This window comes from Coregonus lavaretus, assembly GCF_964263955.1.
Source record: "Coregonus lavaretus genome assembly, chromosome: 38".
Classification (NCBI taxonomy): Eukaryota; Metazoa; Chordata; class Actinopteri; order Salmoniformes; family Salmonidae; genus Coregonus; species Coregonus lavaretus.
The window spans coordinates 23,199,720-23,271,808 of record NC_140025.1 but is presented as its reverse complement, the minus strand read 5'-3'; the positions used below and the strand labels follow the sequence as shown (position 1 = coordinate 23,271,808).

General features: G+C 43.4%; 1 protein-coding gene across 1 annotated transcript; it reads right to left on the bottom strand.

The window, feature by feature from the left end:
- Positions 1-35,534: 35,534 nt before the first annotated feature.
- Positions 35,535-67,848, bottom strand: fhdc1 (FH2 domain containing 1; the record flags this gene model as incomplete). Its single annotated transcript, XM_084155647.1, has 11 exons — positions 35,535-37,826; positions 39,479-39,643; positions 41,314-41,431; positions 43,518-43,588; positions 47,930-48,037; positions 48,400-48,470; positions 54,409-54,509; positions 55,182-55,267; positions 56,687-56,789; positions 60,719-60,780; positions 67,342-67,848. 11 exons carry the CDS (start codon positions 67,846-67,848, stop codon positions 35,535-35,537), a joined length of 3,684 nt encoding a protein of 1,227 aa, XP_084011773.1.
- Positions 67,849-72,089: the final 4,241 nt, after the last annotated feature.

The window sequence follows — 72,089 nt, the reverse complement described above, 5'->3', positions numbered from 1 at the left end:
GGTGCATCCTGTTTCCATTGAAAATCCTTGAGATGTTTCTTCAACTTGATTGGAGTCCACCTGTGGTAAATTAAATTGATTGGACATGATTTGGAAAGGCACACACATGTCTATATAAGGTCCCACCGTTGACAGTGCATGTCAGAGCAAAAACCAAGCCATGAGGTCGAAGAATTGTCCGTAGAGCTCCGAGACAGGATTGTGTCGAGGCACAGATCTGGGGAAGGCTACCAAAACATTTCTGCAGCATTGGAGGTCCCCAAGAACACAGTGGCCTCCATCATTCTTAAATAGAAGAAGTTTGGAACCACCAAGACTCTTCCTAGAGCTGGCCGCCCAGCCAAACTGAGCAATCGGGGGAGAAGAGCCTTGGTCAGGGAAGTGACCAAGAACCCGATGGTCACTCTGACAGAGCTCCAGAGTTCCTCTGTGGAGATGGGAGAACCTTCCAGAAGGACAACCATCTCTGCAGCACTCCACCCATCAGGCCTTTATGGTAGAGTGGCCAGACGGAAGCCACTCCTCAGTAATAGGCACATGACAGCCTGCTTGGAGTTTGCCAAAAGGCACCTAAAGGACTCTCAGACCATGAAAAACAAGATTCTCTGGTCTGATGAAACCAAGATTGAACTCTTTGGCCTGAATGCCAAGCGTCACGTCTGGAGGAAACCTGGCACCATCCCCACTGTGAAGCATGGGGGTGGCAGCGTCATGCCTTGGGGATGTTTTTCAGCGGCAGGGACTGGGACACTAGTCAGGATCGAGGGAAAGATGAATGGAGCAAAGTACAGAGAGATCCTTGATGAAAACCTGCTCCAGATCGCTCAGTACCTCAGACTGGGGCGAAGGTTCACCTTCCAACAGGACTACAACCCTAAGCACACAGCCAACGCAGGAGTGGCTTTGGGACAACCACAGATCACAGTCTAGTAAGTACATTTCTCCTCAATAAAGTAGCTATCAGCAAAGTTAGAGCTAGTAAGGAGGGAAAAAGTCAAGTGCGAGTGTTAGTTCACCATAACTATTAGTGGGGAAAATGCTAAACTGACCCAACATCAGCATCCAGGGTAACTTCACAATACACCAGTGCATGACGGGATTACTATTGTTCCAGAATGGCCTCATTGTTTTATTCACAGTGTTTTGATTGAGCTTTGGTCAGAGGTTGACAAAGCACAATTAAAGTGCAGAAGCCTGCTCCGCAGAGGGTAGGAAGTGCTGGGGGTTGGTTTGTGGTGGCTGAATTTTTCACTCTCTTGTTCTCACTCACTCATCCACTTACTCATATACACAAAAATGACGGTCTAAATGGAAATAATTTTGTGACAAATGTTGTTGTAAAAATATTTTACAGAGTCCTTGGTCTAGCGGTAACACTCCCGGCTTCAGTCACATACACTGCTCCCTTGCAAATGCATTTTATAAAGCCCTTTTAACATCAGCAGTTGTCACAAAGTGCTTTACAGTTACCCAGCCTAAAACCCAGAAGAGGAAGCATTTCAAACTGTTTAGAAAAACTGTAAAAAGTACAATATATATTTAATAAAGGAACATCTTCAACTCCATCCTAAGCCTTTGGTCCCAAAGTGGAACCGTTTCTCTATCTTTTTTTTGTCATTTTTGGGGGGGAGGAATAAACATTATCAGGGGCTTTTTCCTGCATTGCAGACAAAACAGGGGGAAAAAATTATAGTTGTAATTTTAAAAGCCCCAGACCCCTTACTGTGTCTCTGTTGGGGGTGAATCAGAAACGATAGTGCTGCATTTGAACAGATCAAAGGAGACCTACATTCACTGAGCATTTACATATTGGGTAAGTCATTTTAAAGGAGGGCAATTAGATACAGAGTGTCTTGGTTGATGTAGAATAATGAACCCAGTAAATTTGCTCAAATGTGCAAGCTAAGCTTGATGTCATGAAATTAGTGAATTGTGTAAACATTTGTAAGGATATGTATTTCTTTCATGATTTTTTTCAAGGAAACCAGCCACTTTGATAGAAAAGCTGCCCCAATTCGAATTAGTCAACGCCACTGTTTTTGCCAAAAAATGTAATTAAAAAAATAACACTAATCTAAATTAGTCTGACATTATCGTGCCTCAAAAGTTGTCTAATGTTGAACTGAGTCCATATTCCACCTTCGTTTTTGTGTATATTCCTCTCCACAAGCATAAGGAGAAATATGCAGGCTTCAATGAAAAACATAATGGAAAAGATTGGCACCATGTAAATTATTCTAATACCTGTGAACTATCCATTTAACATATATTTATATTTTACAGTATGATAATGATACTATGTTTGTTGAGGTTTCGCTCCTTACCCCATGGCTGCTTTCTTCGTCTCTTCTCTCTCTGACACAGTCTCTTTCTCGCTAAGGTAGTGTGGTGTGTAGGGGAATGATACGACAGTCACCCTCAGATCACATCATGAAAGGACCTGCAGCAGGAAGAGGCAACCATTAGTGTCATACACCCGCATTGACACAATACCTGAATATGGTCACAAGCTTAAATCAGGGTACCCATTTCAAAGGCATTCTCTTTGAGAGGGTGAGACAAGATGGCAGCTTGTCATCTATCTGAATTCAGACGGTTTACCTTTCAAGGGGGTATTCAGTTTACTATGCATACTATCTACCTGCACATTTTTACTACCATTTGTGTGTTTCCCCACCAATATTCACATTGTTGTTCTTATAGGTGTCCATGATATTTTGTGTCACTGAATCCAAGGAGGCCAGGTACAGGCATCAAAACATCAATTAAGTGTAATTAATATATAAATTGTGGTTTAAAAAGTGTTTCAGCACACCAAACCTTATTTTTTCACACTTGCTAAGTCCACCAATGTTCATCTAGTCATTAGTTTGTCAAAGCCTTTAATAAGAGTGCAACTGAATGATGATGTGACACAATATGCTAATGTTTGACATTGTGGTGAGATATAAACACCAACTGAAACACTAACTAATTTCAAGGCTCTGCTGTATACAATATGTGTTGTGTCACTAATTGTAGCTAATATTGATGCATTAGCCCTTTAGACTAGGGTGTTAGAATCTAAGACAAATGCTTGTCGACAGACTGAACATTTACATTTAAGTCATTTAGCAGATGCTCTTATCCAGAGGGACTTACAAATTGTCTCATTATTGTCTCATTATTTGCAGGGTTGGGGAGTAACAATCCATTACATGTAATTACAAAAAAACTAACTGTAATCTGTTACATTACCAGCAAAAATATTGTAAACAGATTACAGATACTTTGAAAAACTAGATGATTACTTCTAGGATTACTACTGTTTTCTCAATGATATTTCAATCAGCATAGAAAAAAGGTGCAAGTTTAATGTTTGTTCAGCCGAGCGAGTCTGACCACAAGTCAGAGACCACTATGATGACACACCAAATGTGTTTGATGGATCACGGGAAAAGAGCAGGAATAGGCTTTTGTATGCTACAGCCAAGCTGTCTTCCAATGGTGCGACTGTTGTCAGCATCCAAAGATGATCCAACTTGAATAAATGCTTGGAGGTAAGGATGACAGCAATGGTGCAGGTGTGCAGCCTATGGGCGATATGGATAGCTTATCACTTATTATTGATATTTAGGCTACATAGTGCATTGATGTGAATCACACTGCTTTCTCATTTAGCTATTTGCGCCTTACAGATTGGGGTTGTTGTGGATGGCTGTTCACAAATGTAGGCCTATATGTGTATTTTAACCCAATAATGGTTGAATTTATTAAGTTTAAGCTGCCTATCAATCATTGTTTTTGCGACCAGTGGTGTATTCATTGCGGAAACTGTTTACTGTTTAACCAAACGGAAGCAAAGAGAGCAAAACAAGAGTTTCTATTGGACAAATTGAGGTAGGCTAGGTCTCTCCCAGTTTCATTCCGTTTGCATCCGTTTTAGAACGTTTTGCAACAGAATCTGCGTAATGAATAGGCCTACGCCCCAGTGGACAGCCATCCAAAAAGTTTCTGGACAGGTAACTAGTAACTGTAACGGATTACATTTAAAAAGTAACCTACCCAACCCTAATTGTTTGTGTATGTTCAAGCACACAGCAGGGAGTAGGGCACGCACAATTACTCGTAGTCTTTAGAAAATGTACTGGGCTGATCACTAAGCATGTCACACATGGGCAGAGATGGCACGACATGAAATAACAGTACACACAAACACACACCCCACTAAACACGGACCAACGTCTTTTGGACGTCTTTTTTTGGTCCTGTCTGGAGCGTTCCATTTTTACATTTTAGTCATTTAGCAGACTCTTATCCAGAGCGACTTACAATAGTGAGTGCATACATTTTCGTACTGGTCCCCCATGGGAATCAAACCCACAACCCTGGCATTGCAAGTGCCATGCTCTACCAACTGACTGGCACAGGACGGGACTTGATTTCAACGTCCACAGATGTTGAGTTTTGGTTCAGATTTGGTCCGGACCGGCCTTGATTTGGGCCAAACATAGATTTCTAAGTTTGGTTCAGAATCTGAACCAGTCATAGACATCTATGTTTCACAAGTTTGGACAGCACAGCACACACAGTACAGCACATTAAAGTACATTACAGTACAGTCAGTAAAGACAAGTACATTATAGTACAGTACAACACAGTAGAGCATAGTAGAGTACAGTAAAGTAAAGTGAATAAAAGTAAAGTATAGTTCAGTACAGTACAGCACAGCACAGTAGAGTAGAGTATAATGTATTGTATGTACCCTACTTTACTCTAATGTACTCTACTCTAGTGAACTCAACTGTACTGTACTCTACTCTACTGAATTAAACTCTACTGTACTGTGCTGTTGAAACTTGTGAAAAACAGCCTAGACGTCTATGATTGGTTCAGATTGGGTCTAGTCCGGACCGAACAAATTTGGATCACACTTTATTTGGATATTCTGGATAGTCCATCTGTAGATGCTCAACAGATGTTCATACTATCAACAAACTATCTGTTGATAAGCAACTGCTTGCTAAGGTTATGGTTAGGTTTAGAATAAGGGTTACGTTTAGTGTTAGGGCTAGGGTTAGGGTTAGTAGATAGTTAGTTGAAATGTTACTGATATTCTAGATAATCTGTAGAGCATCTACAGATGGACTATCCAAATAAAGTATTACCCAAATGTGTACTTGTTTGGGGGCAGAGCTCATTAGAATAATACCCAGCACACTTTGCAAGTGTTTGTTTTTACATTTACATTTTGGTCATTCAGCAGACGCTCTTATCCAGGGCGACTTACAGTAGGTGCAATCAACTAAGGTAGATAAACAACAGCATATCACAGACATTGCAAGAAAAATATATATAAATCTGTTGCTATCTTCAATAATATAAATTAGTATTGTGATAAAATGCTTACTTCATTGAGAATGTATGTGCAGTTGAAATTTGGCCATAGTCAATGACCAAGATATATGTATTTTCAACATCTGTAAATGATATAATTTCAACTTTCATTCGGACCCAAAAAAGAACCTGATTTCAACGTCTGGAATCTATGTATTTTCAACATCCGGAAAATATGTATTTTCAACGTCCGGAAAATAAGTATTTACCAACGTCCGAAAATTTTTGTATTTTCAATTTCTGGAAAATATGTATTTTAAATGTCCGGAAAATACGTCTTTTCACCTTTCATTCAGAACCTAAAATGAACTTAGCTTCAACGTCTAGAAAATACATATTTTCAACATATGTTTAGTTACTGAGACACATGAAATCACACACACACAAAATCTGTCACACAAATCTGTCACACACACTTTACGAACGTTCAGCCATGCATATGTGTCACTTTTTGTGTTTACGTTTCGCCGAGCAGCCCAAATCCCAAGTGACATGACAGCTACCTGGAGATTTACTCACAGGAAACTCTCTCCAGCCTCTGCCGTTAGCCTCTTAGTCCTAAACACTACCGCAACTCTCTAATCCATCGGCCGCTAGAATGGGTCACTATGGGCGTCACGCCCATGTGGAAAATGATTATTATATGGGTACGTCTGCAACATGTAAGTAACATATACAATAAGTGGTATACATGTATGTCTTATAAGAAGTAGCCTATAATCATTCACAGGCATAATTCAAAAACCAAATGTTTTACTTTGTCACATATACTGTATGTGAGAAACACAGGAATTTTGAATCATACATGTTTTGCTGTGTTTTCTTATAGGAAGCAGGCCATAATCATATATGATTGACTTTAAAACATGTGTATAAATATTTTACATATGGGTGGTGCCCACTGTTCGTGCTCAACTGCAGGGGCTCACCCAGGAAGTGAAGGTCACTGTGATGTGCAGAAGAAAAATCGGCCATGACAGGTGTACCCTTTAATTTGACAGGTGAGAAAGGTTACCAGTTTTGTACCAGAGAGGATTCAAATCTTTAGATCACAATCTTTGAATTTTTGTTTGAAAGGGTACCTGTGTTTTTGTGGCAAAGGAGCTGAACAGTGAACACTGGTTTGAATTAACTTTCATGCAGTGGCATTTTTAAGCTACAATAACAAATATTAGGATAGACTTTGGGGGCCATCAATGTTCATATATGGTTTAGCATTGCACCATGACAATGACATTTAATAACAACTTAAAGGGGTAGTTGACACTAAAATAAAAGTTTCACAAAAGTGGTCTACTGTTGAGATCAGTCCACGTCCCAAGTCATTTGCTAAATAGATACAGCTTTATGATAAGGAAAGATAGGGAGCACCTAATTTTGGAACATAATGATGACAGAGGCTGATTGATACATACTGTATGTCTAAATGTAACCGGTGAATTTAGTTTTTGTACTTGATGCTGTATTTATGTTTTGTTATTGTCTATTATTTTCAGTCTTTATGTCTACCTTTAAAAAACAATAAAAACAATTGCAACAAGGCAACAGTAAACATGCCATCCCCCACGAATGATGCAGGGCCCCCCTTGGGCCAGTCAATGTAATTTTGTAAATGATGGATCTCTATTGCAAGACTTATCATTCACCCACGTTTCGTCAAAATCGGCCCAGTGGTGTCCGAGATATCGCGTGGGTTAGCTACACTCAAATCCCTGAGCATGTGTTCCAAATTTCAGTCAAACAGATCAAGAGATATAAACATGTTTCCGTTATAGCGCCACCGTGAGGTCGATATGTTCTTGCATATGTTGAGTCTTGACACTGTTTGCAACATGTGTACCAAATATTGTTACAAGACGAATATCCTTGACTGATTTCTATGCATTTATGTGCCAGACCACGCCCACCTGAATGTTTATTGGTCAATAGCGGCCATGTTGTTTTAGGTACTAGTCTGGAAAATATTGCGTTGAGAGAACTTTGTCCATAGATGCCGCATATCAAGTTTCATGCAGATTGGTCATTCGGTGCCAGAAGAGTAGCGTTTTAAGTGTTTTTCCTCAAATTCCAAATGGCGGAAAATCCATCATGACGCAACTTATGGGTCCCTGAGGCAAATTTGTTCCTTTTGAGGAGAGGGACCTATATACTTAATGTCATGACTTTAGGTTAAATGGGTTAAAGGAAGTGACCTTTCAAAGTTTGTATTTTCTATCGCTTGTTATAGCGCCACCATCTGGCCAATCAGTGTATTTTTGTAAATGCCGGATCTCTATTGCAAGATGCATCATTCACCCAAGTTATTGCGTGTGACTAACGTACGAACAAATCCACAGTCCCAACGACAGATCCACAGTCCCCTCCCCGTTTTTAATCGTGGGGGACAATAATAATAACAAAGGCAATACATACGTTTTTGTCTGTTGCATTACAGGATATCTTGGAATTACTCAATCTCACTTTGAGCACTATCACTAATTCATATCACACTGCATCCTCACAGAGTGTCTTAAATGTCATTGCCTATCACCCTTTAAAACAATGACCTCCTCACTCCAACCATGGTAATAAAGACAAGAACCTACCTAATCTGACCGGACATCAGAGAGTGGTGCCTGTCTCTCTGCAGTAGCAGGCACTAGAGCACCCAACCAAGTAGGCTACACAGATGCTGAGAGGCCATTCTGAGAGACCTTGATAGGATACCCAATGGCACTCACCTGCAGTTCGGCATTGGAGTTGGGTAAGTGCTCCGTCTGATAGGCATCCAGCTGTGCCGCCCCCGTCATGTAATGGCGGCATCTCTCTTTCTGACTTGGGTAAGAAACAATGTGCTATTTTTAACCCATTCACCATTGAAATAGTCTGACTCCTAGTCCAACTGTTCCTTCATCGTCTCATTTCAAAAGAACTGAGAGAGAAAACAGATAGAATAAATCATTTCATTAACTTATCTGAATTCTTGGTGATTACAACCGCTCCCCACTTCATTTGTGAGAAGATAGTCCCTCGGAGACACAGAGTGAAAGTGAAGACGTCACTCCGCAGGTGTGGTGGGGCTGAGCCGGGGGATAAAGAGGGATTGGGACGGACTGGGAGGGAGGGATGTAATCCTAAGCACATAGGTTGACCTACAGATAAACGTGCCAAGTCAACGGCCACAGGAGTCTGTCAAACTGGGGGCCCGTCACTAAGACAGTTTGTCTGTAATTGACAGGGATCGAATCTGGGCCCCTGAGCGCCCCCTGATTATTCTCTATCATGGGCACAGCGGGAATTTCTATCTGCAAGCTTTACAAATGTTCTCAACAGCACAGCTTCATGTCACTCCTCTACTATCAATTAGCCACGTGCGGAATGTCAGTCACTTGTTATCCTCTAGCCAATGAGCACAGCAGAATAATGTAACGTCACCATGCTTGCTAAATAACCTATGGGCTTACCTGTGCAATAATCACCTTGCTCTCTTCTCACCAATGGGGGCATACATCTTGTGATGTATTTAAATGATTGCTTACCCCTTGTTCCTTCACTTGCTGGCATGCAGGGGTTGAAGTGTGTTAGGTCCAAAATACTGGTCTAGGTAATCTGGACCTAATGGCACAGGAGGCTGAGCACTTGCCCTGAAACCCCAGAGTTGCTTGTTCAAGCACCGCTTCAGCTATTCCTCCTCAATTGTTACAACAACATTTAACCCAGGCAGAATTCATACACTCTTTATTTGAAACAATAAGTGTGTAGATGTAGGCCTACCATTATAGCAGTTAGTACAAGTGATGTACAAGCAAATTCCTCTTTTGATTCCTAACATTGAGGTATTGAAAAAAAACATATCCATGAAGATATACATATGGTGTATCTTTTTACTGTATATCAATCTATTCTTTTTACTTTATATCAATCTATTCTGTTGTGATACCCTTAAATACTGCTTACAGATTAGCTCATATACCTTATGAATGAAATGGAGTCAAAGTCACAAGAAGGAAAAACAGCTTACATTCAGCATTATAACTGCATTACCATCTGTTCTCAATACTGCACTCACGTCACAGTAGGGTAAGAGACAGTAGTAAAGACCCCTAACTGGATTTTCCAGGTTGAAGGACTTAAGGTCCACCTTACAGACAATGAGGTAACCTTGTCTTAGTTATCCCGCTGTATGCATTAGTAGAAATCTGCAGGCATTAATCTCCAATGAGAACCTCAACGGATATATAGAAGACGACAGTGGAAAGAAGCAATGGACATCCTCAATAATTGTACCAGTATACTGCTATTGTTTGTTACTAGAACCCAGAGTTTTAACAACGAGCTCAGAGGCTGATTGAAATGGTGTGCGTTATACACCTATTTTAGAAGGAACAAAAACACATACATAACCCTGCCCACACTGTCTGTATCTCAATTATCCACACATACTCCATCTTCTATCCACACACATCACATTGAAAACATAATTTGAATCTCTCACACATCAAAAGTCAGTGTGAACTCTAAAAACCTGTTTTCACCATGGTGTTCATATGGCATTTACATGCCATAAAATAGTATGTTCTCCCTCTCACTAATGTGTTGTTGGATATGGGGCCACATGGTCTATTATTCCAGGTGACACAATGACATGGAGCCATGTTGGTTCCAAAACCTAAACGCAGGTTAGAGGGGATCAGTGAATGTGGTGTGGACTGTGTGAAGGTGTATCAGTGTATCAGAGGACACACTATAGCAGGGATCATCATCTAAAGATGCAGTGATAACACTTCCTATGAATACCTCTTCATAAAGCATTTATAATGCCTTATGATTTATGAAATATACACTATAAAGCACAACATTGGTGCTAATAGCTGCTCATAAACATCTAGAACTACATTCAGAAACACTATGAGTAGGCAGCATAACGTTTTATGAGGCAAAATATATATAATAATAAATGCCACTTAGCAGAAGCTTTTATCCAAAGCGACTTACAGTCAAGAGGGATTCCTTAACCATGCTTGGTGTACAGTGTGTGTGTGTGTCACGATCGTCGTAGGAGTGAGTAGACCAAGGCGCAGCGTGTGAAACAAACATGACTTTATTTAATTAAAGTACTAACAAAACACGACTTGTGAAGTCCACGGTTAAACATACCGACACGGAACAAAAACCCACAACACCCAAGGGAAAACATACAGTTTAAATATGGCTCCCAATCAGAGACAACCCACAACAGCTGACACTTGTTGCCTCTGATTGGGAGCCACTCTGGCCAACATAGAATACACAACCTAGAATACCCAACATAGAAAATGAACACATAGAATGAACACACCCTGGCTCAACATATAGAGTCCCAGAGCCAGGGTGTGACAGTACCCCCCCCTAAAGGCGCGGACTGCGACCGCGCCTTAACAAAACCCCAAACAGGGGAGGGCTGGGTGGGCATTCCTCCTCGGAGGCGGCTCCGGCTCCGGGCTTGACCACCACCCTTCCATAATTCCCCCGTAGCGCCCCTGGTCCGGTCTGACCCCGCTGGCTGGATCTGGACTGGACATAGACGGAGCGGATTGCTTACGCTCCGTTGTGGAGCAGCTGACCGGTCTTACCAGGCTGACGACTCGCACCCCGGGCTTGGTGCGAGTAGCAGGAACGGGCTGAACCAGGCTGACGACTCGCACCCCTGGCTTGGTGCGAGTGGCCGGAACGGGCTGGACCAGGCTGACGACTCGCACCCCTGGCTTGGTGCGAGTGGCAGGAACGGGCTGGACCAGTCTGACGACGCACACCGTAGGCTTGGTGCGTGGAGCAGGGACAGGCCGGGCTGGGCTGACGACGCACCCCGTAGGCTTGGTGCGTGGAGCAGGGACAGGCCGGGCTGGGCTGACGACGCACACCGTAGGCTTGGTGCGTGGAGCAGAGACAGGCCGGACAGGGCTGGCGACGCACACCGTAGGCTTGGTGCGTGGAGCAGGGACAGGCCGGACAGGGCAGGCGACGCACACCGTAGGCTTGGTGCGTGGAGCAGGAACAGGCCGGGCAGGGCTGACGACGCACACCGTAGGTTTGGTGCGTGGAGCAGGGACAGGCCGGGCTGGGCTGGCGACGCACACCGTAGGCTTGGTGCGTGGAGCAGGGACAGGCCGGGCTGGGCTGGCGACGCACACCGTAGGCTTGGTGCGTGGAGCAGGGACAGGCCGGACAGGGCTGACGACGCACACCGTAGGCTTGGTGTGTGGAGCAGGGACAGGCCGGGCTGGGCTGTCGACGCACACCGTAGGCTTGGTGCGTGGAGCAGGGACAGGCCGGACTGGGCTGGCGACGCACACCGTAGGCTTGGTGCGTGGAGCAGGAACAGGCCGGACCGTACTGGGAACACACACCACTGGCCTTAAACGGGGATCAGGAACGGGCCGGACCGGACTGGCAATACACCTCAGTACCTCTCGCCGTGCCTCTACAACTTCCTTCCCTCCTCTCGCCAATGGCTCCCGTAACCCGGTGGCCTTCTCTCCTCGTCTCCCATTACGCCCTGTGGCAGCCTCCTGCTGCCCAGTCGCCCATGCCGTGTGCCCCCCCCTAAAAAATTATTGGGGGTGCCTCTCGTCCGTCCGACGATGGCACTGCTGACGCCGCTGCTCCTCTCCTGCCTGGGTCTCCCCCTTCATAACCGAGGAGGACATCCACCAGCGTCACCTCCTGCGTGTGTTCCTGGACACGCTGCTTGGTCCTTGTATGGTGGGTTTTTCTGTCACGATCGTAGTAGGAGTGAGTAGACCAAGGCGCAGCATGTGAAACAAACATGACTTTATTTAATTAAAGTACTAACAAAACACGACTCGTGAAGTCCACGGTTAAACATACCGACACGGAACAAAAACCCACAACACCCGAGGGAAAACATACAGTTTAAATATGGCTCCCAATCAGAGACAACCCACAACAGCTGACACTCGTTGCCTCTGATTGGGAGCCACTCTGGCCAACATAGAATACACAACCTAGAATACCCAACATAGAAAATGAACACATAGAATGAACACACCCTGGCTCAACATATAGAGTCCCAGAGCCAGGGTGTGACAGTGTGTGCAGTGTGTATGTGTGTGTGTTTGTAAGTGAGAGACAGAGAGAGACAAGTGTGTCTGTGTGTGTGTGTGTGTGTGTGTGTGTGCGTGTGTATGAGAGGGTCAACAGGGGGATGGGAATATAACACTTAAGGAGGACATATAATGTTCTATTTCCTAATGAGCTAATAGGGAATTATAAACTGGGTGGTTCGAGACCTGAATGCTGATTGGCTGACATCCATGGTATTTAAGCAATAAGGCCCGAGGGGGTGTGGTATATGGCTAAGGGCTGTTCATAGGCGCGACGCAACGCGGAGTGCTAGGGCACAGCCCTTAGCCGTGGTATATTGGCCATATATCACAAACCCCCGAGGTGCCTTTTGCTATTATAAACTGGTTACCAACGTAATTAAATGTTTTGTCATACAGATGGTATATGGTCTGATATACCATGGCTGTCAACCAATCAGCATTCAGGGCTCGAACCACCCAGGTTATAACAGACAGTTTACCACGGGTATGACAAAACATGTATTTTTACTGCTCTAATTACATTGGTAACCAGTTTATAATAGCAATAAAAACACCTCAGGGGTTTGTGATATATGGCCAATATACCATGGCTACCATGGTATATTGGCTACACAGGAGGTTGGTGGCACCTTAATTGGGGAGAACGGAATCAGTGAAATGGTATCAAATACATCAAATACATGGTTTCCAGGTGTTTGATGACATTCCATTTGTTCCGTTCCGGACATTATTATGTGCTGTTCTCCCCTCAGCAGCCTCCACTGATTGACCATATACCACACCTCCTCGGGCATTATTGTTTAATTATAACCCTTTGCTTAATAATACATTATGCTGCCTGCTCAGAATGTTTTACGAATGTAGATTTCTTTCTGAGCAGTTATGAGCACATATCATTATTGTTAAGTCCCTCCAGCATTTTGCGACTGTGATCGCAACATATTTAGCAAAATCAACAATTCCCTGCATATGTGAGGGCTTAAAACTTTGACCAATATGTGAGGGCTTAAAACTTTGACCAATCACCACACTATTACCCCAATAAAATAGTCAAATCACAGCAATATTACCGAAACTGACCGACCATCGCACTACAAAAAGAGGGCTCGCAATTTTAACCAATTACCATACTTTTATTGCATAAAATTGATAAATCAAGCCATGCACCATCAGTGCGTTTCGTGACAAATTGAAGTAAAATCTTTGCAAATTGGCATGAATAATGTTAGAATTGCAGCAACAAAATCAAGCATTATTGCATGCAACTATCACAGAAAAATACTGCGAAATCCAGGAAGGACTGATAATTGCATTATATAATGCAATATGCATAGCTCATAAGGCACAATAATTTGAAACAACTTACATTTTCTTAGCCCTGATTTTAGCCTGCACTCTCCACCATGATCCACTCTGTAAGAGAAACAACACAGTTATTGAACACATATGAAGCAAAGTGTAAACACACTGTGCCAAAAGTATTCCACATACTACCAGGTCTAATATAATCTTTAACTTACTTCAGCAACTTAAGATAATATCTGGGATCCATTAGACCGGCTGAGAGCAGTCCCCCTGCAGAGTCTCCTGGGTGATTCTACCTCAAGTCCAGCTCTCTCAGGTAGGAGGGATTTGACCTCAAAACTTAAACCAGAGCAGCACAGCCATCCTTTGTGACTCCACAGCCTGACAGCCTACAGAGAGACACACAAAACAGCTGTCTATGTTGTATAACTCACACACAGCACAAAGCTGTTCCTGCCACAATTAGTGTTGGGGTTAATTTTAGAGTTAGGTTCAGGGTAAGCAGGGCCAGCTCTAGGCATAAGCGAAATTAGTCTAGCCAGTTATCTAAACTTGTAGTAATCATGGCCGAATACCGACCGGGCACGCAGGGCACATACCCAAGGGCCCTGACCTCCAGGGGCCCCCCATTGATTTTGTTAGTCACTCTCACTCAGATATCATTAACATGGTATAAGTCATGGCAAAATGTGTAGAATTGCAGGGAATTAGCTTTAAAACTGCAAAATAATCTCTCCACCCCATGGCAAAATAGGTAGAATTGCAGGAAATTAGCTTTAAACTACAATAAATATCTCTGCCCCATGGCAAAATGAGTAGAATTGCATGAAATGTGTTATAAAATTGCTAAATGTTCTCTCCACCCCATGGCAAAATGTGTAGAATTGCAGGAAATGTACTTTAAAACATAAATGTTTCTCTCCACTGGGCATTTTTATGTCTCTGCGTGCAGTTTGAAGTTAGTGGAAGGTCATTTCTGGAGCCATTGCTAATAGGGTTCCTATAGACTTCCAGTCATTGCGCTAACACTATTAACAATGGCTCTGATAAATACCTTCAACTACCTACAAACTGCAACAGAGACATATAAATGGTATTCATGAGTTCATCTGACTCTGGGTAATTGCCAAAATGTCACACTGTCCCTTTAAGATAACCATCTTGCAATAGTGTGCAACAGCAGCCTGCAATTCTGAGCGTTCCTGCATGTGGGCATTCCTGCATCTAACATTTAATTGAGAAGGTTTTGGGGAAAGTATTTCTGTCAACCCAAAAGAGGTATTATCATATCAACTGGCACACGGAGTGTGATAGACAAACGCAAGCATCACACAGGCAGACGGGCAATATTGCTGGAAATTAAGTGGCTGATAGTTTGTTAGGTTTGACTTTTTAAGCCAATAGTGGCTAACCAGGGGTAGGATAATGTCAATGTTGTGTTGATTAGATAGTAGCTGGGAGTTTGCGGTGGCTAATACTTGTGAGATTTGTTTATGACTGACTGTTTGACTGCGGTGGAACACTTAAAATTGCATGTACTTTCAGAATTTTTTGGCGAGCTACTCATAGATGGGCTACGAGCTACTGGTAGCTTGCGATTGACCTGTTGGAGACCCCTGTACTGTACAACAATGTAGGCCTACGTGTAAAACAAATTGATACAAATCGATACCAATCATCATGACATCATTCTGCCAGGTAGGCCTACTCTGCAGTCAACATTTAATTGGGAAGGTTTTTGGGGAAGGCCTTTAGAAAAATCTATTCAAACAATGCCTAATGACTGAATTGCACATTGCAAAGATTCAAGACTTCAGACCAAACTTTTTCAAAACCTGGTTTACTGGTAGATACAGTATCATAAGTTGAAAGTCTACCGATGTCTTTCTTCTGTGAGCTGCTCCATGCCACAAAGAGTTGAGAGCTGCACTCTCTTGCTGCCTGATATGTAAAAAAATATACACAGTATATATTATATGTAGTATATATATATATTCTTTTTTTTTACTGCAACCGCCAACCACAGGAGGACTCAGGAGCCCACTCTCAATGAGTGTAGACAGCCTACTGCTACCAGCTGCCACTCTGCTAATCATCAGATGGGGGAAGGAGAGGAGGTAGGGGGCTCACGTGGGTAACTGGGGGGCCCTGACTTGATTGGGTAACTGATTAATAAAATAAAATAAATAAACTGCATAATAAATACTGTGACTGGTCAATTGTGTGAGTCAGGGGCTGGGCCCAAGCCCGTAGGGCTGCTTGAGATTCTTCAAAGTAGCCACCCTTTGCCTCGATGACAGCTTTGCACACTCTTGGCATTCTCTCAACCAGCTTCATGAGGAATACTTTTCCAACAGTCTTGAAGGAGTTCCCACATATGCTGAGCACTTGTTGTGGCTGCTTTTCCTTCACTCTGCGGTCTAACTCATCCCAAACCATCTCAATTGGGTTGAGGTCGGCTGATTGTGGAGGCCAGGTCATCTGATGCAGCACTCCATCACTCTCCTTCTTGGTCAAATAGCCGGTGTGTTTTGGGTCATTATCCTGTTGAAAAACAAATGATAGTCCCACTAAGCCCAAACCAGAGGAGATGGCGTATCGCTGCAGAATGCTGTGGTAGCCATGCTGGTTAAGTGTGCCTTGAATTCTAAATAAATCACTGACAGTGTCACCAGCAAAGCACTCCCGCACCATCACACCTCCTCTTCCATACTTCATGGTGGGAACCACACATGCGGAGATCATCCGTTCACCTACTCTGCGTCTCATAAAGACACGGTGGTTGTAACCAGAAATCTCAAATTTGGACTCATCAGACCAAAGGACAGATTTCCACCGGTCTAATGTCCATTGCTCGTGTTTCCTGGCCCAAGCAAGTCTCTTCTTATTATTGGTGTCCTTTAGTAGTGGTTTCTTTGCAGCAATTCGACCATGAAGGCCTGATTCACGCAGTCTCCTCTGAACAGTTGATGTTACTTGAACACTGTGAAGCATTTATTTGGGCTGCAATCTGAGGTGCAGTTAACTCTAATGAACTTATCTTCTGCAGCAGAGGTAACTCTGGGTCTTCTTTCCCTGTGGCGGTCCTCATGAGAGCCAGTTTCATCATAGCGCTTGTTGGTTTTTGCGACTGCACTTGAAAAAACTTTCAAAGTTCTTGACATTTTCCGTATTGACTGACCTTCATGTCTTAAAGTAATGAGGGACTGTTGTTTCTCTTTGCTTATTTGAGCTGTTCTTGCCATATGGACTTGGTCTTTTACCAAATAGGGCTATCATCTGTATACCACCCCTATCTTGTCACAACACAACTGATTGGCTCAAACGCATTAAGAAGGAAAGAAATTCCACAAATTAACTTTTAACAAGGCACACCTGTTAATTGAAATGCATTCCAGGTGACTACGTCATGAAATTGGTTGAGAGAATGCCAAGAGTGTGCAAAGCTGTCAAGGCAAAGGGTGGCTACTTTGAAGAATGTCAAATATAAAATATATTTTGATTTGTTTAACACTGTTTTGGTTACTACATGATTCCATATGTGTTATTTCATAGTTTTGATGTCTTCACTCTTATTCTACAATGTAGAAAATAGTCAAAATAAAGAAAAACCCTGGAATGAGTAGGTGTGTCCAAACGTTTGACTGGTACTGTATATACTGTATATATATTTCCTTCGGGGAGGGGGCCTATAAAAAAAATAAAGCCCTGAGGCCTGTGAATTCTTAATCTTGCCCTGTGCTTGACAGATGCTATTCTGCAGAAATTCGCCAATGTGTACACTACTTTGATATGCATCAGTTGGGATTAAGAAGAGAGTATATGCAGTGACGTCATTGGCCTGGGCTTCCAGGGTTTCAGCCCCGGATGTTTTTGTCTTCTTCTTTGTTGGGCTTTTACAGCGGACTGCATCCAAAAAGTTGTATTGCCGCCACCAGCTGTGCGGGATGAAAATAAAAGATCCCAAAAGACAACAAAATTATGTAGATATAAATACTCATACTGACTACCAGAAAGACACTGAACATGGTCCTTGCCTCTACTGTTAAAATCAATAATCCCATGTCTGATCCCTACACAGGCTCAGAAGCCTGGGAGGGTGGCACATCTTCCGTCGCCAAAAACCGTTGCAATTCTTCCGCGGTGAATTCCTGAAGCCCCAGATAATTTCCTGCCACAGCCACAATGATGTCCCTTGCTACTTGAACCGTGCAGTTTATCACAGTTGCAATGAACGCCACAAAATCCACTTTCTTTACATACAACATGTCTTGTTCTCTTAGTTGACAAACGTTCACTATGGGCAGTGGTGCATCGACAACCATCTCCTCAACACTAGTGCCACTTTCTCTCTCAATTCCTCCGCATAGGAGATCCGATGGACCGCCCTAACTTTAGCCACCTCAACCTCCTTCACCCTTCCAGGGCACTCCACGATTGCAACGTGGCCGTTCTTCACTCCAATCTTTTGCATACTCCTTCCATCTGCACACATTTGAAACATGACCAAATCCAGTTTTTACATTGTAGTGGTTTTGGGGCAAAAGTGTTTACTCTGTACCTCATATACCATATCCTAGCTTTACATGCATAGGGAGGTATTCACTATCAAAAAACAACAGCACCGACAAACTTTCTTCCTTTCTTCCATTCACCATGCTGGTCAGGCGACAGGCCCTAACCACACCTGTGAATCTCATCACAAGGATTTCCTCCTTTATTTCCACCGACACCCCTGAAATGATTCCCTTAACAGGTGCTCTACTCTGGAGGTCTAAGAAAAACACATCAGATGTCCCAACTTTCGTGATGCCCACTGCCTTCTTCCTCTGTTCCTCAGACACACAATTAATCAGGACAAGCCCACTCCTGGTCACTCTGATTGATCCCACTTTTCCCAGCACAAGGTTCACCTTCTTTGAGACCCCAAACGGATCTCCCAGATACACATCGTTATAAAATAATTGCATCCCAACAAGAAACAAATCGTTGTCCGGCATACACTTATCATCCCCTTCAGTTTTAAACAATTTATTATTTTTCCATTCCTTGATTTTATACTACTGTTCTCCAATCTTCTTCTCCAACTCACTTCTCATTTCACTGTCTACATCCATTTCCGCCATGATCCTCCACCTTATACGGTGTCTTCCCCAGATGTTTTTGATCCAGACCCAAAATAAAATAAATAAATAAAAGCAGTCTGATATGAGTTTCCATAACCACACATCACTTACGCTATTCAGTATGACATTTTTTTAAATGACAATAATAAAAAATACAATATCTTGCGCTAGGCAGTAGCAGGCACTGCAAGAAGCCCCTGGAGTGACGCGGTGCCTGCTGTGTGTCACACCCTGGCTATGGGACTCTAGTTGTTGAGCCAGGGTGTGTTTGTTCTATGTGGTGTGTTTCTATGTTGGGGGTTCTGGTTTGTTGTTTTCTATGTTTGCCTTAGTGACTCCCAATCAGAGGCAACGAGTGTCAGCTGTTGGCTGGTTGTCTCTGATTGGGAGCCATATTTAACTGTCTGTTTTTCACTTTGTGTTTGTGGGTTTTTGTTCCGTGTCGGTATATGTTTACCGTTGGACGTTACGAGTCGTTTATTGTTTTGTTCGTGCTTGATTTAATAAAGTCTTATCATGTTCACATTCAACGCTGCGCCTTGGTCCTCCTCATTGGTAGACGATCGTGACACTGTGAGAGCAGAACACCCAGAAAGTCAAAGTGCAGCAGCAGCAGAGTTAGCCACAGGTTTGTGCAGGGTTGGTGGTAGCTAAGTAGCTAGTCTCCTTCAGCATAAGGGTTGGCTAACGCTAATAAGCTAGCGTTAGCACTCAGCATCCTTAAGCTATTGTGTGTCAATCAGAGTTATTTAACCTTTTACTGCAGTGGGCTAAATCAGGGTCACATAGTGTTTCTTGGTAGTCATAAACAAATCTACTTTGAAACAAAAGGATACACCTCATACACATGGTTATGGCCTTAAAAAAAGAAGACACGTACCATGTCAGAGTTTAAATGTATTACATTTTGAGTTTGCTTCCCAATATTACACTTTACAGTTGAAGTCGGAAGTTTATGTCACGGTTTCGGCCGAGGCTGCTCCTTCTCCTTGTTCGGGCAGGCTTCGGCGGTCGTCGTCTCCGGAGTACTAGCTGCCACCGTTCGTTGTTTCTGTGTTTGTTTGGTTTGGTCTGTTTTGGTACACCTGTTTCTCATTTTGTCTTGATTATGTGTCCTTTAAGTTCTCGTTGTTTCTGTCTTGTGGTTGTGTGTAGTTGTTCCTTGTCAGCTGGTGCTTCCAGTCAGTTAGTGCTCTATTTTGTATTAGATAGAGAGTCCGCACTTGTTGTGCGTGTTTGCTGTGTTTTGCATATTTACGCTGTGTGCGTTATTTTTCTCGTGCCTCCGGCTTTGTTTGTAGCCGTTCTTTTTGTGGACTTTACTAAAGTATTTTTGGACTAGCATCTGTGTCCTGCATCTGATTCCTACACCACACCTACGCCCGCTCTGACAGAACTACACACCACCCATGGAATCAGCAGGAGCAGCAGCAGCGACCGAGTCTTGGGAGGAGCGCGTCCACGGACAGGACGAGCGGATAGCCCAAATCACCAACGCTCTGCAGGGAGTAATGAATACCCTGCATCGCCTGGAGACCAGTTGGGCACCCACGCCTCCCACATTACCACCAGCACCGGTCAGTCCCTTTGTCCACGCTCCGGAACCCAGTGGGATTCGGCTCTCGCTCCCGAGGGCGTATGATGGTACCGCTGCCGGGTGTCAAGGTTTCTTCCTACAAGTTGAACTCTACCTCGCCACCGTACACCCGGTGCCCTCGGGACACGAGAGCGTTTCCGCCCTCATCTCCTGTCTCACCGGCAAGGCGTTGGAGTGGGCCAACGCCGAATGGAGGAGAATAGACCCCGCGACGATCACCTATGCGGAGTTCTCCCGTCGCTTCAGGGCTTTATTCGACCATCCACCTGAGGGGAGGGCGGCGGGAGAACGTCTATTCTACCTCCGACAGGGGAGGAGGAGCGCCCAGGAGTTTGCACTGGAGTTCCGGACTCTAGCGGCAGACGCAGGGTGGAATGAGCGGGCCCTCATAGACCACTTCCGCTGCAGCCTACGGGAGGACGTCCGTCGTGAGTTGGCCTGCAGGGACACCACCCTTACGTTTGACCAGTTGGTGGACATGGCCATTCGCCTAGACACCCTGTTGGCCACCCGCGGACATCCTGAGTGGGGGTCGTCCATTCCACCCTCCAGCACCTCCGAGCCTAGTCCTATGGAGCTCGGGGGTGCTGGCGCTAGAGAGGAGAGGAGAAGGAGCCCGAAAGGGACCACCCCCTGTACCAACTGTGGCCGTGGAGGACACACTGCGGCTAGGTGCTGGGGGGGGGTCTCCTAGGGGACGAGACGGCAGGCCCCGCACTGGGGAGTCCTTCCAGGTGAGTAGGCGCCCCACTTACCCAGAGCTCTCTGTTGTGCACCTAACCATACCTGTTTGTTTCCCACAGGTTGCACCTCGATCCCAGCATAAGGCGCTAGTAGATTCAGGCGCAGCCGGGAATTTTATAGATCGGAGATTTTGTGTAGAGTTAGGGATTCCCCTCCTTCCTGTCAACAATCCTTTTCCTGTACATGCTCTAGATAGCCGTCCGTTGGGATCGGGGTTGATTAGGGAGGTCACAGCTCCACTTAGGATGGGGACGCAGGAGGGTCATGAGGAGACTATTCAGCTATATCTTATTGACTCTCCTGCGTATCCGGTGGTGCTGGGGCTTCCCTGGTTGATTACCCATAATCCCTCTATTTCGTGGCAACAGAGGGCTCTTAAGGAGTGGTCTGCCCAGTGTGTAGGGCGATGTCTGGGCGTTTCCGTAGGGGCGACCTCGGTGGAGAGTCCAAACCAAGTGCCCGCATTGCACATTCCCCCCGAGTATGAGGATTTAGCACTTGTGTTTAGTAAGGCGAAGGCGACGCAATTGCCACCACATAGACGGGGGGATTGTGCGATAGACCTCCAGGTAGGAGCTGCGCTTCCGCGGAGCCATGTGTATCCTTTGTCTCAAGAGGAGAAGAGAGCTATGGAGACTTACATAGCCGAGTCTCTGAGACAGGGATACATACGGCCCTCCACTTCCCCTGCGTCCTCGAGTTTCTTTTTTGTGAAGAAAAAGGATGGAGGTTTGCGCCCGTGTATTGATTACCGCAGTCTCAATCAGATTACTGTGAAATACAGTTATCCACTCCCTCTGATTGCGACTATGACGGAGTCTTTACACGGGGCGCGGTTCTTCACAAAATTGGACCTCAGGAGCGCATACAACTTGGTGCGTATTAGGGAAGGAGACGAATGGAAGACAGCATTTAGTACCACCTCGGGTCATTACGAGTATGCCATACGGGTTAATGAATGCTCCTTCAGTCTTCCAATCCTTCGTAGATGAGATCTTCCGGGATATGCAGGGGCAAGGAGTGGTCGTGTACATTGACGACATTCTGGTGTACTCTTCTACCCGAACCGAGCATGTAGCCCTGGTGCGCCGAGTGTTGAGGAGATTGTTGGAGCATGACCTACATGTTAAGGCAGAGAAATTTCTGTTTTTCCAGGAGTCTGTCTCCTTTTTGGGTTATCAGTTGTCTGCGTCAGGGGTGAAGATGGAGGTTGACCGTGTGTCGGCCGTGCGTAATTGGCAAACTCCAACCACTGTTAAAGAGGTGCAGCGGTTCTTGGGCTTTGCGAATTACTACAGGAGGTTTATCCGGGGTTTTGGACAGGTGGCAGCTCCCATAACGTCCCTTCTAAAGGGAGGTCCGGTGCGCTTGCAGTGGTCTGCTGAGGCTGATAGGGCTTTTGGGAGACTGAAGGACCTATTTACCTCGGCGCCGGTGCTGGCGCATCCGGATCCCGCGCTACCATTCCAGGTCGAGGTAGACGCGTCTGAAGCCGGTATAGGGGCCGTGCTCTCGCAACGGTCTGGCACGCCACCGAAACTCCGTCCCTGTGCTTTTTACTCTAAAAAGTCCGGCGGAGCGAAATTATGACGTGGGGGACAGGGAGCTGCTAGCCGTGGTACAGGCCCTAAAGGTGTGGAGGCATTGGCTTGAGGGGGCTCAACACCCTTTCCTCATTTTGACTGACCACCGAAACCTGGAGTACATCCGGGAAGCTAGGAGACTGAACCCTCGCCAGGCTAGGTGGAACATGTTTCTGGCCCGTTTTTTTTTGAAGATCACGTACATCCCTGGGTCCCAGAACGATAAGGCAGATGCCCTGTCCCGGCGGTATGACACAGAGGAGAGGTCCGTTGAGCCAACGCCCATACTACCGCCGTCTTGCCTGGTGGCACCGGTGGTGTGGGAGGTCGATTCCGAAATCGAGCGGGCGTTGCGTACCGATCCTAGCCCTCCACAGTGTCCTGTGGGTCGGACGTACGTTCCGCTCGAGGTTCGGGATCGACTTATATATTGGGCTCACACGTCACCCTCCTCTGGACATCCAGGTATTGGCCGGACAGTGCACTGCCTTAGCACTAAATACTGGTGGCCAACGTTAGCCAGGGATGTGAGGGTTTATGTTTCCTCCTGCTCGGTGTGTGCCCAGTGTAAGGCACCCAGACACCTGCCCCGGGGTAAGCTACAACCCCTGCCCGTTCCACAACGACCCTGGTCTCACCTCTCGGTGGATTTTGTTACTGACCTTCCCCCCTCCCAGGGGAATACCACCATCCTGGTCGTGGTGGATCGGTTCTCGGAGGCCTGTCGTCTCCTTCCCATGCCGGGTCTCCCTACTGCCCTACAGACCGCTGAGGCACTATTCACTCACGTCTTCCGGCATTACGGGGTACCCGAGGATATAGTGTCTGATCGAGGCCCCCAGTTTACCTCTCGAGTCTGGAGAGCGTTCATGGAGCGCTTGGGGGTCTCGGTGAGCCTTACCTCGGGGTACCACCCGGAGAGCAATGGGCAGGTTGAACGGGTAAACCAGGATGTGGGTAGGTTTCTGAGGTCGTATTGCCAGGGCCGGCCGGAGGAGTGGGCGAGGTATGTTCCCTGGGCCGAGATGGCCCAGAACTCCCTTCGCCACTCCTCCACCAGACTAACTCCCTTCCAATGTGTTTAGGGTACCAACCGGCTCTGGCACCTTGGCATCAGAGCCAGATCGAGGCCCCTGCGGTGGATGAGTGGGTGCGGCGCTCGAAGGAGACATGGAACGCTGCTCACGTACATCTGCAGCGGGCCATCCGTCGACACAAGGCGAGCGCCGATCTCCACCGCAGTGAGGGACCGGTGTACGCACCGGGAGATCGAGTCTGGCTCTCGACCAGAAACCTGCCTCTCCGCCTGCCCTGCCGGAAGCTGGGTCGGCGGTTTGTGGGGCCTTTTAAAGTCCTGAGGAGGTTGAACGAGGTGTGTTACAGATTACAACTACCTATTGATTATAAGAATATTAACCCCTCATTCCATGTGTCTCTCCTCAGGCCGGTGGTAGCTGGTCCACTCCAGGACTGTGAGATAGCAGAGACTCCTCTGCCCCCGCTGGACATCGAGGGGGCTCCGGCGTACACAGTTCGGTCCATCCTGGATTCGAGACGTTGGATGGGGGGTCTCCAATATCTCGTGGAGTGGGAGGGGTACGGTCCGGAGGAGCGGTGCTGGGTGCCGAGGAGAGATAACTTAGACCCGTCCCTTCTGACTGAGTTCCATCGTGGTCATCCCACGCGCCCTGCTCCGCGTCCTCCTGGTCGTCCCCGAGGCCGGGGTCGGCGCACGGCTGGAGCCGCGCGTCAAGGGGGGGTACTGTCATGGTTTCGGCCGAGGCTGCTCCTTCTCCTTGTTCGGGCAGGCTTCGGCGGTCGTCGTCTCCGGAGTACTAGCTGCCACCGTTCGTTGTTTCTGTGTTTGTTTGGTTTGGTCTGTTTTGGTACACCTGTTTCTCATTTTGTCTTGATTATGTGTCCTTTAAGTTCTCGTTGTTTCTGTCTTGTGGTTGTGTGTAGTTGTTCCTTGTCAGCTGGTGCTTCCAGTCAGTTAGTGCTCTATTTTGTATTAGATAGAGAGTCCGCACTTGTTGTGCGTGTTTGCTGTGTTTTGCATATTTACGCTGTGTGCGTTATTTTTCTCGTGCCTCCGGCTTTGTTTGTAGCCGTTCTTTTTGTGGACTTTACTAAAGTATTTTTGGACTAGCATCTGTTTCCTGCATCTGATTCCTACACCACACCTACGCCCGCTCTGACAGTTTACATACACTTAGGATGGAGTCATTAAAACTCGTTTTTCAACCACTCCACAAATTTCTTGTTAACAAACTATAGTTTTGGCAAGTCACTTAGGACATCTATTTTGTACATGACACAAGTAATTTTTCCAACAATTGTTTACAGACAGATTATTTCACTTATAATTCACTGTATCACAATTCCAGTGGGTCAGAAGTTTACATACACTAAGTTGACTGTGCCTTTAAACAGCTTGGAAAATTCCAGAAAATGATGTCATGGCTTTAGAAGCTTCAGATAGGCTAATTGACATCATTTGAGTCAATTGGAGATGTACCTGTGGATGTATTTCAAGGCCTACCTTCAAACTCAGTGCCTCTTTGCTTGACATCATGGGAAAATCAAAAGAAATCAGACAAGACCTCAGAAAAAGAAATTGTAGACCTCCACAAGTCTGGTTCATCCTTGGGAGCAATTTCCAAATGCCTGAAGGTACCACGTTCATCTGTACAAACAATAGTACGCAAGTATAAACACCATGGGACCACGCAGCCGTCATACCGCTCAGGAAGGAGATGCGTTCTGTCTCCGAGAGATTAACGTACTTTGGTGCGAAAAGTGCAAATCAATCCCAGAACAACAGCAAAGGACCTTGTGAAGATGCTGGAGGAAACAGGTACAAAAGTATCTATATCCACAGTAAAACTAGTCCTATATCGACATAACCTGAAACAAAGGAAGAAGTCACTGCTCCAAAACCGCCATAAAAAAGCCAGACTACGGTTTGCAATTGCACATTGGGACAAAGATCGTACTTTTTGGAGAAATGTCCTCTGGTCTGATGAAACAAAAATAGAACTGTTTGGCCATAATGACCATCGTTATGTTTGGAGGAAAAAGGAGGTTGCTTGCAAGCCGAAGAACACCATCCCAACCGTGAAGCACGGGGGTGGCAGCATCATGCTGTGGGGGTGCTTTGCTGCAGGAGGGACTGGTGCACTTCACAAAATAGATGGCATCATGAGGAAGGAAAATTATGTGGATATATTGAAGCAACATCTCTAGTAAGTTAAAGCTTGGTCGCAAATGGTTCTTCCAAATGGACAATGACCCCAAGCATACTTCCAAAGTTGTGGCAAAATGGCTTAAGGACAACAAAGTCAAGGTATTGGAGTGGCCATCACAAAGCCCTGACCTCAATCCTATAGAAAATGTGTAGGCAGAACTGAAAAAGCGTGTGCGAGCAAGGAGGCCTACAAACCTGACTCAATTACACCAGCTCTGTCAGGAGGAATGGGCCAGAATTCACCCAACTTATTGTGGGAAGCTTGTGGAAGGCTACCTGAAACATTTGACCCAAGTTAATCAATTTAAAGGCAATGCTACCAAATACTAATTGAGTGTATGTAAACTTCTGACCCACTGGGAATGTGATGAAAGAAATAAAAGCTGAAAAAAATCATTCTCTCTACTATTATTCTTACATTTCACATTCTTAAAATAAAGTGGTGATCCTAACTGACCTAAAACAGAGACTTTTTACTAGGATTAAATGTCAGGAATTGTGAAAAACTGAGTTTAAATGTATTTGGCTAAGGTGTATGTAAACTTCCGACTTTAACTGTATATACATCACAGAAGACTGAAATATAACAAAACCATTTGACATTACATTTTAATGTCTTCAAATCCTAGAAACGCCCCTGAGTATACGCAATGCCCACTGAAGAAAAGTGGGAATACGGTGTACACCTGCTTATAGCCCCCACTACACCACTGGTAAGTCCTGAGTCCTACAGGCTGTTGTCTCTCAGCTCCAGCTGAGTTTGGTGAATGCAGAAGTGTGGCCAGAGCTGCACAGCAACCCTTCATCAGACCACACTGACCTAGGCTGCCATAGGAAGGCAGTTAAAAGAAGCACATGATAACTCAAAATCATGAAGATAGTTCACACACAATGGTAGTAGCCTGTTTCAAATAACCTTTTTTATTTGATTACTGTGCCAGCAGTGTTCTGGACATTTCATTTCCTTTAAGGCCTATGTGAAATCGTAGGCTATGTATAGTCTTTAGAACAACTTTGAGTCATGTTTTCTGCTTATTGCTTTTATTCCAGCCCATCACCAACACACACGATTCAAATAATCAATTGATGATTTTACTCTTCAGTCTCAATGATGTTTAGCTGAATCAGGTTAAAAACCGAAGAGCAGGAACAAAAGCCTGCACACTCAGTAGCTCTCTGGGACCGGAGTTGGAGAACCCTGCAGTAAAGGGTTTTGAGAGAAATTATACACAGTACTCTTATTCCCTCTAGTGGTTTATCATAAACTCACTCTGAGAAAAAAAATTATTCAACAGAATTCTCAAGGCTGTTTCTTTCATCGCCAGTGATAGTAGACAACAATATTTTGTAATATCATCAGTCAATCCCACATATCATCAATCTCACGTATGAACCCTGGGTTGTGTTTAGTAGGGTAAACCATAGCAAAATAAAAATTTTTAATGTATTACTTACTTACTACATACATTTGTCCAATAAGTAATACCTCCCCGTTTCAAAACGTTTTCTCCCTACTGAACACGACCGTGGTCATTGGGTAGCTCTAAAGATTGGCAGACAACCATTAGATATCAACAGAATACACAGGCATACACCTCAAGGTAGTAAAAGTGATCTACAGACACAATTACAGTCTGGAGTTGACTGATCTACACTCATAGAAACAAAGGCTTAGATTTGTGCTTAAAGGGGTCATTTGTACCTTTTAGTTATAGGTAATAATTGTACCCCAATTCATACCTCAGATAGTAACTTTCTTATACACAGTGCATTCACAAAAGTATTCAGACCCCTTCTTTTCCCACATTTTGTAACATTACAGCCTTATTCTTAAATGGATTAAATCGTTTTTCCCCCTCATCAATCTACACACATTACCCCATAAAGACCAAGCAAAAACAGGTTTATAGAACATTTAGCAAAAAAACACACAAAAAACCCCAGGAAATATCACATTTACATAAGTATTCAGACCCTTTACTCAGTACTTTCTTAAAGCACCTTTGGCAGCAATTACAGCCTCGAGTCTTCTTGGGTATGACGCAACAAGCTTGGCACACCTGTATTTGGGGAGTTTCTCCCATTCTTCTCTGCAGATTCTCTCAAGCTCTGTTAGGTTGGATGGGGAGCGTCGTTATACAGCTATTTTCAGGTCTCTCCAGAGATGTACGATCGTGTTCAAGTCTGGGGTCTGGCTGGGCCACTCAAGGATCTTCAGAGACTTGTCCCAAAGCCACTCCTGCGTTGTCTTGGCTGTGTGCTTAGGGTTGTTGTCCTGTTGGAAGGTGAACCTTCGCCCCAGTCTGAGATACGGAGTGCTCTGGAGCAGGTTTTCAGCAAAGATCTCTCTGTACTTTGCTCCATTCATCTTTCCCTTGATCCTGACTAGTGTCCCAGTCCCTGCCTCTGAAAAACATCCCCACAGCATGATGCTGTCAGCACCATGCTTCACCGTAGGGATGGTGCCAGGTTTCCTCCAGACGTGACGCTTGGCATTCAGGACAAAGAGTTCAATCTTCTTTTCTTCAAACCAGAGAATCTTGTTTCTCATGGTCTGAGAGTCTTTAGGTGCCTTTTGGCAAACTCCAAGCGGGCGGTCATATGCCTTTTACTGAGGAGTGCATTCCATCTGGCCACTTTACCATAAAGGCCTGATTGGTGGAGTGCTGCAGAGATGGTTGTCCATCTGGAAGGTTCTCCCATCTCCACCGATGAACTCTGGAGCTCTGTCAGAGTGACCATCGGGTTCTTGGTCACCTCCCTGACCAAGGCCCTTCTCCCCCGATTGCTTAGTTTGGCTGGGTGGTCAGCTCTAGGAAGAGTCTTGGTGGTTCCAAACTTCTTCCATTTAAGAATGATGGAGGCCACTGTGTTCTTAGGGACCTTCAATGCTGCAGAAATGTTTTGGTACCCTTCACTAGATCTGTGCCTCGATATGATCCTGTCTCGGCGATCTACGGACAATTCCTTCGACCTCATGGCTTGATTTTTGCTCTGACATGCACTGCCAACTGTGGGACCTTATAAAGACAGGTGTGTGCCTTTCCAAATCATGTCCAATCAATTGAATTTACCACAGGTGGACTCCAATAAAGTTGTAGAAACAGCTCAAGGATGATGAATGGAAACAGGATGCACCTAAGCTCAATTTCGAGCCTCATAGCAAAGGCTCTGAATACTTACAATACCAGTCAAAAGTTTGGACACCTACTCTTTCTTTATTTTTACGATTTTCTACATTGTAGAATAATAGTGAAGACATCAAAACTATGAAATAACATGTATGGAATCATGTAGTAACCAAAAACATTTTCAACAAATCAAATCAAGTTCAAGTAACAGACACATCTCAACATCAACTGTTCAGAGGAGACTGTGTGAATCAGTCCTTCATGGTCGAATTGCTGCAAATAAACCACTACTAAAGGACACCAATAAGAAGAAGAGACTTGCTTGGGCCAAGAAACACGAGCAATGGACATTATACCGGTGGAAATTTGTCCTTTGTTCTGGAGTCCAAATTCGAGATGTTTGGTTCCAACTGCCGTGTCTTTGTGAGACGCAGTGTGGGTGAACGGATGATCTCCGCATGTGTATTTCCCACCGTAAAGATGGAGGAGGAGGTGTGATGGTCTGGGGGTGCGTTGCTGGTGACACTGTCTGTGATTTATTTAGAATTCAAGGCACATTTAACCAACATGGCTACCACAGCATTCTGCAGCGATACGCCATCTCATCTGGTTTGGGCTTAGTGGGACTATCATTTGTTTTTCAACAGGACAATGACCCAACACACCTCCCAGCTGTGTAAGGGATATTTTACCAAGAAAGAGAGTGATGTAGTGCTGCATCAGATGACCTGGCCTCCACAATCCCCCGACCTCCCAATTGAGATGGTTTGGGATGAGTCGGACGGCAGAGTGAAGGAAAAGCAGGCATCAAGTGCTCAGCATATTTGGGAACTCCTTCAAGACTGTTAGAAAAGCATTCCAGGTGAAGCTGGTTGAGAGAATGCCAAGAGTGTGCAAAGCTGTCATCAAGGCAAAGTGTGGCTATTTTGATTTGTTTAACACTTTTTTGGTCACTACATGACTCCATATGTGGGCAAACGTACAAAATCAGCAGGGGATCAAATACTTTTTTCCCTCATTGTATGTAAATACGCCTCCAATGTAATTTCACAATGTGCCTTGCCTTTTCGAGTGAGTTCCTATGCGAATGTTATTATTAAAAAATAACTCTTTATAACAATAAATTACATATCTCATAAGGCCTTATTTTGCAGACTAGTTTTACCCTAATATAGTGGCCTTAGCTCATGGTTTACAGGCCACATCAGGCCTGCAAGTAGGGTTGCAAAATACTGGTAACTTTACAGATTTCCTGCTTATTCCCTCCCGTTTCCAAGAATCTTCCAACCGGGATTCCTGGAAAACCTGGGAATTTTGGGCATGTTACCAGAATTTTGCAACCCTACCTGCAACTCACATTATGATGGCATGGAAAGTGATGTGTAATTCTAATCAGAATCCAGCCAGAGTTAGGATATCCCCAAAAATGTATTCACCCACAACCTACATTCAGAATGGGAATATTATGAGGAGACTACCTAAACCATTGAAACTGGAACAACCATTTCAGTAAAGGGTGTAGAAAATGCAACTGATTGCATTAGTTTAGAAAAATATGTTATTTATCTTTATGTAGCATAAGATTAATCAATCGATCTACGTTAATTTAAAATCACAGATATTCAAAACAATTCGAAAAAGTCAACCTGCAGTAGAGCATGCTGGGAAATATTTTTATTATTATGATTATAGTACAAATTTGACTTTACGGTATGACCACAGTGACAAAGCCATTAGTTCCTTTTAAGTGGCAAAAATTCATCATTGTACCTTATGGTGGGTATTGAGGGTACACAAAATACAGTAGGTTTGTATCCTCGAAAAATCTGAAATGTAGCTTCACAGTAGAGTGTGATGATTGTATATTTTATATTCAAAATATAGGGTACAAAAATGTACCATTATACTAGGTTATCTGCACATGTACCCTAAAAGGTACTGAACAGTACAATGCGAGTTTATTATGTTGTAAAGACCAGGGGCGCGATTAGCAGGACGCAACGTTTTGGAACGTTCAGATAGAAATAGCTATGTGGAACGAACATGCCTCTCTAACATGTAGAATAAGGAACCACATCGGTTCTATTCATGGCATTTCTATCTGCAACTGTTCGAGAACGTTTGGCAACTGAACATGGCCCAGCTGGCCATATTACACGTCATGATTGTTTACTCTCCCTTTAATTAATAAAACAGATGAGAGAAAGGGGGTTAAATATCTAGCGCGCTGTAGCGCAGCCCTCAGTATCTCTGCTTAGAACAGCCCCCTGGAGAATTCATACAAAAACCGATACGATCCACGTAGAGTTTCAGACTCACAGCAATGTCCATTCCTGATGGAAAAAAGCTGAGAAGGACAGAGAAAAAAGCTTCACGGCTTCAATGTGACACAGCATCGGGTGATTTTATTGATTTTGTTTCACATCAAAACTGAAAAAGATTATCAGTGCTGTAGAATAACATTATAATATTCAGCCCTGTGTAGTCTAGTGATTACAGTCATTTTCTCCAGGTAGAAGTTTATTAACATCAAAGACAGAGAAGAAGGCGGCAAAGCAGAACCAAGGCAATTAAGTGGAGCAGCTATATAGAGCGGTGGGAACTCCAGCTAAGACATGCGTAGTCTGATCCCCATAAAGAATCACAGTAAAAAACACCAAGCCTGGTCCCGGATCTGTTTGTGCTGTCAGGCCATGACAACAACCATATTGTTGGCTATTGAGCACAAACAGATCAGGGATCAGGCTAGAAAACATTCCTCCTTGATTTCAGTTCTAACACACAAGCACCATCACCTAGGTCCTAGGGAATCCATGCCAATAGCGCACACTGTCATTTAACGTCAACATTTGAAGTTGAACATGAACTGTAGCCTACTGAGGATGAAGTCACTGTATTGTGTGCTTGCAACTTCTCGCGTTGGCTTGAAAAACCACCAACATCAGTCAATCAAAGGGAAAATCTAATCGCCACCATTCGGTTTGGGTTGGGCAACATTGGACAAATGTTTCAACACCGTTTTGGGTTGCCAGGCGCCTGCTCTGTCATGATTAGGAGTCGGGCCTAAGTTTAGAAAGGCTATTAGTCAGACGGACTACTGCTAGTGTTCTGTCCCACAGCGTCCTGACTGAGCTGCTGGACCGGGTTGTCATGGTTACCATCCCATAACAAGGAAGTGGCGGCAGAGTGGTGGGGGGTATGCAAGGGGAGACATTCCGTATTGAAGTCCCACCGTCTTTAGTGGCTCTGACGCAAGACCACCCATTGTCGACATGCCCCTCTTAAAATGAGCCCGGCAGCATGAGGCATTGTGGGATAATATGTGGGAGGTCGCTCTTGTAAAGGGCCATCCTTGTAAAAGACTAGACATTGTGTTATGTCTGGCGGACCGGAGATCTGTCATACAGTCTGACTGTGACTGTAGATGGGAAAAGAGAGGGAGAGAGAGGAGCATTGTGTCTCGCACTTTAGTCATTAGCATGTCATAGGCCAGCGTCCCAAATGGCACCCTATTCCTATATAGTGCACAACTTTTGATCAGAGCCCTATGGGCCCTGGTCAAAAGTAGTGCACTATATAGGGAATAGGGTGCCATTTGAGACGCACACCGTATGGGGTGACGTATGGCCTCTGGGTCTTTTGTGCCATTCACCGCCTCACTTCATTTGCATTGTAGAGAGCAGGGAGATAAAAATATCATGGCCTACTGCAGGGATGTGGCCTGTAGGATCGATTTAAAATGGACTCTCTTAGGCGTGCTCTGAGAGTTGCAGACAGAAATTGTACAACAACTGTATAGAGATGCTTCTTGAGATATCCTCAGACTTAGAGTACAGCAGATTGACATAGTTGATTCAAGACAAGTTGAAGTGAGCGCCTCAATGCATCATCTGTGAACAACGATGCTGTTCATTGTGACAATTTCAAGAAAGGAAAAAGTCTGGTTAACCATTGGCTATTGTCAACAGAATCCTTTCACCTTCACTACTTCCAAGCCTCCATATACAGTTTCCTACGTGTAAACATATTGCGAGCTCTACGTATAATCAAAAATAGTATATCTTTACACTATGTACACAGAGTGGACGGCTAATCGGCTATGCACGTGATTTGTAGTATCCAGTCTAATAGCTATTTCGGTCGGTGAAATGGAATGTAGGGAGGATTTCTACTCTTATTTACAATTCATGAGACACTACTGATGATGGGACGGCTACATCAAGCTTTAAGTTAATGCACTCTAGTTGTTGTTGTTTAAGTCAATGGCACAATGCTGTTTGAAAGGCAAGTGGTGTGATAAGCTGGCCTGGTTCCAGATATATTTGTGCTGGCTTGCCAATGACCATAGGAGTCGGCAAGACAGCACAAACTGAGCTGGGATCAGTCTAGTGAGGAGCAATTGCAGGGCTGAAGAATCAACAGTATTACTTGAATCACGACCATTTACGGTCAAGGAACACAATTACACAATGTCAAGTAGTACAAAAATCAGGAGATGACAACATTCACAGTAGAAAAGTCAAGGATTACAAAGACGATTATTGTGACAAAACGCAGAGACAAACAACACCATGTTGGGTGTTACTTCAGTCTGAAGAGCTATATCTTCAATGCTGTTCTTCATAGCATTAGCGTTGGTCTAGCTATAGCATAAAGCAGGACAAATATTTCCTTTGTGTGCACTTCTACTCCATGCTAGAATGGAGGCGTTTTATCAAGAGCATTTAGAAACATTGCTTGTTATTGATACATAAATACAAATGTCAAAACTACATGAAAATACATTGCATGACAAAGTACACCCTTGGCATGTACTGTATTCTAAGAGCTAAAGGTAAAACTTTACAGTGGAATCATACCAAAGGACTAACTGGAGTATCATAAACAGAGGATAATGGCTCAAGAACTTTCTGTACTTGCTAATAGTAACAGTTAATGTACTTGATACAGTACACAATAGGATACCCGATTCAATCAAACCCTGACAACCAGGTTTCCAAAACAAGTGAAAAACAACAACTTCATTGACATTAAATTCAAATATAGTTCAGTTTCTTAATGTCTGACTGCACATATTATTTTGTCCAAGACACTGCAGCACATCAACAATAATGTCTATTTAACTTAACCTCGGAAACCTGGATACTCGGTTGGATTGAATAGGGCCTATGGGCATTTCTTTTATGCCTTATTTTTATTACTATTTCCGCAATGTCAAGTATAACCGAGGTATAACTTCAGTGGAGCAGGAAAGGAACTCAGTGGCCAACTGCTGAGGAGTACAATGACACTGAGAGCAGGGTCGTATTCATTACTGCAAACTGAAAAATTCTGTCAGTTTTTTCAGTCCGTTTCGTTTCTAGTGAATAAGGCCCTGAATAGTTATTTTCACAATTGTCCCATCCATAGTATCTGAGAGGACACTGATTGGACCAGCTTTTTTTTGCCAATTCCAAGTGATCCCTATTGGATCAGCCTCAGACTAAATTAGTGAAGTGAAGCAATAGAAAAACAGAGCGATATTCAGTGTGGACTCCAGGCTACTGTATAGTATGGCTGTGCAAAGGAAAGTAGAGAACCACAGAAATCAAAGTCACAATCACAACAGCAGCAAGGCAGCGTCTCACAAAGCTCATACCCTGAATGAAGACACTAACACAGTCCCCAAATTGTCAAAGCTAATTAGCAGCATTCAAACATGTTCAGTAGTGGTTTTTCAGTAACACTTCATTTTACAGTCACTGTTACCAGGTAGTTACCAAGAAAGTACTTGTTAAAATGGTAATTATCTAATAATTGCATAGTAATCACACTTCAGTTTCTACGAGATTCATTGACACACGTGCCTCTATGTACCATTTGGTAATAGTAAATTACCAATAGTGTTGAATTCTTTGAGGTGAGTACCAGAAAATATCCATTGTTACTACCACATAGTTAAGTAAATACCATGTAAATACCATCTTAAAATGTGCTGTTTAAAAAAGCATGATCATTTTTCTTCTATTTTGACATGTCATTTTACAGTATTACATACAGTTTAAGACCACAATGCAGGCAAAGAAAGCTCCTATGAAAAAAGGGGGATTTTGCCATTTGTCAGATCTGTCTCTCCGTGAAGAATGCTAAAAAACAAACGGGGGCTCATGAAAAAATAATCTTATCTACAGAGTGGCTACATACAGTGCGGAGCCCTGTACAATGACTTGATATGGATGAGTTGGGATGTCTTAGAGTAGCTAATGAAAGAGGACACAAAATGTCAGTCTACAGTATGTGGGGAAAACCATAGTAAATGTCTTCCTCTCTGGCTCCAATCGAGCTCCACCATATTTGAGTTCTACTTCCAGGTGGGCTTGATGGTCCTACATGACGTACTGGATTGGACAGATTTCTCAGAGAAGCTGCTGCTCTTGCGTGAGCGCTCGTGGGTGGGCGGCGGTGGGGGGGTGTCGCTGCGCTGGGTGCTCGCCCGGCTTGACGCCCTGACTCTCTGCACCCTCTGCAGACCACCCAATTGGGCCTTCTCCTCCCCCCTGGGTGAATGCTGCCCCCCTTTGGTAGGAGGTGTGGTTGTGGTGGCAGCTGGAGGCCGAGCGGGTGCTTGACTCTGGGAGCTGCTCCGGGACAGGAGAGAGGGGCTCCTGGAGGGGGTCGCGGGGTTGGAGAGTGGGGTCGCAAGTTCCTTCTTGGTGGTCCTAGAGGAGGAGGCCACAGTGTTGCGGGCCCAGCCAGGCAGGGTGGCTGATGGGTTTTTGGAGCTGTGGGTAGGTGTCTTGGGAGCGCTAGCCTCAGAGGGTGCCCCAACCTGACCATGGGCCTGAGCCTGGGCAGCCAGGGCTCTCATGGTGGAGCGGCACATCTTCTCCTCCGGCGGTGGCTTGGGCAGGTTCCTCAGCGGCTTGGCGCTGGGCTTGCGGAAGGAGGGCTTTCGCGGGTTGAGGTCACGTTCCCAGCCAGAGAGGCCAGCGCTCCTCTGGGATTTGGTCTCCTCTGGGGGCAAGCTGGAGTGGCGGGCGGGCCTACCTGTCTTCTCGCTCCGCCCCCTGGCCGGGGTGCTCTTGTCGCGGAGCGGCTGCCTGGGTTCTGCACCCTCATGGCCCCCGGCGGATCTCTCCACCCGCCTGGCGTTGCTTCCAGTCCGGCTGAGCTTGGTGATGGGCACCACCTTCCGCATGCCCTGGTTCTCAGTGGTGGTCAACATCCTGACGCCGCGACCCACTCCGCTGTTTTTGGAAACTTTTGAAACTTTGGTCTTGGCTTGTGTTGGTTTAGGGCTATATGTCTGTACAGCTTTCTCGCCCACCTGCCTACCCTCCGCCGTGTCCCAGCTATCTGTGTCCCCCTCTTCCGTGGTGACGAACGAGCTGACGGATGGTGCATGTTCGTCTGTGGACTTTGATGCCGACAGCTCATTGGTGGAGGCGGAGAAGGAGTGATCGTTTGTGGATGTGGAATCAAAGTTGGAGTTGGAGGATAGCAAGCTGGGGTCTCGAAGGTTCCCCTGGATGTTGTTGCAGTCAGTGTTTTTTACGTCAGGGACCAATCCTTCCCTCATTAGAGGCGAGCTTTCGATCTCAGAGTAGTCAAACGCTACGGAGCAATCCGTTTCTGTGCAGTCTAAGATGTAGAACACCGGTTTCGTATTGGATACGGAGGGGTCAAGAGGGAGAGGCGTGTCGCAGGTGGTTGAGGAGACGGTGCTGCTGTCCTCCTCTTCCTCCTTCTGAAGCGAGCCCACCACAAACTGAGAGGACGTCATTTTACCTTCCCACGCCGAGGGCTCTGGCCCTATTTCCAAACTCTTTGGACAAGGAAGAGGGGTATCCAAAATGAGTGTCTTTGGAGGTTCCCTCTCCAAGTCCGCCACCACCACGTCTCCATGGTCGACAAAGTGCATGTGATTCGTGTTATTGTTCGGACTGGGGAATTCAAACGGTTGAAGTCCCAAGACTAGCGTGTGCCTCTCCACGCTGACGTTCATGTGTGCCGTGACGCTCGCTCTGGGGGTGGGCGTCTTCTGAAAGAGGTTACGGTTGTGACACGATCGAGGCAGATAGCTTCCCTCGGACACGGTCGTGTAGTTGTTATTATTGCTATACGGTTCCTCATTGGCATTAAAGCCTGTGGAAGAGTACCTGGCCAAGGGGCTGATGGGCTCCGTCTCGGCCTGGTGTGACGTGGCCAGCATCTGCCGCCCGTTCCCCAGCTCGCGGTTGTCGTCCTGGGACACAAGCCAGGGGGCGGTTCTCCGTTGGAGGGTGCGGCCGGAGCGCGGCAGGCTGTTGAACTTGTTGGCATAGTCTGCTGGCAGCACCGCGCCACTGCCGAACAGCTCCAGATAGCCGTGAAGCTCGCGGTCAGCTATGGCGGCCACGGTGTGGCGGTGGCGACGGGCGCTGGCCGAACGACCCAGGGGGCTGTGGGGGCTGGCAGGACGCTGCTGGAGGAAGTCCAGGAGGCCCTCCTTGGTGAGCATGTCCACGTCGTTCTCGCTGCTGCTGCGGCCGAATCCGCCGTTACCGGCGCCGGCGGCCTGCTGCTTGTCGGAAGTCCAGGCAAAGCGCTTCTCCTCCAGCTCTCTGAGACGTCGCTGCCTGGCCGCTTCCTTCAGCTCCCGCTCCAGGTTATCCTGACAGAGACAGAGAAAGGACAGGCTAATTTCAAAATGTGATAACATAGAGTACAGTGCTGTGAAAAAGTATTTGCCCCCTTTCAAATTTTCTCTACTTTTGCATATTTGTGATACTGAATGTTATCAGATCTTCAACCAAAACCTAATATTAGATAAAGGGAACATAAGTGAACAAATAACACAACAATTACATATTTATTTCATAAACAAAGTTATGCAACACCCAATTCCCCTGTGTGAAAAAGTAATTGCCCCCTTACACTCAATAACTGGTTGTGCCACCTTTAGCTGCAATGACTCCAACCAAATGCTTCCTGTAGTTGTTGATCAGTCTCTCACGTCGCTGTGGAGGAATTTTGGCCCACTCTTCCATGCAGAACTGCTTTAACTCAGTGATGTGTGGGTTTTGAAGGTCCTGAGGCAGCAAAGCATCCCCAAACCCTCACACCACCACCACCACCATGCTTGACCTTTGGTATGATGTTCTTACTGTGGAATGCAGTGTTTGGTTTTCGCCAGGCATTACTGGAACCATGTCGTCCAAAAAGTTATACTTTTGAATCATCTGTCCATAGAACGTTCTTCCAAGAGTCTTGATGATCATCCAGGTGCTTTTTGGCAAACTTGAGTCAACTTTTTGGACGAGATGGGTCCCATTATGCCTGGCGAAAACCAAACACTGCATTCCACAGTAAAAACATCATACCACAGTTCAAGCATGATGGTGATGGTGTGATGGTTTGGGGATGCTTTGCTGCCTCAGAACCTGGACGACTTGCCTTAATAGAAGGAACCATGAATTCTGCTCTGTATCAGAGAATTCTACAGGAGAATGTCAGACCATCCGTCTGTGAGCTGAAGCTGAAGCGCAGCTGGGTCATGCAGCAAGACAATGATCCAAAACACACAATCAAGTCTACATGAAAATTGCTAAAAAGCAACAAATTGGAAGTTTTGGAATGGTCTAGTCAAAGTCCAGACCTAATCCCAATTGAGATGTTGTGGCAGGACTTGAAACGAGCAGTTCATGCTTGAAAACCCACACGTCACTGAGTTAAAGCAGTTCTACATGGAAGAGTGGGCCAAAATTCCTCCACAGCGACGTGAGAGACTAATCAACAACTACAGGAAGCATTTGGTTGGAGTCATTGCAGCTAAAGGTGGCACAACCAGTTATTGAGTGTAAGGGGGCAATTACTTTTTCACACAGGGGAATTGGGTGTTGCATAACTTTGTTTATAAAATAAATGAAATAAATATGTAATTGTTGTGTTATTTGTTCACGTATGTTCCCTTTATCTAATATTAGGTTTTGGTTGAAGATCTGATAACATTCAGTATCACAAATATGCAAAAGTAGAGAAAATTAGAAAGGGGGCAAATACTTTTTCACAGCACTGTATATGTACAGTATATATGATTACATACACCTACATCAGTATGTCCTTTTAAAGAGTTGATGATTTTTTACTTCAGGAAATGCAATAATAATAATAATAATAATATAATAATATGCAGGTTAATGGAAGTATGTGAATTTGTATGTTGGATAGAGTATGTGAGTCGTCAGTTATATTACTTATCTGAAACTACATTGTAGAGACTTAAAATATTTGAATTGAAATACTTTAAGAAACAAAACGCCTCACCTTGACAGCCTTTTTGAACTTGAGACAGAAGTCCTGGAAGATGCGGAAACACTCGTCCAGCATGAAGGTGTCCTTGTCTTCACAGAAGAAGTCAATAAGCGCATTGCCCTCCTTCCGCAGGTCCAGCCTGCGCCTCTTCAGGTCCTGGAGGGTCCTTGTGGAGCTCTGTTGGGGATGACAGACAATGGATGACAGACACAGATGAGATATATAAGTGTACAGTGAGAGAAAAAAGTATTTGATCCCCTGCTGATTTTGTACGTTTGCCCACTGACAAAGACATGATCAGTCTATAATTTTAATGGTAGGTTTATTTGAACAGTGAGAGACAGAATAACAACAAAAAAATCCAGAAAAACGCATGTCAAAAATGTTATAAATTGATTTGCATTTTAATGAGGGAAATAAATATTTGACCCCTCTGCAAAACATGACTTAGTACTTGGTGGCAAAACACTTGTTGGCAATCACAGAGGTCAGACGTTTCTTGTAGTTGGTCACCAGGTTTGCACACATCTTAGGAGGGATTTTGTTCCACTCCTCTTTGCAGATCTTCTCCAAGTCATTAAGGTTTCGAGGCTGACGTTTGGCAACTCGAACCTTCAGCTCCCTCCACAGATTTTCTATGGGATTAAGGTCTGGAGACTGGCTAGGCCACTCCAGGACCTTAATGTGCTTCTTCTTGAGCCACTCCTTTGTTGCCTTGGCCGTGTGTTTTGGGTCATTGTCATGCTGGAATACCCATCCACGACCCATTTTCAATGCCCTGGCTGAGGGAAGGAGGTGCTCACCCAAGATTTGACGGTACATGGCCCCGTCAATCGTCCCTTTGATGCGGTGAAGTTGTCCTGTCCCCTTAGCAGAAAAACACCCCCAAAGCATAATGGAGCCCTAGGCCGAGGGAGATTGACAGTTATTTTGTGTTTCTTCCATTTGCGAATAATCGCACCAACTGTTGTCATCTTCTCACCAAGCTGCTTGGCGATGGTCTTGTAGCCCATTTCAGCCTGTGTAGGTCTACAATCTTGTCCCTGACATCCTTGGAGAGCTCTTTGGTCTTGGCCATGGTGGAGAGTTTGGAATCTGATTGATTGATTGCTTCTGTGGACAGGTGTCTTTTATACAGGTAACAAACTGAGATTAGGAGCACTCCCTTTAAGAGTGTGCTCCTAATCTCATCTCGTTACCTGTATAAAAGACACCTGCGAGCCAGAAATCTTTCTGATTGAGAGGGTGTCAAATACTTATTTCCCTCATTAAAATGCAAATCAATTTATAACATTTTTGACATGCGTTTTTCTGGATGTTTTTGTTGTTATTCTGTCTCTCACTGTTCAAATAAACCTACCATTAAAATTATAGATGGATCATTTCTTTGTCAGTGGTCAAACGTACAAAATCAGCAGGGGATCAAATACTTTTTTCCCTCACTGTATGCGTAATGATGACTGCCAGGGCCGGTGGTATTTTATAACATATAATTACCATCAAAATATACCAAAAACAGGGGGTTTGGTGATATCAGGGATGTAGGATAGTATGAACGGTAAACACTTATCAACATGCAAATTACATATTGGCCCATATTTGTTATGCTTATGGGGTGTTCTTCCAATTGAGACCATAGTGGTAAGTTATCTGATATAAATGTGTTTGTCTACTATATGTACAGACCCACCTCACATGACATTGAAGTCATGTTACAGTCACCCTAGGATCCGCTTTGGTATCACGACTGGCTAAGGATGCCTTCACTGTGAGCTGCCCTCATGCACCATAATCAGCATTCACAGAGCAGAATTCCCAAATTAAATTCTGACTGAATGTGCTCCCACCTGTAGGAAAGGATCCAGCTGCTCCAGGAGCTCCGGGTCACTCTGGACCTTCTCCTCCAGGGATCTGGTCCTGACGTAGAGAGACGAGAACTCCAACTCTATGTTTTCCACTGATATTCTGCGGGGATATGCAAATCATTCAAAGGCTGTTAAAATACATTGTGTGGCGCAGTTGGTACAGCACGGCGCTCGCAACGTCAGGGTTGTGTGTTCGATTCCCGCTGGGGCCACCCATAAAATGTATGCACACACAACTGTATGTCAATTTGGATAAAAGTGTCTTTTAAATGGCATATATTATAATAAATGTGAATAGTTTAAGATTATAAAACCTTGTGGACTGCTGTAGCAGATGGCTATGTTAGCATCATAAAATGTGACTTCGCCTTCGTGAGACTTGAAGTACTGCTGACCCTGAAATGCCTTGGCTTGTATCGGTCAATGGTGCTTCAGAAATTGTGGCAGAAATGGACCATGTTACACTGTATGGCACCCATCTATATTTGACCATTGAATTCAAAGACCTATCTACAGTGCATTCGATAAAGGTGAAGGCAGGACAGTTAGAGAGGCTGAAAGGAAGAACGATGTGTTAGCATATCCACAGCGGAGCATTATCTGTTGGCACACCAGGAGAGAGGGAGAGCTGAAATGTAGCATGTAGAGATGACCTTGTGAAAGAGCTTGACAGCCACAGGGAAGATAATGCATCCTAAACAGTGCAGTATACTGTCAGAGCCATAGGGAGCTTCAATTAATTTCAAATTCAATTCAAGGCGTTAGTAGGGATCTGTGATTTAATTCAGTGCTGCTGTTATTCTAGCCAATTATCAACCTCTTCATTTGATAGCATTTAAACTATGAGTATGTATTGTACCATATCTATTTTCTATGGCATTAAACTTGCAGTCTGCGATTCATAAAACAACAATTGTTCACCTCGCCACTTGGTAAACAGCTGAGGTATGGGGCTGAAGAAATGTAACCAGACTTAAAGCTGCAGTCTTATTAAAGCAGCAGTATGCAGTTCAGAGAACAACAAACAGGACACCGCACCACTTGTTTAGGTAAACAGCTAAGGGATGGGGGTGGGGCTGCAGAAATGTTAACAGACTGCAGCTTTAAGACCAAATCATCATCCAATAGTAGTCATATAAAGGGAACATATACAGATAGAGCTAATGGAGGGAAATAATCGCGCTAATGCTCTCTAAGAGCAGTGGCTGAAGCAAGAACCTATAGCCTACACATACCATTCCAGGAACTGAGTTAGTGATCTTGATTGTGAAAAGAGCCCAATAAAAGTCCTTTACAGTATAGGGCATCCGTAGATAACGGGTGTGAAATTGACTGGGAGTCTTCTAGGTGAACTAGTTGTAAGAGTCCTGTCAAAGGAAAGCAGTGCAAATGCTGCGTTCTTGACATGTCAGAGTGTTTGGAAATAAAACGTGCAAACTCTGAGCACTAAGTTGTTGTAATGAATACTCAGGGAGAAAAAGGTGTAGATTCTCGCGCAGGGCACGGCAAGTGTTTATTTCGCCTTCGCAGAAGGCAGGAATCGTGGTCACAGGCAGGCAATGGTCATACACAGGTAGGCAAACAGGCAGGAGAATCAAAAACTAGGACTGAAGGCTATAACTGGTTATCACAAACGAGCTAGGAAAAGGCTTAGTAGAGTCAAAACGAACAATACCTCACAAGGCACAAACAGAATGAACTGAACTAAATTAGGAGCTGATGAGACCAGGTGAGTAACTAACACAGGTGAAATCAATGAACAAAAATGAAAGACAGGGCTACATTCAAGAACACAAAGAAACAGGGCTACGTGGAAGAACACAAGGTTGACTAAGAAAATAAATACAGTACCTTACAGTTGTATGTATTCACGTGCTTTGAAGTCGTTATAAATGCCAATTGGCTAACGGCTAACTAGGTACATCAACCATAAACTACAGTTATTATGCTCACAAACAAATTACAGTGTTCAAAAACAGTATAAATAGATTGTTGTTGCATTTAACTGCTGAACACTTCCTCAATAGGTGACGTCAGAGTTCAGCATGTCAAAGAAGTTGCGGCACATAGTTGACAACAGAGTGTACTACTTTACGGAAATTATGAGTTGGAGGGCTGTTCAAATTGCTTTTTCCAGTTTGCAAGTTTCCGACATCTTGAAGACCGCATAATGAAGGACTATTTACCTGGAAGCGCTCTGGATGTCCTGAAGTTTCTCAGGGAACTTCAGCAGCTTCTCGTCCTTCTTCTGTGCCTCCTGAGTAGATAGGAAAGGAATGATAATTTACCTAGTATAATGCTTTATTACGTGTTATGTACACCCATAACCCCCTTGTAATTTCCAATCTGTTTAATAATGCTCGAAAATAAATTAGGATGATGGAATTCAACTCCTTAAAAAAGAAAAACACAAACATCTGCCCTCCTTCCTGCAATATTCAACATTTCTCTCATTTAGCCTCTGTTTACTCAAACATCGACGTCATGGAATATTTACGAGTGACAACTTCTCTGCCGTCGAAAGGGCATCTGTGGAAAGCCTCTCCTTATTCTGTGTCAAAAAAGACATTCACTCATCTCAAATTCTAACAAATTCCACGTCATTTAAACGTGGAAATGTTGGTAATATTTGGTTGACTCAAGTGAAGTTTAGTCTAGTGCTGTAGGTTGGTTATCTTTGAATATAGCAGGTAATCATAAAGTCATTACTTAATGTTTTGAGTTTATATTCCAATTCTGGGGTCAATTTGACTAATGGTTTATGTTAATATTTGTGTTTATTGGTATATTGTGGTCATCTTTGAATTCTGGTACTTTTTTAATCCCAGTTGGTACACGCCACATTAACATAAAACAAATACTTCAATAGACTCACAGCTGTAATACGCTGACTGCGCAAGAGACAGGACCCAAATAAAATAGCCACTTTTCACTAAGTTCAGACTACATAACAGGGCAACTATATGTGATTATACAGATATAAAATCACAATAATTAGCCTGCATAATTTAAATCTAACAGTCATTTGCATGAGACAAAGTATCCCTATGGTGCCAATGACATCTATAATGCCACCAACTGGTCTGGTGCAGCAATCTAAGGTTGCAGTGACTTTATATTCATATAACTAGTAAGGATATTCACATAAGGTTTACATACCACATTTCATAGTCCCATGTCCATCAGTTCAGTTCTTATAGCCCTGGTGTGATATGGGGAAATCTAGTGATGTAGCTTGGCCGACTTTGAATGCAGCAACTAATCATTCTCAAATTCATTTGAGGCTAATTCATTGAGTCTATATACCAAATCTCGAGTCAATCTGACTTAAAAAATCATTGCTGCATTCAAATATGGCTGCACTATACCTAAGCACATAAGATAATGCTAAAAATACTTTTGAAAATACCATTTTTCAAAAGTATTTGTAGCATTAGCATTTGTGCTAACATGCATTTATAGGTACAGTGAGGCCATATTTGAATGCAGCAACAATTTTTCTCAAAACCATTAAAGACTGATGTAATGAGTCTAAATACAAAATCCGACGTATGGTTCATAAGGATAACATGAATGCAGATGATTTTGAGCATTAGCGTTACACATGCAAAGAATGAGTTGTTAATAGTTTCCTTGTTTTGTGAAATATCAATACCAAATTCAGCGTGGTTCGTTTTAGGGATGGCCATGATAGCGATGCCAAGTTTCAAGTTGATAGTATGAAAAAAAAGAAAAAAAGGCACTCTGGATAAGAGCGTCTGCTAAATGACTAAAATGTAAAATAGGCCACTATGGAGTCGATTTACATTGGTTTAAATGGACAAGGAAAATCTGATTTTTGATTTATCAATAACTTAGCCATCTTTTGGCCAATCCCTTAGCTTTTCAACTAAGTTAAAGGCATGTACCATAGGCCTACATTCCACATTTGGTGTGGCCATCTTTGAATGCAGTCCAAAAACCACATTTGGAGTGAATCTGACTTTTAGTCCTGAGAAGATTCTTTATGATTATTTTAAGCATTAGCGTAACATAGTCAAAAAAGTGAATTGTTAATAGTTTCCTTATGTTTTTAGGATATCAATGCCAAACTTAACATGGTTCATCATGGTAATGTCTCTGATGAACCTAAACAGTTTCAAGTTGATAGGCAATTGTGGCGTGGATTTACAAAGGATTTAAATGTACATGTAAAATTTGATTTGTCAATAGCTCAGCCATTCTTTTTGAAGTTACTCATGGCCTCTAGTTTCTCTGTGCTTCACTGTGACCCTTAATGACAGGATTGTAGTTAAGATTACATTAAAAGTACATAGTGCAAGTAATCAATGCTGTTCAAAATTCAGCACAGATTATTATAGCAATTATGAAGATTCCCACAGACCTGCGACCTTTGCAAGCTATCTTGAACATGCACGCTTTCTATGATTACATAAGAAGACCTTTATAGTTATAGTAACCTCAAAAAGTGGCTCTGGATGTGTTACTCATTTTATGGTTGAATAAATACTGTTACATTAGTTTGTAAGATAGCCTAACTTTAGGCTATTAACTGTATTATAAAAGTTATATTTGTAATACAAATATCAACATTTAAAGGAGATGCTTGGATAGTTTCATCTTAGCCACTGGCTTAATTCTATTCTTTAACTTATATTTTTTGTTTAGTTGGAGAAGTGAATCCAACATACCATTTGTTAACTTCTGGACAAGTTAATAGGCTAAAGTGCATTGTAAAAGTGATATTGAATTGTGTTTAGTTGTCCACGCAACCAAATATCAACATTTGAAGGAAATGTATATTTTGTACCACTGACTTAGTCTGACTTTAATTCCAGTTTGTCTACAAATTAATAATTCATATGTTGAAATAACCGTCTCCAACTCAATCAAAAATCTAAGTTAAAGATCAAAAAACAAAATCAAACTTTATTTAAAGTGCATTTATTGTTTGTTTTGATTTGATTTAGTGCTATTCTTTAAGTTCAACGTTTGGTTGAAATGGAGACGTGAATCCAACATATCAAGTATTAATTTGTAGACAATGTGGATTTAAAGCCAGACTAAGTCAGTGCACAGATGGAACTATCAAAGCAGAAAATACATCCGGTGATATTTGGTTGCGTTGACAACCAAACACAATTCAATATCCAGTTTGTCTACAAATTAATCATTTATATGTTGGATTCATGTCTCCAACTCAAGTTAAAGAATAGGACTAAATCAAATCAAACTATAAACCCTAAATAAAGTTTGATTTGATTTAGTCCTATTCTTTTACATATATTTTTGGTTGAGATAGAGACGTAAGTCCAACATATTAATTATGAACTTTAAGATTACATTTAAAAAGACAAAGCTTGAAATCCTACGCCCATATGCATTGTCTATTTTTAGTTGAACCCTGGGTTGACTTGAAACAATAGCTGTTGATAACTTTGTAAATGCTATAATAATAATAATAATAATAATAATAATAATAATAATAATAAAGGCCTAATATAAATAGTATAATTGATGATATATGACTTATAAAGTATGGTTACATTTGTACTGTTAAACCTACCCCTTGAAATTACTTTGACAACAACAGTGAATCTATTTAGTTATTAAGAGATCTCTCAATAATTGTTCTCACGATAATACATTGGTAGTAGTCAGGGACAAATATTAAAGCTAAGCAGGGCTGGGCTTAGTTAAAATCCTGGATCCTGGAGACCAAATGGATAGCTGTAGATAGATACATTCTCCAGTAGGAGGTGCTACCCAGCTTACAGTTTCTTTCTGATAGTGGATATAACGTTGAAGATCTGATGTTGTTTCAAACGTACAAATTCATCAAGGTTGAATTTTACACAAGGTATGTCTATGTTGAAAATTGTTTACCATGATGACATAATCCTGTGGTTGAAATGTTACCCTCAAAACAACAGTTGATTACTTTTTGCAAATCCAATGTATTTTCCACCTAAATTCCATGTCACAATACGTTGACAAATTACGTTGAAACAATGTTGATTCAACCAGTTTGTGCCCAGTGGGGAGTGTCTGTACTCTGGTCGAATGCCAAAAGGATCCACAGGTCAGCACACTGACTCATACTCCCAAACGGTGACATTTCATTTTAAAGTGAGCATGACCAGAAGAATCCTGAGGATATTCCTGCACACTGCTTTCTTTACAAAGTGATTCTCCACTAATCTGTCTCTCTGTGTCTCCTACAGTGTGTATATGTTTTCTCCTGTGTGTGTTGTGTGTGTGTGTGCATGTCTGTTTGTCTCCTCCATTGTGTGTGTCTCCTCTAGCGTGTCTGTCTCCTCCAGTGTGTGTGTGTCACAGGAGGCTGCTGAGGGGAGGACGGCTTTAATAATGGCTGGAATGGAGTGAATGTAATGGTATTAAACACATGGAAACCATGTTTATCATGTGTTTGATGAGTTCGATACCGTTTCATTTATTCCGTTCCAGCCATTACTATGAGCCCGTCCTACCCAATTAAGGTGCCACCAACCTCCTGTGGTGTGTGTGCATGTCTGTGTGTCTCCTCCAGTGTGTGTCTCCTTTAGTGTCTCCTCCCATCTCTCTCTGTCAGACTCACCAAAGCCACAAAATGCAGCAGGTTCATGCCCGGTTTGTTGGCCTTGGTGTCGGCCAGTGAGAGGAGCGATGACAGCTTGAAGCCCACGGCGTTGCCCGCGTAGCCACCCTGTGGGACGGGGAGGAGGATAACCGAGCAGTGTCATAGTGGTGCCATAAAAGCCATTATCCCACCCTAGCCATCGTTATTTCAGACAGATAAGGAGAGAGGGAGAGAGGAGAGATGCGGGGGAAATAACGAGACAGATGTCACAGATTGATGGAGAGAGAGAGAGAGAGACCGAGTGAGTGAGTGAGTGAGTGAGAGGGTGAGTGAGTGAGTGAGTGAGTGAGTGAGTGAGTGAGTGAGTGAGTGAGTGAGTGAGTGAGTGAGTGAGGAGAGAGAGAAAGAGAGGAAGAGAGAGAGAGGATAGCTAAATAGAAAGGGAGGGGGGGAGAGGAAACTGAGAGATAATGGTATCGTTAACTTACAGCGTTCATGATGTTTCCAGCCTGCAGGACCAGGTGGAGGATGGCGTGTAGTTCCTCACAGGTCATCAGCTCTACAGAGAGAGAGGAGAGAGGGGTCAATACAAACCCATAGCAAGCAGAGCATTCAGCAGCAACCTCCATCAGACCTGGGTTTCAAATACTTCAAAAATCGATTCAAATACTTTATCTGTGTTTGTTGAGCTTGCCTGGCTTAATAAACCAATAGAAAAGTCCCAAAACTGCAAACCCCGTCCATTTGGCACTCCAGGCAGACTCAAGCAAACACTAAATGTTTTTCAACCCAGGTCTGATAAGGAGTAATGTCGGCCCCCACCAAGAGTCTGGTTTCACTAGTAATCACAATCAACAATTAGCTTGTCTGTGACTTGCACTTTGTTTAAATAGCGAATGGACAACAGCATAACAAAATGCATCATATCTATACATGCACATCCTAGATCGAAAGCTATTCATGATGAGATGGAGTAAATACAAAAAACACCCACAAAATAATGACGGCTCATACCAACTTATCCAACATTGCAGCAATGTGCAGAGCTGCGGTCGAGTGGATAATACTCCCGGCACGTGCCACATAAGGCTCTGCACTGGAGATCAGGGTTCAATCCCTTCCTCCTGTGTCTCCCTTCTCACTGTCTTCCATCCATCTACACCTGTCTAATAAAGCATCCCCAAAAAAACGTGCAGCTATAACCTCTTTTATGAAACATAACGCCGCCCAGAGGCCTAATGTTAATGAAACGATTCTTCATGTTGGCCAAGTGCCCTGCCGAACTGACATCTCAATTCAGCACTGCTGAGAAGAGGTCGTGGTGCATGGGCTTTCTGAGAGGAAAGCCAATAAAGCGTGGCTGAGGGGTGAGAAGCTGTGACTCAGCTAAAATGACATTGAGCCGCGTTTGGCTTAGAGCAGGGGGGTCAAATATGTTCCACCATTTATTGGACGCTTTGTAAAGCCCCAAATTCGCTGAGAGATGAAACTCTGTGTCAGGCCGTTTTGCGAATCATTCAAAAACCCTGCATCATGCCCTAAAAGGCCTCACAATGCAGATTTTACAGCAGCCTGCACTCTCAAGACATGTTTAGCTTACTAAATGTATCAGGGCAATTAATTTGCTAAATTGGTGCTGCTCTTTAGGCACCGCCAAGCTCATTTGAATATATTAGCTACAGTAGCTGCATACCAACAAATCATGCATAGGCCCACTGTACTGCAATAAATGTCAACGCCGTTCATATTTCAGAGCCCAAATGACAAAAACAAGTTGACTGTGGATCATATCATAAACAGATCACCAACCATTTTGAATCCCACCGTACCTTCTCCGCTATGCAATCCGGTTTCCGAGCTGGTCATGGGTGCACCTCAGCCACGCTCAAGGTCCTAAACGATATTATAACCGCGATCGATAATAGACAGTACTGTGCAGCCGTCTTCATCGACCTGGCCAAGGCTTTCGACTCTGTCAACCACCGCATTCTTATTGGCAGACTAAATAGCCTTGGTTTCTCAAATGACTGCCTCGCCTGGTTCACCAACTACTTCTCAGATAGAGTTCAGTGTGTCAAATCGGAGGGCCTGTTGTCTGGACCTATGGCAGTCTCTGGGGGTGCCACAGGGTTCAATTCTCGGGCCGACTCTTTTCTCTGTGTATATCAATGATGTCGCTCTTGCTGCTGGTGACTCTCAGATCCACCTCTACGCAGACGACACCATTTTGTATACATCTGGCCCTTCATTGGACACTGTGTTAACAAACCTCCAAACAAGCTTCAATGCCATACAACACTCCTTCAGTAGCCTCCAACTGCACTTAATCACTAGTAAAACTAAATGCATGCTCTTCAATTGAACGCTGCTGGCACCCGCCCACCCGACTAGAATCACTACTCTCGACGGGTCTGACCTAGAGTATGTGGACAACTACAAATACCTAGGTGTCTGGTTAGACTGTAAACTCTCCTTCCAGACTCACATTAAGCATTTCCAATCCAAAGATAAATCTATAATCGGCTTCCTATTTCGCAACAAAGCCTCCTTCACTCATGCTGCCAAACATGCCCTCGTAAAACTGACTATCCTACCGATCCTTGACTTCGGCGATGTCATTTACAAAATAGCCTCCAACACTCTACTCAGCAAATTGGATGTAGTCTATCACAGTGCCATCCGTTTTGTCACCAAAGCCCCATATATTACCCACCACTGTGACCTGTACACTCTTGTTGGCTGGTCCTCACTACATATTCGTCGCCAAACCCACTGGCTCCAGGCCATCTATAAATCACTGCTAGGCAAATCCCCGCCTTATCTTAGCTCATTGGTCACCATAGCAACACCCACCCGTAGTATGCGCTCCAGCAGGTATATCTCACTGGTCATCCCCAAAGCCAACACCTCCTTTGGCCGCCATTCCTTCCAGTTCTCTGCTGCCAATGACTGGAATGGCTGGAGACTCTTATCTCCCTCACTAACTTTAAGCATCAGTTGTCAGAGCACCTTACCGATCACTGCACCTGTACACAGCCCATCTGAAATTAGCCCACCCAACTACCTCATCCCCATATTGTTATTTATTTTGCTCATTTGCACCCCAGCATCTCTATTTGCACATAATCTCTTGCACATCTATCATTCCAGTGTTAATACTAATTGTAATTATTTTGCACTATGGCCTATTTATTGCCTTACCTCCATAACTTGCTACATTTGCACACACTGTATATATATTTTCTGTTGTATTTTTGACTTTATGTTTTGTTTTACCCCATATGTAACTCTGTGTTGTTGTTTTTATCGCACTGCTTTGCTTTATCTTGGCCAGGTCGCAGTTGTAAATGAGAACTTGTTCTCAACTGGCTTAACTGGTTAAATAAAGGTGAAATAAATAAATAAAAAATATGGTTGTTTCAGACGCAGTGCTTAATGGGCATCCTACAGCATAATAACAATGACATACCGCGGCCATCCGCTGTTTTCAACTGTTTGTCAGCACGGTCTGTTTTGTCCTTTGCAATCATTAACCATTAACCAAATGGTTAACCAAATTAGGTCTATTGTCCATTCCCCCCGAAAAAATCTCTAGGTGCATTAATCCGTCTCTATATATCTGTATAAACAGTATGTACAGTGGGGAGAACAAGTATTTGATACACTGCCAATTATGCAGGTTTTCCTACTTACAAAGCATGTAGAGGTCTGTAATTTTTATCATAGGTACACTTCAACTGTGAGAGACGGAATCTAAAACAAAAATCAAGAAAATCACATTTGATCACCTGCCAACCAGTAAGAATTCCGGCTCTCACAGACCTGTTAGTTTTTCTTTAAGAAGCCCTCCTGTTCTCCACTCATTACCTGTATTAACTGCACCTGTTTGAACTCGTTACCTGTATAAAAGACACCTGTCCACACAATCAAACAGACTCCAACCTCTCCACAATGGCCAAGACCAGAGAGCTGTGTAAGGACATCAGGGATACAATTGTAGACCTGCACAAGGCTGGGATGGGCTACAGGACAATAGGCAAGCAGCTTGGTGAGAAGGCAACAACTGTTGGCGCAATTATTAGAAAATGGAAGAAGTTCAAGATGACGGTCAATCACCCTCGGTCTGGGGCTCCATGCAAGATCTCACCTCGTGGGGCATCAATGATCATGAGGAAGGTGAGGGATCAGCCCAGAACTACATGGCAGGACCTGGTCAATGACCTGAAGAGAGCTGGGACCACAGTCTCAAAGAAAACCATTAGTAACACACTACGCCGTCATGGATTAAAATCCTGCAGTGCACGCAAGGTCCCCCTGCTCAAGCCAGCGCATGTCCAGGCCCGTCTGAAGTTTGCCAATGACCATCTGGATGATCCAGAGGAGGAATGGGAGTAGGTCATGTGGTCTGATGAGACAAAAATATAGCTTTTTGGTCTAAACTCCACTCGCCGTGTTTGGAGGAAGAAGATGGATGAGTACAACCCCAAGAACACCGTGAAGCATGGAGGTGGAAACATCATTCTTTGGGGATGCTTTTCTGCAAAGGGGACAGGACGACTGCACCGTATTGAGGGGAGGATGGATGGGCTCATGTATCGCGAGATCTTGGCCAACAACCTCCTTCCCTCAGTAAGAGCATTGAAGATGGGTCGTGGCTGGGTCTTCCAGCATGACAACGACCCGAAACACACAGCCAGGGCAACTAAGGAGTGGCTCCGTAAGAAGCATCTCAAGGTCCTGGAGTGGCCTAGCCAGTCTCCAGACCTGAACCCAATAGAAAATCTTTGGAGGGAGCTGAAAGTCCGTATTGCCCAGCGACAGCCCCAAAACCTGAAGGATCTGGAGAAGGTCTGTATGGAGGAGTGGACCAAAATCCTTGCTGCAGTGTGTGCAAACCTGGTCAAGACCTACAGGAAACGTATGATCTCTGTAATTGCAAACAAAGGTTTCTGTACCAAATATTAAGTTCTGCTTTTCTGATGTATCAAATACTTATGTCATGCAATAAAATGCTAATTAATTACTTAAAAATCATACAATGTGATTTTCTGGATTTTTGTTTTAGATTCCGTCTCTCACAGTTGAAGTGTACCTATGATAAAAATTACAGACCTCTACATGTTTTGTAAGTAGGAAAACCTGCAAAATCGGCAGTGTATCAAATACTTGTTCTCCCCACTGTATCTTTCTATCTCTGTATGTACATGTCTCTTCATTGCATGAACCCCAATCTCTGTCATTAACCTGAAAACCTTTGGGACCAAAATTATTTTTCAATCATTTAGTTCTGAACAGAACAATTTTTTTTTGTTCCATTCCACTGTTCTGACCAGAAAAGTTCTGAACCGGTTAGAACCAAAAAAAAGTACTGGTTTATATTGTTTCTTTCTGTTCCTTTTTAAACCTCTCAAATATATATATATTTTTTACATTTAGCTCAACACTAAATTACTTCACCAATCAGTGCGGATAGAGCAACTTGCTGTGGAGCAGGTAAGCAATTTAATCAGTATAGGAAAGTCGTTAAGAGCAAATTGTATTTTGCCGTACCTGCATGGTTTAATCATAATGAAAGACAAACATACACACTGTGCTGCCAAGTCATAGTGCAGGGCACGAGATGCAACTGACATTTTGAGGGTGAGAAAAGAGCGAGAGAGGATGGCGGAAGCTTGCATTGAAGCGCTGGGCATCTTGTTATGTTACACATTATTTCAATTAGGCCCACATAATTATACCTACGGAGGAGCGGCTTCTATGGAGGAACTTTGAATGTCTTTGTACTTCCGAGTTGGTTTCACGTTGGACCAGAGAAAACGTTAGCTAGAATTAAAAACACATCTTAACTTTTGTAGCTAATCAATCCAATGTGAAACGATAACTTTAGTATCTTAACTAGCATTGAAAAAGCCAATCCATTCTTCTCTAATTAAACATCTCTCCCTAACTTCTGAATTACGCTTGTAACTTCGTCAATAGACTACAGTAACCTATGCTTCAGAGGGGAGGGGCAGGTAGCCTACACACACGCACACCCACTGGCAAAGATTTCCAGTTGGTAGGCAGAAGCCGGAATACGTTTCTGAGTGACAGAGTGATGAGGGCTTTGCATAGGCGCTTTGTTGCGATTTTTGTCGGACTGGAAGAAAATGCCCTGAACATAATGTTATTAACCGGTTCCCATGCTTTTAAAATAACAGTTCTGTACCGGAACAGTATAGATCACTTTTGTTTCGGTTTGGGTTCTGTTCCTCAAATAATTGTGATATTTTCCGGTTTTCGGTTCTATTCCCTGAACCGGTTCCAAACCTTACCTGCATCTATCACTCATCTACTTTATATCTCTGTCCGAATACAGCGGCAGCTCAGATGACAGGCACGCACCGCACACACACACCGGGTCCTTGTCACACCTCAGCGCTGCGACTCTGATATCTGGGTCACCAGCCGATGGTGTGTGGCAGCGCCAGCGGGCGGTTATGTGTCATCATCATTACCTTTGGTGGCCACGCGAATGACATCGATCTCATGGCTCATCATGGCGCAGGACGGAAAGAACTCCTCGCGCAGGACCATGGCCTCGATGCGCACCTCAAATCTGGCAGGGGTGACAGAGAACAGGGGGTGTCAGATTCACTGGCACAGGGAACAGAATAGTACAGTTCGCTATACAACTCCAGGCACTCGGTCTCGAGGGCCAGAGCACTGCTGTTTTTCATTCTTTAATCAGGTACTGATTTACACTTGGCCTTGATCAATTAACTACCAGGGTGAAAAGAAAACCAGCAGAAGCTCAGCCCTCGAAGGGCAGTAGAATAGACCTGAGGCACAGTATCATTTACTGCACACCTGTTTATTTAAATGAAATAAGTACTCAGTCAATTTCTCAAACTTGCACAATTTTGCTATAGCATATAACCATTCATTTTCCTTTTGAGCAAATAAAATTTCAGAATGAACAGTTGTGGTAGGTAGACTCATGGAGTTATGCTTAAAATGGCTGATTTGATTGATAAGTGAATCAAGATTTGATTGATTCATGCAGTAACAGGGACGGACAGGGTCCCATGTTTTTCCTCAAGGCCCCCCACAACGGCCCATTTATTTTGTTGAGGCCCTCTTTATTAGGCAAATATTGATTGTTCTGCACAACAACAACAACAAAAAGATTTAGACCGGCCCTCATTAGGCTAAAGATGGACCAGCATTTGTCCAAACTGCCCTATTGCCAATACGTTTTTGTGCTGTAATACCAATGCGTGCAGCTTACCGAGGCACCTGGATCAACAGGTACATGAAGGAGTCTGCCAGAGTCAGTTTGCTGTAGTCCCCTTTGAACGCCCTCAGTTTCTTTACCTGTGGATATGAAAATAAATATACAAACATGTTCCTGTGTGGCTCAGTTGGTAGAGCATGGTGCTTGCAAACTCGGGATCATGAGTTCGATTCCCACTGGGGCCACCCATATGAAAATGTATGCACACATGACTGATTGTCACTTTTAATGAAAGCGTCTGCTAAATGGCATAAAAATTATATTGTGCTCCAATATGTGCAATCCATAAGAACCCAACCTCAACAACACAAATGTACCTAAAAAATTTGATGATGTACACAGTAATTTATAAAATGTCTGTCATTAAATCATTGAATTATTGTGCTCCATCCATTTCAGAATGATTTACAGGTATTTCTATCATAGATATAGAGGAAACCTATGCTAGCTGGGTTGTGCTAGTATCCTATTCAAAAACTGTGGTGCATTGCTTAGCTAGTACATTGTGTTCTCTCTCCCTTTCTCTGTCATTTACTCTCCCCCTCTCTCTATCTTTCTTTCACTCTTTCTCCCTCACACACACACACATACACTACCAGTCAAAAGTTTGGACACGCCAACTCATTAAAGGGTTTTTCTTTATTTTTTTTTACAGTTTTTTACATTGTAGAATAATAGTGAAGACATCAAAACTATGAAATAACACATGGAATCATGTACTAACCAAAAGGGTGTTAAATAAATAAAGGTAGTCACCTGGAATGCATTTCAATTAACAGGTGTACCTTCTTAAAAGTTAATTTGTGGAATTGATTTCCTTCTTAATGTGTTTGAGCCAATCAGTTGTGTTGTGACAAGGTAGGGGGGGGTATACAGAAGATAGCCTTATTTGGTAAAAGACCAAGTCCATATTATGGCAATTACAGCTCAAATAAGTAAAGAGAAACGACAGCCCATCATTACTTTAAGACATGAAGGTCAGTCAAAACGGAAAATGTCAAGAACTTTGAACGTTTCTTCAAGTGCAGTCGCAAAAACCATCAAGCGCTACGATGAAACTGGCTCTCATGAGGACTGCCACAGCAAAGGAAGACCCAGAGTTACCTCTGCAGCAGAAGATAAGTTCATTAGAGTTAACTGCACCTCAGATTGCAGCCTAAATAAATGCTTCACAGTGTTCAAGTAACAGACACATCTCAACGAGCAATGGACATTAGACCGGTGGAAATGTATCCTTTGGTCTGGAGTCCAAATTTGAGATTTTTGGTTCCAACCACTGTGTCTTTGTGAGACGCGGTGTGGGTGAACGGATAATCTCGGCATGTGTCATTCCCACTGTAAACCATGGAGGAGGAGGTGTTATGGTGTGGGGGTGCTTTGCTGGTGAAACTGTCTGTGACAAACTTTTGACTGGTACTGTACATACCACACACACCCACACCCACACCCACACACACACACACACACACACACACACACACACACACACATACACACACCTCTTCAGACTCAGGCAGGAGTTTGAGCAGGTCTTTGAGGAGTTCAGCTCTGTACAGCTTGCCGTCTCCCTGGCGAATGTCCTCAACGATGGAGTGATTGGACCTGGATGAGATGGACACAGTGATAACCGTTATAGTGCATTATGATGCGGTTATAATGCATGGCAAGATTTGTGTAAGCATGTACAGTATGACCCCATTATAATATCTTATTATCATCTCATAAGGATCCTGACTGAATAAAAGCAATTTTTAGTCGGTTGACAATTTGCTGCGTAGTGACTTAACGTACTATAAGCTTTGTTATAAGAGGCTCTTACTCGCTCGCATTATACCCGTCAGTTAAAGAAACACAACATATTATACACCTTATAATAGAATAACCTAAAGGCTCATAATAAACAAGTTGTAAAGCCTTATACCCATTGGTTGAAATGGTACCGAGACAGTCAGCTCAGTTCATTGGTAAACAGCACAGGCTCTCACTCTCTGTCTGCACAGAGCAGTAAATTCAGCCATTCCTCACACAGGCACCCCGATGTGTGAGCCCGATGCCCAGGCCTGAGGTGGATCTATGAGCCATGGGACTGGAGAATCCATTAATTGAAAGGGGTTCGGGGAGATGCGGTGGGAGCCCGTGCAACTGCAACAACATGCCGCTAATTCAGTAAGAATGCATTCTGTGGAAATTGGGTTGTGTCATATCAAATCAGGGGGAATCACTTAAAATATGATATTCTCATTGGAGGTCAACTGAAAGGGGGAGAATGTATGTTTGAAATGTCTAGTTAGCCTAGTTAGCATTATAAACCTGCCTCTTTTCTGCATTCAAGATTCCCATCGACATGAATAATGAATAACATACTGTAAGTAGTTAGAGTTACTGTTGGCAACATGCTAGAGTAGAACGGCTGGAGGTGACGCTAGCCACATGCAACAAATTTGGCTGTGAGTGACAATATACTGTACTGCACTAGCGACTGTGTTACATAAACGAAAGTGTCCAAATCCAGTGTGGACGAGGCAGTGTTGATAGGTGCTCTTGTGATAAGAGTCAAATGCAATGGAAATATCAGGGGGAGCCATGCAAAACGTCCTATGAGATCAGCCCTCTGGCCCCGTGCACACTTATACAACTGATGTAAAATGCATTTGGCACAACCGTTGTGATACAAGGGAGAGTTTTTCAGAACAAAAATAATTACACAAGCATTGTGGAGACATCACACAATGGTTGCGTAAACATTTTTGTGCAAACTCTCCATTAGTATCACAAAAATATAAATATCAGTTGAATCACACCCATTGTGTCAAATGCGTTTTACATCAGTTGTACAAGCTGAGTGTATACAGCACATGCTCTGTGCTGGCCTGCAAATCCCGAGCTACAACTCTCTCCCAGTCTACCACCCCACAGCGAGTTAGCATTAGCCACTCCAGATTGCTTATGTAACACCAGACTGTACTTCTTCTGCAGGCCATCATGTCCCCACACCATACTTATTAACTGTGTGTCTGAGCTGAGGAGAGCACTGCCAGTCACACACACACTGAATAATACAGTATATGCCCAGTCAGGCTGGGTAAATAAATACTTTGATTAGAAAGTAAGGGTTTCTAGGGGTTTTTCATTAAAAGTACTGCTGGATAAAGCATGGAGATTATAGGGTGAGATGAGTCTAATCCTTATTTATACTTTACATATGTACGCAACTCAAGAACACAATTAACTATGCAAAATGGCGATCCTGTTTAGTTGCGTCAATTTACAAAATGGCGTTGCTGCATGTTTGCATATTTTTGCTATGAAAGAACGCAGGACATCCAATTTGTGTAGCTAAATCTTTATATGATTTGTGTACACGTAAGGTATAAATTAGGCCTAAAACACTTGAATAGGATAGAATCTATGTAAGTCGCTCTGGATAAGAGCGTCTGCTAAATGACTTAAATGTAAATGTAAATGTAAAGCTTGGAGCTTAGGGGCTTTCATACAAGGGACTCTGATCCCTATGTGAGTTTTCAAGTCTTAGACGAGTCAACATTACAAGTAACTTAATTACGATACCGCCATGCCCTTTGTGGTCAGCCCAGTTTTGACAAAGTTGAATACAGAATCGGGAACCTTCATCAACTGGCTTTTGTTGGCATTTAGGGAAATTGTAGCCTGCGAACACTGTTTCTGCATCCAACTGTGCAGCAGTGTTGCCTTGCCAAATAAGACAATGACAAGCATAAACAGATTGGCAAACAAGCTAGAATTTACCCAAAGGATTTCAATAGCATTTTGATTTAAACACTATACTGTCATGGCAGGTTATATTACAATAACGTATCTTCCTATATAGAGTAGTAGGTTTGATAATATTACTTAAGTGATCTGAGTTTGGATTAATTCAGAATTGTCTTGATCGGCTTCAGTCACTGAAATGCTGAGTCAGTGAGCACTTCAATCTGAGCGCATGGTAGGTCACCTTGGGAGTTGGGACCATTTAGCATTTGAGCTACGTTGTTTCGCAATGGAAAAGTCAGACAGATAAAATAAGGGCTAAAGCTGTGTCTGATTACTCTGGTGACCAGTGGGAACTGAGCTGGACTGTCCACTAAGCACCTGGTTGCTATGGAGACTGGTACAGAGAAACAGATGAATGACGCAAATATCCACACACGATTGCGCGGGAGCATGCATGCACACGCACACCTGCACAGGGATAGACACAAAAACACACACACACATAAACATCTGCACAAACACGCATGCACATACAAACACAGGACACGTGTTCGGTACACACAAATAAAGGTCACTCATAGGTCATGCTGTGAACAACAGTTGCAACAGGCACAGACAGTACATACTAGTTGTACTGTAATTGGCCTCGCCCCACTATTGAAATACCCTAACCCAGTGGTTCTCAATCCTGGTCCTAGGGACCCAAAGGGGTACACATTTTTGTTTTTGCCGTAGCAAAATCAACTCATCATCAAGCTTTGATGATTTGAATCAGGTTTGTAGTGCTGAGGAAAAAACAAAAATGTGCACCCCTTTGGGTCCTCAGGACCAGGATTGAGAACCATTGCCCTAACCCATTGACAACTATACAGGGGCGACAGGTAGCCTAGCAGTTAGAGCGTTGGGCCAGTTATCAAAAGGTCGCTGGTTTGAATCCCCAAGCTGACTAGGTGAAACATCTGCTGATGTGCCCTTGAGCAAGGCACATAATATGTAAATAGGTTAAGAACTTTTGTGAAAGAGCACAGTTTGAAAGATATGGCATATAAAAGCAAACCAGATGGACATCATGAAAATGATCAGAGAGGTTGAGGGTAGAGGAAGTTCAGGAGTAAAAATAAACCAAATAGATCTATTGTAAAATTGACTGTGTCCATAAAATGTATATAGTATGTATAAGTTGGAAGTAGAGGCCTAAGCGTTGTTGTTCACTAGTTTACTCCAATTAGGGAGGGGTGGTAGGGTTAGAAAGTAATAAAGAAAATATATTTAAAAAAAGGATATGTATATATATGTATGTATATGTATTTATATGTGTATGTATGTATGTATGTATGTATGTATGTATGTATGTATGTATGTATGCGTATGTATTTATTTGTATATATATATTTATATATATTTGCAAAATATATATGGGGGATTGGAAGTGATGCAGACAATTACGTTGATGGAAGTTACAATCTATCTGCAATATTAAAGCTTATCTACCCCCTAAAAAAATAGAAATAAAATAAAAATACACTTAACCCTAATTGCTCCTGTAAATCGCTCTGGATAAGAGTGTCTGCTAAATGACTAAAATGTAAATACAGAAAAAGCCTCACACCCAGACATCTATGCACACGTGACATTATACCCAAGTGGTCAGCCTAGCGTTACGGACTAAGGACGCCGCCACTTAAAACCAGTTACACAATGGCGTCATGTTTCTCTCCCTCAGGCCGATCGGTGGAATTTTATCCACGCTTTATGTAAACTAATCTAACAGAACTGGAGGAAGGAGGAGGAAGACATACTTCTTGAACTGCTTGAGGAAAATGCCCACGTTCATGCCCCGCTTGGAGTCCAGAATGCTGATCTGAGAACAGTAGAAAGAGAGGAACACGATTCAGTACAGGAGGATACATGTGGGAATGATGGTGATGCTAGATTAGGGTTGCAAAGCTACCGGTAATTTACCAAAGTTACCAGGATCTTCAGTAATTTTGGTAAATAACAGGTAATATATGGCAATCTTCCTAGATATTGCTGCACTGTCGGAACTAGAAGCACAAGCATTTTGCTACACTCGCAATAACATCAGCTAACCATGTGTATGTGACCAATACATTTGATTTGATTTGAATCTACACTGAGTATACAAAACATTAAGAACACCTGCTCTTTCCATGACATACACTGACCAGGTGAATCCAGGTGAAAGCTATGATCCCTTATTGATGTCACTTGTTAAATCAGTGTAGATGAAGGGAAGGAGACAAGTTAAAGAAGGATTTTTAAGCCTTGAGACAATTGAGACATGGATTTTGTATGTGTGCCTGTAGGAGGGTGAATGGGCAAGACACAAAATGTAAGTGCCTTTGAACGTGGTATGGTATATAACTTTTGAAAACTGTATTCATGTATAGTATTATTTTTTGTATATCTGTGTCCATATTGTCCATGAGTTTCAAGTGGATAGACCATATGGATAAAGAGAAAATAGCCTAATTAATGAAAAAATAAACAGCTAATCAACAATGGTAATCCCAGCCTGGGATAACTATAGTTTTAAATATAGTTAAAACTATGGGGGTGACTAAGGCTTTGGAGGTGACTAAGGCTATTTGAATACAGATTCCAAAAAATGACTACTTTTTAAAAATAGTTGATTACAGATCTGAGAAAGCAACTACTTTTTTTAAATATTTGAATACAGATCTCAGGAAGTGACTATTTTTCAGAAACTATTGGATTGGCTGCCTTCAACTAATGGCAGGGTTGGAACTGCATATTGAAGATAGAAAATAGAACGAATAGAACATAATTTCCTATACTATTCCAATCTTTCTGAGTCATATTTGATCTACACAATACATTTCTATCTGAACATTCTGTAAATGTCCATTCTCCTGAATGTCCATTGCCTCAGGTGTAAATAATCAAGTCAAACAAAAACCAAATATATTTTGTACAGGTAAGTATGACTCTTTCAACATTTGTATTTATTAGGGATCCCCATTAGCTGCTGCCAAGGCAGCAGCTACTCTTCCAACATGCCACGGAAAAGGTTTGAAAGCTGCAACTCTTCCAACTACTCTTCCAACATGCCACTGAAAAGGTTGAAAGCTGCAATTAATTGGTTGATGATACCTGAAAATACTGCAGAGAAATTAAAAGGCATTTGCAAACATTGCAAACAGCAATTTGGATGGTTAGCAAAAACAACTTCGAAACTCTTTGTCCATCTGAGTGGAAGTGTTCTTGTTTCAAACATACTATACCAGGGTTCCCCAATTACATTCAGCCGTGGGACGATTTTTCCTTGAGCGGGTGGTCGAGGGACTGGAACATAATTATACATAATTTGTACATTGCACATTTTGACTGCATGAATCCCAAACTGATGTAGTATTTGACAAAAACAGAATCATTTCAAACCTTGATTACATTGAGATACGATCACATATGCCTCACTATTTATGCGTGGAAATACTTGGGAACAGATTTCCTAAATTAAAATCACATTGAGCTGATTTCCAGGTGATTTTACAGTATTTTATGTCCACCCACCCCTTATTGCGGAACTCTGCACTATACCATCTCTAAAGGGCTAGTTTAGAATACAAAAAAACATGATTTCCCATTTACCTTGGCTGTAGTCGATTCAAGACGGCAGTTTTCGGATATTTTATTTCCTTGGACACTTAATAGCCATATTTTGTTACTTTTAGCATTCTCAGTTACACTTAACATTAAACTGTTCTTGTGCCTGTGTAATAAAACTGTAATTACCTTTGGAGAAACATTTTATTAGCATGTTACTTAATACTTTGGTAATTGCATTTTAATTGCATAGCAATGGGGTGAGAGTTTTTGTAACTACTACAAGAGGAATAGTCACTGTTCCTTATTCCACTTATAACGCGATTTACAAAGTCCTATTTAACAATGTTGCTGTTGTAATAATCACAAAGTTACTACACTTGATGTAACATGTTACTGTATTATCTTATGTCACTCATTATGAAAATATATTTGTTAGTCATTTTGAAGCTGCAAAAGTGGTATACTCTAATGTTGAGGTGATTCCATGTCCCTCGTATTTAATTATAGGGTATAGGCTATGTTAGGATTCATATCTGAGAGCCCTTCAAACCATGTGCTAATGATAATATATTTAGACTAATTTAACTAACTGTTGTAGTTTTTGGTTCTTCATCAAATATTTGACAGCCATCAAAGAAATATATATTTTTCGTTTTTCAAATAACTTGCATATATTGAAATACCTTCAAATATTATCTGGTTTTCTGAGAGGTATTCAAAATACTTTCAAATATCAGTCAAAGCTATTCGCTGCTCTGGCACCCCAATGGTGGAACAAGCTCCCCCACGACGCCAGGACAGCGGAGTCACTGACCACCTTCCGGAGACACTTGAAACCCTACCTCTTTAAGGAATACCTGGAATAGTATAAAGTAATCCTTCTACCCCCCCCCCCCCCCATAAAACAAATACAAAAATAAGTTGAATGCACCAATTTGTAAGTCGCTCTGGATAAGAGTGTCTGCTAAATGATGTAAATGTAAATGTAAATGTAAATATGATTTGTTTTTCTGAGGCCTGTATTTGAATATCAAAGAGAATAGTTGCCTTTTAGTTGAAACTCTATAAGAGCTATATTCAAGCATTTTAACATCTGCTAAATACGTGTATGTGACCAATAACATTTGATTTGATTTGATTTGATTTGACTATCTCAAGTATTTGAAAAGTTGGTATTTTCAAATAAACTACAAAATACAACAATTTTTGGCCCAAATCTGAACTCTTCCAACATGTTTCACAATTGCTACCAGTTTGGCCCAAAACATGTACAACAAAGATATATTGACATAGTAAAATAAATAAAAGTGTGTAAGTGTTGAAACCCTCATCTTAAACACCAATGGTGTTCACTAAGTTGATGGTTTATTTTTAAGATAATGTTTTACAGCTTTGTTCCGATATCCTAACCTTCTCCAGAAGTGGGCACTCGTTCACTCCCCCTCATGTATTTAAAAGTATTGGATTACTACATACATGGCTGAAGTGAGAGTCTGAAATGATTGGTGGCCGTCTGCACTCTTTAAAGTTGCTTTATATCAAATAGTTTGTGTCTGTTATAGGAGCATAGGTTTCAAAATAAGAATAGTAGGAGAGATGGCAACCCGCACTGTCACGTATACTCCCTCTCCGGCATTCGAGGTCACCGGTCCTGGGATTCATCATGACGCACACCTGCACGTCATCATCAAGCACACCTGGACTCAATCACCTTCCTGATTACCTCCTCTATATATGTCACTCCCTTTGGTTCCTTCCTGAGGCGTTATTGATTCTGTTCCTGTGTTGCATGTTTGTACACTATTTCCTGTTTTGTTCCATTTATTATTAAATTCACTCCCTGTACTTGCTTCCCGACTCCCAGCGTACACGTTACACGCACACTGTCGAAAAAGTGGACAAATCCAAAACTGAGGCTTTACTGAAAAAATTTAGATGATTTATTGGGACATCATGATGCCCAAGAAGTGCATTGTGCATTAAAATAAATAAATTAAAGGTGAAAAACTAATCAAAAGTTTTGTCATCAAGCCATCATCCCCATTTACACTAGCCTATGGCAAAGGGATTGTATTAAGAGCAAAATAGGGCAGACTTCCTTTTACAATGACTTGGTAAAATCAGTGTGCATTTGAAAATATCTGTTTTCTTCAAACTATTGTCAACTTTGATGGGTTTTAAGAAATTTGGCAACATTGAGGTTTGGTTACATACTGGTGGCACAGACGGGGACATAGATGCCAGCCAGAAGAACTCTGATGCATGTTTTTACTGTACACCTGCCCAGGGCCTGCTGATGAAAATTTGCTGTATAATGGTGCCACAATGAGCTCGTACAATGCATCAGAATGCAGTCTCAGTGATTTGTTTAAATTGTACATGGTCCCTGACAAATGAACTGCATAAAACAATAAAATATGTAATAAAAATACCTTCATAATGCCTATGACTTCCAGTTATTGCGCTAATGCAATAACTGGTTCACGGAACTACCTTTAAGTTCCTTCATACTGGACGCAGAGACATCAAAATGGTATCCACGAGTTCATCTGACTCTGGGGAAGTACATGTATATAATGGGCTTAATTTCCGAAATCCCGAAGTATCCCTTTAAGGTACAGCACCACAAATCCTGGAAGTCTTCTTGGTAAGCAACTCCAGTGTAGATTTGGTCTTGTGTTTTAGGTTATTGTCCTGCTGAAAGGTAAATTCATTTCCCACTGTCTGATGGAAAGCAGACTGAACTAGGTTTTCCTCTAGGTTTTCTGTTTCTTTTTTATCCTGATAAACTCCCCAGTCCTTAACAATTACAAGCATACCCATAACATGATGCAGTCACCACTATGCTTGAAAATAATGGAGAGTGGTCCTCAGTAATGTGTTGTATTGGATTTGCCCCAAACATAACACTTGGTATTCAGGACAAAAAGTTAATTGCTTTGCCACATTTTTTGCAGTATTACTTTAGTGCCTTGTTACAAACAGGATGCATATTTTTGAATATGTTTTATTATGTACAGGTTTCCTTCTTTTCACTCTGTCAATTAGGTTAGTTTTTAAATCAATCCACGATTGTGCACCCCAATACATGTCAGACATGCTTTTAAGTTGTGTACCCAGTAGGTCCCTCAGGTTCTCTGGCACTGGCCTTTTAACTATCCCAAAGCCTAGGAACAAGAGGCATGAAGATGCAGTCTTTAGTTGTTATGCCCCCAACCTCTGGAATAGCCTGCCAGAGAACCTGAGGGGGGCCGAAATTGTGGACATATTTAAAAGAGATCTTAAAACATATTTTTGTAGCTTTTCTTTTCCTTAGGGTGCTTTTTAGTTGTTCAGTATGTGTCATTCTTTTGTTCTTTATTCGTTTTTTCCTGTATAGCACATTGCGTTGCATTCCATGTCTGAAATGTGCTGTATAAATAAAGGTTGATTTGATTTGATTTGATTTAGTATTGTGGAGTAACTGCAATGTTGTTGATCCATCCTCAGTTTTCTTCTATCACAGCCATTCAACTCTGTAACTGTTTTAAAGTCACCATTGGCCTCGTGGTGAAATCCCTGAGCGGTTTCCTTCCTCTCCGGCAACTGAGTCAGGAAGGACGCCTGTATCTTTGTAGTGACTGGGTGTATTGATACACCATCCAAAGAGTAATTAATAACTTCACCATGCTCAAAAGGATATTCAATGTCTGCTTTTTAAAATGTTTACCTATCTACCAATAGGTGCCCTTCTTTGCGAGGCATTGGAAACACTCCATGGTCTTTGTGGTTGAATCTGCGTTTGAAATTCACTGCTTGACTGAGGGAACTTACAGATAATTATGTATGGGGTACAGAGATGAGGTAGTCATTCAAAAATCATGTTAAACACTATTATTGCACACAGAGTCCATGCAACTTATTATGTGACTTGTTAAGCACATTTCTACTCCTGAACTTATTTTGCCATAACAAAGGGGTTGAATACTTATTGACTGAAGACATTTCAGCTTTTCATTTATAATTAATTTGTAAACATTTCTAAAAACATAATTCCACTTTGACATTATGGGGTATTGTGTGTAGGCCAGTGACAATCTCAATTAAATCAATTTTAAATTCAGGCTGTAACACAACAAAATGTGGAAAAGGTCAAGGGGTGTGAATACTTTCTGAAGGCACTGTATGTCCTACGTACACTCAAAGGGCTCTCAGGAGTAGTGCGTAGCATGTTGCTATATTTGGAGTCCCTTGAGGAATAGGATTTGTGAAATAACAGCCAGTATTCCCTCCAGGTTGCTCAGACTGTCAAACTGTGACATTAGCTTCACTAAGCCTCACGTGGGTATAGCTTTACAGTTTGTTCAAAGCCTTTTTCAGGGGTATACAATGATTTACACTACACTCGCCATCGACGCGCGTTTCCTGTTTCGAGATATGCATGCCGTACAATTGGCTTTTGTATCGGTTAGTATTATTTCCATCCCTCGAGACAAAGCTGATTGTGCTATGCTGTGAAGTGGTTCTGTAAGCTTGTTTTCTGTGATAAGTACAGTGACTTCCAAGAATAACCTTTGAGTTCAGGTTCAGGTACAGTACATAGTGTCTTGTTGTTGTCAATTTCTGTTTTGTTGTATTGTTTTTACTAGAGTAAACTGACATACCAACCAGTCAATCTTAGTCATGTTAGCGCAACCCCAAAACTCATTGTTAAGCACATTATACTGCTAACGTCTTTTTCTAGTGAAGTGGACCTACCAACACTCTTACGTCCCGTAATTCCACCAGTAAAACATAAACAGGTCAGAGCTTATCCCCATCCATCATTCACAATCCACCCAGTCAGACTCACCTCGTCCTTGTTCTCCTTGAAGGACCTGGACCGGGTGATGCGGGCTGAGGAGGATCCGCCGGTGGCAGGCACACCTCCCTGGCCCTGCACTTCCTCCTGCTGGCCGAACAGCTCCTCCACGGAGCGCACGTCGATTTGGTACTGCTGCTGGCAGCGCACCGCCATGGTCCAGATGTTGGGCTGGCCCCGCACCTTCTCCTCCGGGATGGGCTTCCAGAAAAAGCTCCGCACCCGCCGCTTCTTCCGCACACCGTGGCTGGAGAGGGAGGTTGGTGGTGGGGGAGGAGGGGCGTTTGGGGGCAGGGGTGGTGGTGGCGGTGGGGCGTAGTGGTGGGGTAGTGTGGTGGGGTGCAGGGGGGGTTCATTGAGGAAGGGAGAGGGGAGAGTGGAAGGGGAGGGGGTGTGGCCCGACATTGGGGAGAGGTCGGAGGTGGTGCTGGCGGTGGTGGCAGCGCTGCTGCAGCTCTCTGTCTCATTGGTCGGCGACGGGCTGCTCATAACACGCATCACACTAGCGCCACTGGGGCGGGGCCTATTCCTGAGAGGCCAGTGCGTCAGATTGAAGTAGCCCAATCAACTAACGACCTTTCACGCAACTTAAACTGAAGTTATTCAGGTATGTCGAAGAAATTATAAACTGTCTGTGGTTTTAAAAACGAATAAAATCACGGGTCAAGGGTTAAATGCCAAAATAGCTAGAGCACAACAGCCTTTCCCTGAGGCAAATGAGATGATGTTGCTGTCCGTATGTCCAGTCACGGCGAGGTTAGCATGCCCTCTGATTCCGTCTGTCTCCATCTTGCAGTCTGTATACCATCACTCCAAACTGGGCCTTGGTAGGGTTCTGGAGCGTTCTGTGGAGGTCGTCGTTGGGGGAACCGCCATGGAGCTATAGGGAGGTACAAAAACAACATAAGACAGGATTATTGGGGGGCAGTCACGCGTGTCGTCCCCAGGACAATCTAAATTAGGCGAAATTTAGGGGTGCGACACATCAAAAGAGAGAAGGGGGAACCCCCCAGTTGAGGGGAAACCACAACAGGGATATGACAGACTCCATTGTTCTTTTGAAGTCATTGAAGTCAACCTGTTGGGTGTAAAATGTCCGGTGACACTAGTCTACACATACTTACGTCCGTGGTTACTAGAATGTTTTCCAAAGCACAAGTGCAGATAACATGGATTTGTCAGGACCGTATTTAGTTTTCCACAGGTTAGCGAACATGCCATTTCTTTACACTTATAGTTTTAGAGTATAAAACCATTGAATTGGATTGCTTTTCATTTGTACTAAAGTTTCCAGTGGAAGTTTTCTCATGTAGGAATTAAATATCCTAGATTGGATGATAGGTTGTTCTACTGACCTACCTTTATCACTGGGAGTGGACTCACCAATCTACTGCATGAGTGACATCATCTTAGACCTTTGCATGAAATGAGTAATACTCCATCGACGTTCGCATAATAACCCACATTTCAACATGCAAAGCACCTGATATCACAAAGACAGCTGTTGCCAGAGGAGCAGCACAAAACATAAAGGGCAAATTTGAGAGAAAAGTAGCTCAAACCAAAACAAACCACCTTCAGGGACCTTAGTTTCTACCAAACCTGAATATGATGAATTATTCCTGAAAGGAAGCAACTGAACCAGTCCTGGCACCATGATCATATTTCATGCAATGCCTGATTGCTTAAATGTTGTTTTGTGGTTCATGCCTAAATCATCTTAAAGTTACTTTATTGAGCTACACAGTCAATTTCAATTCAGGATGATTTGTACATTAAATGCAAAGCATGTTAATATCAGGGATATTGACTTGCACTGGTCTTTGGAGAAAAATGCTAAATAGTTTGGAGAAATGGCAAGGTAAACTAAACCAAAGCATGGATTGCTGTGTTTTCTGCTTACAGGGTAAGGAAACCAATATATCATTTTGTAATTTGGGTGAGCCACCTCTTTAAGGTCCACTTTAACAATACCTTCTGTTGTACAGTACTTCAGGTATTGTCTGATAATAATAATGATAGGAGTAGCCTCCAGGAATGCAGATAGCGGGACAGAAGAATCAATCACATTTCTCTCATCCTAATCCCTTTGTCTGTTTGATAAAAGACCACGACCATAAGGAAGGTTTTCAAATCAATGCCCATAGTTCTGTGATGGTGACTAACTCTCTTTCAGAACAACAAATCACTCACAACCTAAGCTGACATGGCCTTGGTCATGTGATAGCCACTCATGTCCAAACAAGGAAATGGATAGCTGACCTGACAAAACAAGGAACTGGATATGAGGCATAGTAATGGTACAGTGGAAACATCAGTAAAAGGGAAGAGGTGCTCCAGTCTGCCCCTAAGCACTGACTTAAGATCAGCTTTTCCTACTCCAACCCTAACATTAACCATTTGAGCCAAAACAAACTGACCCTGGGTCAGGGAGCTAACCCTTTAGTCTGTTTTAACCAAAGGCTTGCTGTTTCCTGGATCTTGCCGTGTCATGGCAACGGCACTACATCCGTTAGCACCCTGTCCACCGGATCCCAGGGGTCCTTTACTAATTCATATGGCTGACGTCACGGCCGGCCTCGTGTTGCCTGCTCGCAGTGCAACTTCAGCTGTCCTGTCCTTGGTCCCTGACCAGGCCGCCACGTCGCTCATGTCTTATTCATGGGGCCTGTGAGGAGCACTTGTCCCCATGGTGAGTCATCGTCTAAAAGGATGCTGCTAGATATGTGGTGATTAGGTTGGCTAAGCTAGGCTATTCTATGCTAAGAGATGCTATTGGGAAAAAAGGCAGTGGAAGGGAGGGGGTTAAAGCTGCTACAGCCGCCTCGTGTACACACACACACATGCTGGAGGGAATGGCGCTAGAGGGAATAGCGGCCGTTTTATGGGTTCCTGACCAATTGTGCTATTTTGTGTATTTTTTGGGGCATATCTTTTTTTGTACATAATGTTTCTGCAATTGTTTCCTACTTGGCATCCGACCGCAAGGCGCTAAAGAGGGTAGTGCGTATGGCCCAGTAGATCACTGGGGCCCGAGCTCCCTGCCATCCAGGACCTCTATACCAGGCGGTGTCAGAGGAAGAACCACAGCGCTCTGCGCAGGCCAGTCAAGTTCTTCCACACCGATCTTCTGGACATCAGAACAGCTATCACTAACCTCGATTTGGACGAGGACTTCTACTTCAACGAGTCGGAAGCAAAATATATATTGATTATGTCAGACCAGGCCCAAATCTCCAACACTCGAAGAAGGAGGGGACGACGCTGTAGAGGCCGCCGTGTGGGATACCGGACGAGACTACGATGGAGAGTGGATAAATCGCCTCAACCCTCCGTTCTATTGGCGAACATGCAATCACTGGAGAATAAACGGGATGAGCTGTAGAGTTTTGGACGACTGTGTGATCACACTCTCTGTAGCCGATGTGTGTAAGACCTTTAAACAAGTTAACGTTCACAAGGCCGCAGGGCCAGACAGATTTCCAGGACGCATACTCAGAGCAAGCGCTGACCAGCTGGCAAGTGTCTTCAATTACATTTTCAACTTCTACCTAAATGTTTCAAGCAGACCACCAAAGTCCCTGTGCCCAAGAACGCCAAGGTAACCTGTCTAAATGACTATCGCCCCGTAGCCCTCACATCTGTAGCCATGAAATGCTTTGAACGGCTGGTCATGGCTCACATCAACACCATCATCCCAGACACCCTGGACCCACTCCAATTCACATACTGCCCCAACAGATCCACAGATGACACAATCCCTATTACACTCCACACTGCCCTTTCCCACCTGAACAAAAGGAACATCTTCTTGAGAATGCTGTTCATTGACTACAGCTCAGCGTTCAAAGTCGTAGTGCCCTCCAAGCTCATCACTAAGTTAAGGACCCTGGGATTAAACACCTCCCTCTGCAACTGGATCCTGGTCTTCCTGACAGGCCACCCCCTTGTGGTTACGGTAGGCAACAACACATCCGTCACACTGACCCTCAACACGGGGGCCCCTCAGGGGTGCGTGCATAGTCCCTTCCTGTACTCCAATGGCGGCGAGTTTTACACCACTCCAGGTGCGCATGGTGATATTAGGCTTGTGTGCGGCTGCTCGGCCATGGAAACCCATTTCATGAAGCTCCCAACAAACAGTTATTGTACTGATGTTGCATCCAGAGGCAGTTTAGAACTCGGTAGTGAGTGTTGCAACCGAGGACAGATGATTTTTACGCGCTACGCTCTTCAGCACTCGGCGGTCCCGTTCTGTGAGCTTGTATGGCCTACCACTTCGCGGCTGGGCCGTTTTTTCTCCTAGACATTTCCACTTCACAATAACAGCACTTACAGTTGACCGGGGCAATTCTAGCAGGGCAGAAATTTGATGAACTGACTTGTTGGAAAGGTGGTATCCTATGACGGTGAAGTATTTTTATTTATTTTTATTTATTTATTTATTTTTAGTCATTTAGCAGACGCTCTTATCCAGAGCGACTTACAGGAGCAATTAGGGTTAAGTGCCTTGCTCAAGGGCACATCGACAGATTTTTCACCTAGTCAGCTCTGGGATTAGAACCAGCGACCTTTCGGTTACTGGCACAACGCTCTTACCCACTAAGCTACCTGCCGCCCTGTCACTGAGCTCTTCAGTAAGGCCATTCTACTGCCAATGTTTGTCTATGGAGATGGCTGTGTGCTCGATTTTATACACCTGTCAGCAACGGGTGTGGCTGAAATAGCCGAATGCACTA